The sequence below is a fragment of the Crassostrea angulata genome, chromosome 7 (assembly GCF_025612915.1).
Source record: "Crassostrea angulata isolate pt1a10 chromosome 7, ASM2561291v2, whole genome shotgun sequence".
Taxonomy (NCBI): Eukaryota; Metazoa; Mollusca; class Bivalvia; order Ostreida; family Ostreidae; genus Magallana; species Magallana angulata.
The window spans coordinates 25,199,696-25,260,150 of record NC_069117.1 but is presented as its reverse complement, the minus strand read 5'-3'; the positions used below and the strand labels follow the sequence as shown (position 1 = coordinate 25,260,150).

At 33.0% G+C, this 60,455-nt stretch overlaps 4 protein-coding genes across 4 annotated transcripts; all 4 read right to left on the bottom strand.

Annotated features, from left to right (window-relative positions):
- Positions 1–20,533: 20,533 nt before the first annotated feature.
- On the bottom strand, positions 20,534–29,314 carry LOC128192981 (failed axon connections homolog). Its single transcript, XM_052866124.1, has 6 exons — positions 28,358–29,314; positions 24,708–24,831; positions 24,191–24,393; positions 23,230–23,432; positions 22,399–22,515; positions 20,534–20,929 (listed from the first exon to the last, which is right to left on the bottom strand). The coding sequence occupies exons 1-6, from the start codon at positions 28,369–28,371 to the stop codon at positions 20,826–20,828; spliced, it is 765 nt and encodes a 254-aa protein (XP_052722084.1). The 5' UTR covers positions 28,372–29,314; the 3' UTR covers positions 20,534–20,825.
- Positions 29,315–29,972: 658 nt separating this feature from the next.
- On the bottom strand, positions 29,973–37,517 carry LOC128192978 (failed axon connections homolog). Its single transcript, XM_052866121.1, has 6 exons — positions 36,876–37,517; positions 33,353–33,476; positions 32,818–33,020; positions 31,947–32,149; positions 31,098–31,214; positions 29,973–30,226 (listed from the first exon to the last, which is right to left on the bottom strand). Exons 1-6 carry the CDS (start codon positions 36,992–36,994, stop codon positions 30,123–30,125), a joined length of 870 nt encoding a protein of 289 aa, XP_052722081.1. The 5' UTR covers positions 36,995–37,517; the 3' UTR covers positions 29,973–30,122.
- A 137-nt stretch (positions 37,518–37,654) lies between these two features.
- LOC128192979 (failed axon connections homolog) lies at positions 37,655–46,505 on the bottom strand. The gene is made up of 6 exons (XM_052866122.1): positions 46,335–46,505; positions 42,902–43,025; positions 40,943–41,145; positions 39,935–40,137; positions 39,423–39,539; positions 37,655–39,205 (listed from the first exon to the last, which is right to left on the bottom strand). Exons 1-6 carry the CDS (start codon positions 46,445–46,447, stop codon positions 39,102–39,104), a joined length of 864 nt encoding a protein of 287 aa, XP_052722082.1. The 5' UTR covers positions 46,448–46,505; the 3' UTR covers positions 37,655–39,101.
- Positions 46,506–53,894: 7,389 nt separating this feature from the next.
- LOC128191261 (failed axon connections homolog) lies at positions 53,895–60,160 on the bottom strand. Its single transcript, XM_052863347.1, has 6 exons — positions 60,053–60,160; positions 58,526–58,729; positions 57,520–57,722; positions 56,158–56,360; positions 54,717–54,833; positions 53,895–54,407 (listed from the first exon to the last, which is right to left on the bottom strand). The coding sequence occupies exons 1-6, from the start codon at positions 60,158–60,160 to the stop codon at positions 54,349–54,351; spliced, it is 894 nt and encodes a 297-aa protein (XP_052719307.1). The 3' UTR covers positions 53,895–54,348.
- Between the last annotated feature and the right edge of the window lie 295 nt (positions 60,161–60,455).

The window sequence follows — 60,455 nt, the reverse complement described above, 5'->3', positions numbered from 1 at the left end:
ATAAAGTCGTTGACAAACGGATTTACCGGAAATCTTCTGTGTACGACTATCATCCTTGTGAAGGATTAGTGTGTGAAATAAGCATACATGTCACTGGAATTTGAAATATGAACTCACCTTACATCTACATGGATTTCACAGTAGTATGAAGGGGGACATTATACCCCACTTTGAGGTTCAAAAATTTTTAGGTTCAGTGTAGACCAGGAAGGTAATTAGGGAGGAGCGTAGCAGGAAGTTGATAAGTAGTATTAATGCGAGGATTAGCATGATGAACAACGTTTCTTCCTTATTTATTTGATTTCATTTGATTTATGAAGATATCCAACACAATAAGCACACTGTGGTTAATTATATGAATTGGTGATAAAAAAAAATAAAAAACCGTTCCAACGGAATACAACAGATGACGTTATTTAATTAAACCTTGAAATATCAATTGTATTGAGTATATTACACAATCGTGACTCTCGGTGAAATACTCTTGTTACAGCTTGATCACACTTGTTCTCATGTAAACAATAATACTAATTATATATTAAAACTATTAAGAGTAATATGGTGTATTAAAAAAGAGAAACAAATCTGATTTTTTAATAAAAATGATTTTATTCAAATATATAGACATATTAAAATGGAATCCACGTTGTTTGAAGTCTGTAACGAGATTTTGCTTTAATGTTTTTATTTTCAATTGTTTTTTCTTTTTGAGCACTGGCTTTTCTGTGATAAGCGATTCCTCGGATTCCTTCGTAGATAGATTGGCTGATGTTGTTTCAGGCTTTATCGAGTCCTCGGATTCGGTCTGAGTTGACATGTCAAGGTTCTGTGATTCCTCCGGGTGTGGTAGGGCTATCATGTTTTCAGATACATTTTCTGCCACGACTCTCTCCGCGTCTGCTTCGGAATTCGCGCGATGTGTCTCCTGGAGTGTCATGAGACGGCAATATTAATGCGAGGATTAGAATGATGAACAACGTTTCTTCGTTATTTATTTGATTTCATTTGATTTATGAAGATATCCAACACAATTGAGAGATGAGAGTTGAAATAATTTAAATCACAATTTATGGGGAACAAATTTAATGAAATGTGTCCATATGTATTTCCCGAGGATATGTATTAAGTGTAATAAAGTTGAGGGAAATTAGATATTGTTTTTACAATAGATATGAATTAAAAAATACGAGGAATCAAATTTAAGATATTTCTTGGCTAATGATAACAGCAGATTGTATCACCATCACCTGTGATGTCATGGAAAATCTCATGACATCACAGGTATTTCCTTGTGACTAGGACGTCAAACATTATAATCACGTGATGACTGCTATATAAAATACGATGAACCCTATTTCTGATTTATTTACGAGACTGTCCTCACGAAAGCATGACTTCCAAATTAGATTGCGGACCCCATTGCTTGGAGACAGATTCTGCAGTGTTTTCCAAGCCTACTACGTCGGAACCTGTGCCTTCTAGATTGGCTCCCGCTGCAAATTTTGTCTTGTCAACAGGCATACGAGCAACCTCAGGCGAATTCATGAAAGCAGGGAGGTCAATCCAGAACATCTCTTCACCTTTCCTACTAAACTGGAACGAATGGAAACACCCAAAGTATGCCAATTTTACCGAACGTTATGCCAGCTTTTGAGATTGGCCAAAGTTCCTCAAAGGTCCCAACAAGAAGGACTTGGCTAGAGCTGGTTTCATCTACACCGAAATTGGAGACAGTCACCTGTTTTTCGTGTGGATTGTCTCGCAAGGACTGGGAACCCTTCGATGATTCCTACAAGGAATATTTCTTTCGGTCAAAGAATTGTGTTTATGTTAACATGGTGTCAGACGGGAAAGATTATTGAGTTAAATATGTTTTAACATTATTCTTACATCCTTGTTAGAATAAAATCAAATGTTATTATTATAGTAAATAAATTTCCGTTTGACCTGGTATTTATTTCATAAGATGAAATCATTTAAATGTTATAAACCAATCAGACAAATATTCGGAAATGACAGTGTTTCCGATTTAAACTCTGTTTAGGTAAAGGTATATTCATTTAGTTAAATAAACTAATCACGACAACATGTCTACTACCCAGTGCAGTCTAGAATTAGGAAACGAGCGATACATTCAAGCATGTACATTGGACAATGGTGAACGTAGAGTCGACATGCGGGAATGGAAATCATCGGAAAATCGACAGTTTCCAACTAAGAAAGGCATCAGTTTAAACTTGCAGCTTTTTAAAACACTGACGCTCTCCATTGATTTGATCGACACAGCCTTAGCCAAGAAAGAAGAACTGAACTATCATATCGGTGCTAATATATTCTTAACGATCAAAGGGGACAGTCCTTGTGTTAACATTAGAAAATATTGGAAACCGGAGAATGAAGAAAACCTCGTACCCACCAAGAAGGGGATTTGTCTCCGCCCTCTCGAATACTTAAATCTTAAATTACATCTGAGTAGCATTGAAAAAGCCGTTCCCGAACTGGAAACCATTGAACCCTGTTTTCTACAGGACGACCATCAAAACTAACTAGGGATGCTTCGATGTGCAACGTGTAATCCCTTAGAATACCAGAACTGGTGAAACGATTACAAACGAAATGTGTGGAGACATTTTCATTGTTTAAAAAAAAACCTGTATGAATTGTTTATATCAATCACACCTTTTATAACTTTCTCATTTTAACTTTGTTTATAAATTCGTATAAATTGTATGTATTCAAATAAATATATACATGTATCGATCACTAAAATCTTGTTATAAACCATTGTTTGAACGAAGGGTTGCGTATCAAGCAAGTTTTTATACAAGCTAGTATGATGTCTTCTACAAAGTGTCGACAATTATTATATTATGTGTTATTTAGAGTAAAACCATTGTCGATATGTTGTTCATCACTTGTGTATGCGTGTATTGGTTGGAAGACATGTGCAATTTTGAAGTCGACACTCACAAATGACAATGTTTTAAACAAAATGAACATTGTTGTGAGCGAAATATATGGAAACTTAATAATATTTATAGATGTAATAATCATATAAAATAAAACAAATAGAAATCTTCATATTTGTTATTTAATCATATGATTCAGCTAGGATATACATATATATATATACCTCGATAAATAAGGCTTGATTTATTTTACTCGAATAATGGGACTGTCAAACGTCGTGTACCTTGGAGATATAAATTGTGTTATCAATCTCAGACAACTTGCAACACAGTAATTTACTTATTGGTAATTTTTTCAGCAAAATTTTGAGATGGAAATATAGCTAAGTTGTTTGGTTAGTTTTGAATAGGGGACCGAATTGGAAGGGTGTAAATATATGTATGTTTTATATTGAAATCCAACTTGTCAGTAGACTAGATACCTGATAATAAAAATTCAGTGTTTTTAAAGAGATGTTAATTAAATTATCACGTTATTTTCACAATTGCAAAGAAATCGAAGAGTTTTTAATAATTTAGCCGTTTTTATACAAGCCAAAGAATTAACCTTGTAATCGACTGAAAATTGTGACTACTATTTTTTATTACATTACCACCCAGTTGTTTACATTTTTTTTCAGTTACAGTAAGATTACATTCACATACATGTGACAGTTTTATAATGACTTTTAGTCATTTAGTCTATAATTGCTTTATTTAAATACTGATTTAGCACATCCATCTATTTTAATTGTAATATTATTTGAATTACAAAATACCTTTTAGGACATGACTATGACTTTCAGCGATTTTTTTTCGTTAATTTTAAAAACTATTTTAATCCTAAACAGAGTATTGATTTAGTAATACGGAACAGATAAAGTGACAGCGTGAAAAAAAAATCTATTTGTGATCTATTATTTCAAAACCCACAATCATATTATTTTGGAATCTTATTGTATCATTTTTAAATCGAAAGCCTTTGCATATGATATATCATATTTACGTGTAAATGATTAATAGAATAGTATTGAAAGTGAAAACGGTGTTACAAGATGATTGTATGCATTCAATTTTATCACAATGAATTGAGTTAACTGCAAATGAAGCTTTTGCAGACTTGTAACAAACAATTTTAAGCCTTCATTAATTTTGCGTTGATTTTCAGAGTTGAGGTAGAACGCTAAAATGATACGTAATTTGCTTTGCAAAATGTAATATTTTACAATGTTTAAATCTACTTCTTAAAGTATAATATAAATCATATGATGTTTATAAAGCGATTTTAAAAACGACCCGTCCAACTTTTAATGCTTTGTAACATGTAGGTTCAACTCTTCCTTGACTGTTTTTCTTTGCCTATCGGGTAACTAAAACACATAAATGTATGAAACTTATTTCTAAAGGGATGGTAGCATACTTGGGGGAAGATATCAGTGAGTGGAATTCATTGCATTTTATTACGGTTAGCAGATAATAGAACTTTTAGTTCTTTAAAACTTTACTTCATCATGTTCATAAAATAAAGTATTTATACCTGTCTGCCTTTTCCGAATAAACAATAACACACTTTCAAGAGTAGAATAGGTCATTTATTACAATAAATAGTAAATGACAGTAAACAAACACAATCTAGGGTTGTTAAAGTTATATACATGTAATAATACAAACAATGTATTATCACAACCTGAGAACAATAGGTGTGTAATCTGCATGTAACATATTATGCTGGCATATAAAATGAAGCTCAAATCATTTGGCAAACTTAGGAAAAATCTGGAAAAAGGGGGCGTTAAAAGTTCGAAACACTCACTTCCACAACAAAACGATCTTGATTTGTTTTATGTTTATTTATACCTAGAGAGTATAGTAATTAATGATCCTAGTCTCCAATTTTGGTGTTATTTTTTAAATAATACAATAATGGACCTTGTTAAATTGAGTTAGCTGATGAAATTTAGCTTACAATCTTACATAAATCGTGAATCGGTTGCAGAAGTACATGTAATCATAAAATATATAGACACAATGACAAATATAAAACAGCTTAACCACAGATTTTTTGGGGGGAAATGAGTAGGTTCATCGCAAGACCTCTGTACGAACATTTAAGCCACATTCACTATATGGTAATAAAAATATCCACTCGTCTCTGATGTTCTAAATAGATCTCATCTATAGGTACAAATATATGTAGGTGTATCTGGGTTTTTTTTCGAGAAGCTTTCTGTTATCCTTGGCAAGTCAGGGTCAGTGCTAGTGGATACATGTAATTATACTGCTTGCACCACGATATAGACCATACAAAGTTTGGTATGCCTCTGAAAACAATTGTTATGATTTTAATTATACATTTGTTTTGACTATTTAAATATCACTATGCTAAGTCACACTCTATTTTGACCAAAACTTTTAGAGAGAAGTAAGCGTTGTTTTGTTGTTTTCTTTTTGTTATTTTTTTTTTTTTTTTTTTTTTTAATTTTATTTTGTTTTGGGTATTGGGTACCACTAAGACCTGGGAAGCTAGTCCCAGTCTCATTTTGAGCATATATATATATCAACTAACATTTTCAGAGTATTTATAATGCAACTACGGTCATCCATATAAATAATCCAAACGTCTAAAACCCCGAAAATGTTTGTAAACAAGAGACATTGGACATACTTGGTTACTTTTCTCATATAGTTTAAAGGTAAAGTAATAAATGTAATTATTCTTATTAAAATCAATGGCAATGCCTGCATTTGATTAAGATTTTTTGACAATAAGCATACCTTTGTTTTGATTCTTTTGACACAATACAATCAAGATTTAAAACAAAACTGTGCTGATAATGTTGATATTAGGAGAATGATTAAAACTTTATATGATACTATTTTTTGTTGTTGAAAAAAAAATTATTCAGTATCCAATAATTACCTCCCTCTGCAATACATATGAAACATTTGTAGTCAAAATGGGGTCAACTAGTGTTGCATTGACAAATAGAAAGAGTGTTTTTATTTTTTATTTGTTTCCTATGTCGGTTAAAACGATGCCTATTATTCGTTTTTTTACAATCTGAAAGGGGAAATCTGTATAAACAAATTTGAAGATATCACCACAACAATAAATTTAATTTACAACTAGACTTTGACCCGCACGTGCACGGGTTGACATTGCATATCGGACATTTACGAAATAGGTACATTGACACACCTTATTATTGACATTTACATACATGTAACACGGCTATTAGCCTACAATAATGCTATATTAATTTCACTACACTTTCCTTAGTTCAATAATGCTATATTAAAATCACTACACTTTCGTTAGTTTGAATAATCTAACTGTGTCTCGGGAAAGGCCTTCGCCACAGTTAGAATGCCTTCCTCATACCCGTAATGCAGCAGAAAATTGCAGAATCGCTCCGGAACGATTTTGGAGAAAGTTAATGAAGTTGCCTTGAAAATAACAGTCGAATTCATCCCAATAAACCTTTTTGAAACAGCAAATACCTTTCAATTATAAATTTTAATCCATAGAATGGAAGAATTCAACACCTTTTCACCAACGTACGTATACTCGTATTTTCTTTGTAAAACTGGGTCTGTAGGACATTGTTCATTTTTACGATAAAACATATTCTATTTTAACTCTCCTAACAAATATAATGTAATTTTTTTTTTGCATGTAATCAATTTTTTTTTCATCACGAAGACAAAAGTAAGTACTTAGTTGAAATGTATGTTTGTTTTTTTTATACTTTCTCTCATGAGAAATCATTAATATATATGAACAGAATATATAGCAAAAGTCCAATGAAAATTTACCCGTATTTGTATTATCATTTCAGAGTTTATTCATGCAGATGTGATATTCAGGAAACATACACTAAAGATTCCCTTAGCGTGAATGTATTGTGCAAGCGCAAGATTGTAAAATCCAAAAAAATCCAGTTGATTTCCGGGATTTTTTGAGGAATTTCCGTTGGTTATTAATTAGTGAAGCTTAAATGGGAAAAAAATAAAAACAAATTGGTAAACTTCAAGTACGAATGAATTTTGAAATATATAAAACAGAAGACCGTATTCTTCCGATTTCTCGGTATCAAAGACTCAAAAATTCGAGTCTTTTATTTTAATATTAGTAGTATAGATATTCGAAAGCAAATAGAGTTAAAGAATGTGAAAGTTAATAATATGCACATCCAGTATAACAATAAATATCATGATGATGGTTCTATTAATGTAAACACAATCTAGAAACAAAGAGTAAGGAATTAAAATGGTTAATAAGTGAGCCAATGTTCAAATTATATATGTGCTGAGTTTTATTTTGGTGAACCAATATGAACAACTGTTCATCCTTTAGAAGAGTTTCATTAAGGACAACAAATAAGTTAAAATAAAAAATAAATGAGTTAAATATACATATTATGAACATTTTGAAATTTAAAAAAACCTCACATTATTGTTTGTAACCGGGAAGGAAAACATGATTCAGGCTGGATTTCCTTTTCATTTACGTATAATTATTTCAAATCACTTTTTTTTTCAATAATCTGTTTTGAAAGTCTTCTGTATTTTCAATAAAATCAATTATAAAATTTATGACAAGCCCTTTATTATTTAGTCTATATGCTGTCGTCACATCTGCAGAATCAAGTTTACATAATCCCAGTGAGTTCTTACTCTCGACAAAATTGTCTTTTGTCTCGTTCAAGGCGTAAAATATCTTGATGTCCTGCTCTCTCAAATACTTTTGAAGGTACCGATTGTAAAATTCTGATCCCTTGTCGGTACGGATGACCTTGGGTCGTCTCGGCCCACTCACTATGTCTTGGAATGCCTCGATGACAGATTTAGTTTTTCTGTCTTTCAAGGGTCGAACCCACATGAAACGAGAGAACACGTCTACGATCACTAACAGGAATTTGATTCCGTTGTTGTACTAGGACAAGTTCTGAACATCGGCAAGATCTGCCTCCCATTGGTAGTCGATACCTTGAACTACCACACGTCTACGTTTGAACCCTCGACGCTTCACTTTCTTTTACAGTGAGTAACCGTCTTGGTTTTGTAAAAACTTTTTTGATTTTTCCAAGACCAATGTCATACTTTTCCTCGCGTTTCACCACCTGATATAACTTGGAGGGTCCGGCAAAGGAACCTGGATGTCGAGGATCATTCCAGATTTTCTCCAGGTACTCCATGATCTGATCACTCGGGCAGTTTAAATTGAGATAACTACTTGTTTTATCCTCATGAACTATTATACCTCTGTGTTTTACTATTCTCAAGACAAAAAAAAAAATAAAATCAACAAAAATCAATTTTTTTTCTGAACAGATTTATTGTGTTCAAACATGCATGACTGATATAAACAAAAAACAAAAACCAAAAAAACCAACAAAAAACCCCAAAAAAACAAACAAACAAACAAAAAAAAAAAAACACTAAAAAAAAAAAAAAAACCCACTAAACCAACCTACAATTCTAAACATTGTCCCTGTCTCACTACTGCGGTCGATCTTGTCCATACGACTCGGAGCACATTCCCAGTGTCCTAGATCGGTGGGTTCGGATTCTCCACAGGAACAACATATAAATGTAGGAGTTTTGCTCGAAAGTTGGTAAGAATAATGTTACAAAATATTTAACTCAAAAATCTTTTCCGTCTGACACCATGTTAGCATAAACACAATTCTTTGATCAACGGAGATGTTCTTTGTAAAGATGTTCTATGTAGGAATCATCGCAGGATTCCCAGTCTTTGAGAGACAATCCACACGAAAAACAGGTGACTCTGTCTTCAATTTCGGTGTAGATGAAACCAGCTCTAGCCAAGTCCTTCTTGTTGGGACCTTTGAGAAAGCTTGACCAATCTCTAAAGCTGACATAACGTTCGGTAAAATTGGCATACTTTGGGTGTTTCCATTCGTTCCAGTTTAGTAGGAAAGGAGAAGATATGTTCTGAACCGACCTCCCTGCATTCATTTGCAGCGGGAGCCAATCTAGAAGGCACTTTTCCCGCTGCAAATCAAACCTTCTAGATTGGCTCCCGCTGCAAATGAATGCAGGGAGGTCGGTTCAGAACATATCTTCTCCTTTCCTACTAAACTGGAACGAATGGAAACACCCAAAGTATGCCAATTTTACCGAACGTTATGTCAGCTTTAGAGATTGGTCAAGCTTTCTCAAAGGTTCCAACAAGAAGGACTTGGCTAGAGCTGGTTTCATCTACACCGAAATTGGAGACAGAGTCACCTGTTTTTCGTGTGGATTGTCTCTCAAAGACTGGGAATCCTGCGATGATTCCTACATAGAACATCTTTACAAAGAACATCTCCGTTGATCAAAGAATTGTGTTTATGCTAACATGGTGTCAGACGGAAAAGATTTTTGAGTTAAATATTTTGTAACATTATTCTTACCAACTTTCGAGCAAAACTCCTACATTTATATGTTGTTCCTGTGGAGAATCCGAACCCACCGATCTAGGACACTGGGAATGTGCTCCGAGTCGTATGGACAAGATCGACCGCAGTAGTGAGACAGGGACAATGTTTAGAATTGTAGGTTGGTTTAGTGGGTTTTTTTTTTTTTTTTAGTGTTTTTTTTTGTTTGTTTGTTTGTTTTTTTGGGGTTTTTTGTTGGTTTTTTTGGTTTTTGTTTTTTTTTATATCAGTCATGCATGTTTGAATACAATAAATCTGTTCAGAAAAAAAATTGATTTTTGTTGATTTTATTTTTTTTTTGTCTTGAGAATAGTAAAACACAGAGGTATAATAGTTCATGAGGATAAAACAAGTAGTTATCTCAATTTAAACTGCCCGAGTGATCAGATCATGGAGTACCTGGAGAAAATCTGGAATGATCCTCGACATCCAGGTTCCTTTGCCGGACCCTCCAAGTTATATCAGGTGGTGAAACGCGAGGAAAAGTATGACATTGGTCTTGGAAAAATCAAAAAAGTTTTTACAAAACCAAGACGGTTACTCACTGTAAAAGAAAGTGAAGCGTCGAGGGTTCAAACGTAGACGTGTGGTAGTTCAAGGTATCGACTACCAATGGGAGGCAGATCTCGCCGATGTTCAGAACTTGTCCTAGTACAACAACGGAATCAAATTCCTGTTAGTGATCGTAGACGTGTTCTCTCGTTTCATGTGGGTTCGACCCTTGAAAGACAGAAAAACTAAATCTGTCATCGAGGCATTCCAAGACATAGTGAGTGGGCCGAGACGACCCAAGGTCATCCGTACCGACAAGGGATCAGAATTTTACAATCGGTACCTTCAAAAGTATTTGAGAGAGCAGGACATCAAGATATTTTACGCCTTGAACGAGACAAAAAACAATTTTGTCGAGAGTAAGAACTCACTGGGATTTTGTAAACTTGATTCTGCAGATGTGACGACAGCATATAGACTAAATAATAAAGGGCTTGTCATAAATTTTATAATTGATTTTATTGAAAATACAGAAGACTTTCAAAACAGATTATTGAAAAAAAAAGTGATTTGAAATAATTATACGTAAATGAAAAGGAAATCCAGCCTGAATCATGTTTTCCTTCCCGGTTACAAACAATAATGTGAGGTTTTTTTAAATTTCAAAATGTTCATAATATGTATATTTAACTCATTTATTTTTTATTTTAACTTATTTGTTGTCCTTAATGAAACTCTTCTAAAGGATGAACAGTTGTTCATATTGGTTCACCAAAATAAAACTCAGCACATATATAATTTGAACATTGGCTCACTTATTAACCATTTTAATTCCTTACTCTTTGTTTCTAGATTGTGTTTACATTAATAGAACCATCATCATGATATTTATTGTTATACTGGATGTGCATATTATTAACTTTCACATTCTTTAACTCTATTTGCTTTCGAATATCTATACTACTAATATTAAAATAAAAGACTCGAATTTTTGAGTCTTTGATACCGAGAAATCGGAAGAATACGGTCTTCTGTTTTATATATTTCAAAATTCATTCGTACTTGAAGTTTACCAATTTGTTTTTATTTTTTTCCCATTTAAGCTTCACTAATTAATAACCAACGGAAATTCCTCAAAAAATCCCGGAAATCAACTGGATTTTTTTGGATTTTACAATCTTGCGCTTGCACAATACATTCACGCTAAGGGAATCTTTAGTGTATGTTTCCTGAATATCACATCTGCATGAATAAACTCTGAAATGATAATACAAATACGGGTAAATTTTCATTGGACTTTTGCTATATATTCTGTTCATATATATTAATGATTTCTCATGAGAGAAAGTATAAAAAAAACAAACATACATTTCAACTAAGTACTTACTTTTGTCTTCGTGATGAAAAAAAAATTGATTACATGCAAAAAAAAAATTACATTATATTTGTTAGGAGAGTTAAAATAGAATATGTTTTATCGTAAAAATGAACAATGTCCTACAGACCCAGTTTTACAAAGAAAATACGAGTATACGTACGTTGGTGAAAAGGTGTTGAATTCTTCCATTCTATGGATTAAAATTTATAATTGAAAGGTATTTGCTGTTTCAAAAAGGTTTATTGGGATGAATTCGACTGTTATTTTCAAGGCAACTTCATTAACTTTCTCCAAAATCGTTCCGGAGCGATTCTGCAATTTTCTGCTGCATTACGGGTATGAGGAAGGCATTCTAACTGTGGCGAAGGCCTTTCCCGAGACACAGTTAGATTATTCAAACTAACGAAAGTGTAGTGATTTTAATATAGCATTATTGAACTAAGGAAAGTGTAGTGAAATTAATATAGCATTATTGTAGGCTAATAGCCGTGTTACATGTATGTAAATGTCAATAATAAGGTGTGTCAATGTACCTATTTCGTAAATGTCCGATATGCAATGTCAACCCGTGCACGTGCGGGTCAAAGTCTAGTTGTAAATTAAATTTATTGTTGTGGTGATATCTTCAAATTTGTTTATACAGATTTCCCCTTTCAGATTGTAAAAAAACGAATAATAGGCATCGTTTTAACCGACATAGGAAACAAATAAAAAATAAAAACACTCTTTCTATTTGTCAATGCAACACTAGTTGACCCCATTTTGACTACAAATGTTTCATATGTATTGCAGAGGGAGGTAATTATTGGATACTGAATAATTTTTTTTTCAACAACAAAAAATAGTATCATATAAAGTTTTAATCATTCTCCTAATATCAACATTATCAGCACAGTTTTGTTTTAAATCTTGATTGTATTGTGTCAAAAGAATCAAAACAAAGGTATGCTTATTGTCAAAAAATCTTAATCAAATGCAGGCATTGCCATTGATTTTAATAAGAATAATTACATTTATTACTTTACCTTTAAACTATATGAGAAAAGTAACCAAGTATGTCCAATGTCTCTTGTTTACAAACATTTTCGGGGTTTTAGACGTTTGGATTATTTATATGGATGACCGTAGTTGCATTATAAATACTCTGAAAATGTTAGTTGATATATATATATGCTCAAAATGAGACTGGGACTAGCTTCCCAGGTCTTAGTGGTACCCAATACCCAAAACAAAATAAAATTAAAAAAAAAAAAAAAAAAAAAAATAACAAAAAGAAAACAACAAAACAACGCTTACTTCTCTCTAAAAGTTTTGGTCAAAATAGAGTGTGACTTAGCATAGTGATATTTAAATAGTCAAAACAAATGTATAATTAAAATCATAACAATTGTTTTCAGAGGCATACCAAACTTTGTATGGTCTATATCGTGGTGCAAGCAGTATAATTACATGTATCCACTAGCACTGACCCTGACTTGCCAAGGATAACAGAAAGCTTCTCGAAAAAAAACCCAGATACACCTACATATATTTGTACCTATAGATGAGATCTATTTAGAACATCAGAGACGAGTGGATATTTTTATTACCATATAGTGAATGTGGCTTAAATGTTCGTACAGAGGTCTTGCGATGAACCTACTCATTTCCCCCCAAAAAATCTGTGGTTAAGCTGTTTTATATTTGTCATTGTGTCTATATATTTTATGATTACATGTACTTCTGCAACCGATTCACGATTTATGTAAGATTGTAAGCTGAATTTCATCAGCTAACTCAATTTAACAAGGTCCATTATTGTATTATTTAAAAAATAACACCAAAATTGGAGACTAGGATCATTAATTACTATACTCTCTAGGTATAAATAAACATAAAACAAATCAAGATCGTTTTGTTGTGGAAGTGAGTGTTTCGAACTTTTAACGCCCCCTTTTTCCAGATTTTTCCTAAGTTTGCCAAATGATTTGAGCTTCATTTTATATGCCAGCATAATATGTTACATGCAGATTACACACCTATTGTTCTCAGGTTGTGATAATACATTGTTTGTATTATTACATGTATATAACTTTAACAACCCTAGATTGTGTTTGTTTACTGTCATTTACTATTTATTGTAATAAATGACCTATTCTACTCTTGAAAGTGTGTTATTGTTTATTCGGAAAAGGCAGACAGGTATAAATACTTTATTTTATGAACATGATGAAGTAAAGTTTTAAAGAACTAAAAGTTCTATTATCTGCTAACCGTAATAAAATGCAATGAATTCCACTCACTGATATCTTCCCCCAAGTATGCTACCATCCCTTTAGAAATAAGTTTCATACATTTATGTGTTTTAGTTACCCGATAGGCAAAGAAAAACAGTCAAGGAAGAGTTGAACCTACATGTTACAAAGCATTAAAAGTTGGACGGGTCGTTTTTAAAATCGCTTTATAAACATCATATGATTTATATTATACTTTAAGAAGTAGATTTAAACATTGTAAAATATTACATTTTGCAAAGCAAATTACGTATCATTTTAGCGTTCTACCTCAACTCTGAAAATCAACGCAAAATTAATGAAGGCTTAAAATTGTTTGTTACAAGTCTGCAAAAGCTTCATTTGCAGTTAACTCAATTCATTGTGATAAAATTGAATGCATACAATCATCTTGTAACACCGTTTTCACTTTCAATACTATTCTATTAATCATTTACACGTAAATATGATATATCATATGCAAAGGCTTTCGATTTAAAAATGATACAATAAGATTCCAAAATAATATGATTGTGGGTTTTGAAATAATAGATCACAAATAGATTTTTTTTTCACGCTGTCACTTTATCTGTTCCGTATTACTAAATCAATACTCTGTTTAGGATTAAAATAGTTTTTAAAATTAACGAAAAAAAATCGCTGAAAGTCATAGTCATGTCCTAAAAGGTATTTTGTAATTCAAATAATATTACAATTAAAATAGATGGATGTGCTAAATCAGTATTTAAATAAAGCAATTATAGACTAAATGACTAAAAGTCATTATAAAACTGTCACATGTATGTGAATGTAATCTTACTGTAACTGAAAAAAAATGTAAACAACTGGGTGGTAATGTAATAAAAAATAGTAGTCACAATTTTCAGTCGATTACAAGGTTAATTCTTTGGCTTGTATAAAAACGGCTAAATTATTAAAAACTCTTCGATTTCTTTGCAATTGTGAAAATAACGTGATAATTTAATTAACATCTCTTTAAAAACACTGAATTTTTATTATCAGGTATCTAGTCTACTGACAAGTTGGATTTCAATATAAAACATACATATATTTACACCCTTCCAATTCGGTCCCCTATTCAAAACTAACCAAACAACTTAGCTATATTTCCATCTCAAAATTTTGCTGAAAAAATTACCAATAAGTAAATTACTGTGTTGCAAGTTGTCTGAGATTGATAACACAATTTATATCTCCAAGGTACACGACGTTTGACAGTCCCATTATTCGAGTAAAATAAATCAAGCCTTATTTATCGAGGTATATATATATATGTATATCCTAGCTGAATCATATGATTAAATAACAAATATGAAGATTTCTATTTGTTTTATTTTATATGATTATTACATCTATAAATATTATTAAGTTTCCATATATTTCGCTCACAACAATGTTCATTTTGTTTAAAACATTGTCATTTGTGAGTGTCGACTTCAAAATTGCACATGTCTTCCAACCAATACACGCATACACAAGTGATGAACAACATATCGACAATGGTTTTACTCTAAATAACACATAATATAATAATTGTCGACACTTTGTAGAAGACATCATACTAGCTTGTATAAAAACTTGCTTGATACGCAACCCTTCGTTCAAACAATGGTTTATAACAAGATTTTAGTGATCGATACATGTATATATTTATTTGAATACATACAATTTATACGAATTTATAAACAAAGTTAAAATGAGAAAGTTATAAAAGGTGTGATTGATATAAACAATTCATACAGGTTTTTTTTTTAAACAATGAAAATGTCTCCACACATTTCGTTTGTAATCGTTTCACCAGTTCTGGTATTCTAAGGGATTACACGTTGCACATCGAAGCATCCCTAGTTAGTTTTGATGGTCGTCCTGTAGAAAACAGGGTTCAATGGTTTCCAGTTCGGGAACGGCTTTTTCAATGCTACTCAGATGTAATTTAAGATTTAAGTATTCGAGAGGGCGGAGACAAATCCCCTTCTTGGTGGGTACGAGGTTTTCTTCATTCTCCGGTTTCCAATATTTTCTAATGTTAACACAAGGACTGTCCCCTTTGATCGTTAAGAATATATTAGCACCGATATGATAGTTCAGTTCTTCTTTCTTGGCTAAGGCTGTGTCGATCAAATCAATGGAGAGCGTCAGTGTTTTAAAAAGCTGCAAGTTTAAACTGATGCCTTTCTTAGTTGGAAACTGTCGATTTTCCGATGATTTCCATTCCCGCATGTCGACTCTACGTTCACCATTGTCCAATGTACATGCTTGAATGTATCGCTCGTTTCCTAATTCTAGACTGCACTGGGTAGTAGACATGTTGTCGTGATTAGTTTATTTAACTAAATGAATATACCTTTACCTAAACAGAGTTTAAATCGGAAACACTGTCATTTCCGAATATTTGTCTGATTGGTTTATAACATTTAAATGATTTCATCTTATGAAATAAATACCAGGTCAAACGGAAATTTATTTACTATAATAATAACATTTGATTTTATTCTAACAAGGATGTAAGAATAATGTTAAAACATATTTAACTCAATAATCTTTCCCGTCTGACACCATGTTAACATAAACACAATTCTTTGACCGAAAGAAATATTCCTTGTAGGAATCATCGAAGGGTTCCCAGTCCTTGCGAGACAATCCACACGAAAAACAGGTGACTGTCTCCAATTTCGGTGTAGATGAAACCAGCTCTAGCCAAGTCCTTCTTGTTGGGACCTTTGAGGAACTTTGGCCAATCTCAAAAGCTGGCATAACGTTCGGTAAAATTGGCATACTTTGGGTGTTTCCATTCGTTCCAGTTTAGTAGGAAAGGTGAAGAGATGTTCTGGATTGACCTCCCTGCTTTCATGAATTCGCCTGAGGTTGCTCGTATGCCTGTTGACAAGACAAAATTTGCAGCGGGAGCCAATCTAGAAGGCACAGGTTCCGACGTAGTAGGCTTGGAAAACACTGCAGAATCTGTCTCCAAGCAATGGGGTCCGCAATCTAATTTGGAAGTCATGCTTTCGTGAGGACAGTCTCGTAAATAAATCAGAAATAGGGTTCATCGTATTTTATATAGCAGTCATCACGTGATTATAATGTTTGACGTCCTAGTCACAAGGAAATACCTGTGATGTCATGAGATTTTCCATGACATCACAGGTGATGGTGATACAATCTGCTGATATCATTAGCCAAGAAATATCTTAAATTTGATTCCTCGTATTTTTTAATTCATATCTATTGTAAAAACAATATCTAATTTCCCTCAACTTTATTACACTTAATACATATCCTCGGGAAATACATATGGACACATTTCATTAAATTTGTTCCCCATAAATTGTGATTTAAATTATTTCAACTCTCATCTCTCAATTGTGTTGGATATCTTCATAAATCAAATGAAATCAAATAAATAACGAAGAAACGTTGTTCATCATTCTAATCCTCGCATTAATATTGCCGTCTCATGACACTCCAGGAGACACATCGCGCGAATTCCGAAGCAGACGCGGAGAGAGTCGTGGCAGAAAATGTATCTGAAAACATGATAGCCCTACCACACCCGGAGGAATCACAGAACCTTGACATGTCAACTCAGACCGAATCCGAGGACTCGATAAAGCCTGAAACAACATCAGCCAATCTATCTACGAAGGAATCCGAGGAATCGCTTATCACAGAAAAGCCAGTGCTCAAAAAGAAAAAACAATTGAAAATAAAAACATTAAAGCAAAATCTCGTTACAGACTTCAAACAACGTGGATTCCATTTTAATATGTCTATATATTTGAATAAAATCATTTTTATTAAAAAATCAGATTTGTTTCTCTTTTTTAATACACCATATTACTCTTAATAGTTTTAATATATAATTAGTATTATTGTTTACATGAGAACAAGTGTGATCAAGCTGTAACAAGAGTATTTCGCCGAGAGTCACGATTGTGTAATATACTCAATACAATTGATATTTCAAGGTTTAATGAAATAACGTCATCTGTTGTATTCCGTTGGAACGGTTTTTTATTTTTTTTTATCACCAATTCATATAATTAACCACAGTGTGCTTATTGTGTTGGATATCTTCATAAATCAAATGAAATCAAATAAATAAGGAAGAAACGTTGTTCATCATGCTAATCCTCGCATTAATACTACTTATCAACTTCCTGCTACGCTCCTCCCTAATTACCTTCCTGGTCTACACTGAACCTAAAATTTTTTGAACCTCAAAGTGGGGTATAATGTCCCCCTTCATACTACTTTTCACCACCTAACTTATTAATTTCTTATGCAATAATTTGAAATTTTGCCATTTTTTAAAAAGTGTTTAATCAATTTCTTCATAAACTCTACATGTGATAAACGTCTAATAAACGTGTAACAGTAAAAGTTTAAAATTAAAAAAATTCTAAACCTATCCAAGAGAGAAATTTTTATAAACCAGTTTAACGATCTTTGAGCTTTTATTCTTAAATTTTACAGGTTATAGATTTAAAATATAGTATTACCAGCAGCTATGAAAACATTAGTTAAGTTTTTTGTTTTTGTTTTTGGTCAAATTAGATTAATGTATGTAATCGCTTGTAATTAAACCCCTGTCACACCGGATCTGCGTCCTTACGGCGATCCCGCGGCGTCCTTAAAACTCAGTAGTCTCCTGCAGCGCCGTAACAACGCAACGGTATCTTCGTAGGTCGTGGTGGGATCGCCTAGAACATTTTAGAACGCCATGCGACGGCGCGCACTTTGAACATGCACAAAGTACGCGCCGTGGCTTTGCGTTTTGATTTACACGCCGTAGAAGCGTAGTGAGATCGCAGTGACAACGCCGTAAAGTCTTCAACAGCGCATCCACAGCGTTTGAACAAGTTGTTTTTCATTTGGTTGCGTTTACGCAGCGACCCAAAGAGTTGTTGCTGCGTTTATCGCGCTCTCTTGACGTTTCTTCTGCGTTTATAAGCGTTTGTATCGCGCTCTCACGGCGTCTCTAGTGCGTTGTCATCAAGACCACGGAAACTCGAAAAATGGCTGTTGTACAATAGCAAGCGATGTAGTAATTATTAAACTTGATTTGGATGACTATGTAAAAAGTAGCATTTGCTAATATTCTAAGACCTATCAAAGGACATAGATGAAATTCATGTCATTTGGTTCCGATGTTCAAATCTTTTCTATGTTTTCTAACAACTAATAACGGATCATTCATTGTAGACCTGACTACTAGGTGTTTTATCCTAGTCCTTCACAAATTATTTAAAAGTACATGTAGTTACAATGTACCTATTCATTAAAACAAAACAATTTTTTATCATTTATTTACTAGTTGCAAATTCCTGTTTGTTTCCCATACAACTGTACAACTTATTATTAATCTACCAAGAAATTAACATCAATCTACCAAGAAGTAAAAAACGTCTTGTGGACGCAGTCAGCGCGCAGAGCACGCCGTGGAAGCGCGGTAAAAACTCCTAGCACGTCATAAGCGCTCGGCAGACATTCAGCGAGAGCGCAGTCAATCGCCAAGTAGATCTCTGTGGAAACGCAGTTACACGCCGTGGGAGCTCTGTAAGAACGCCTCGGTCGCCGTCAGGACGCCGTGACATCTCCAGTGTAAAATTTTCAAATACAATTGTACATTTTTTCTGAATTTTCCTTGCGATCCTACGGCGATTCCATTAATTTTACAACGCCGTGAACACGCTGTGGGAACACCATTTGGTGTGACAGGTACAAAAAAATGTTAACCTCACTGACACAGTTTTTGATCTTCTCAACATCTCATGGCAAATTAAAAAAAAATGCTGGACATTAGAGGTGTAAAATTATTTTACCAACTATATGTGGGAATGTTAACGTTTTCTTTCCTGGCATTTCATTGCCATCTGTTTGTTATAAAAAAAAATGTCTATCCCCCCCAAAAAAAAGGTAAAAAAGAAAAGATTGATATCTGAAAGAGTTAAGTTGTGTCAACTGCACTAGAACCCTGCACGTTAGTGGAGAGCGTGTGATATCGGGCTAACTGTGCTAAAATCCCATGTCAGTCGTGTGGGTGTGATATCAGACTAACAGTGCTGGAACCACACACTTAGTGGAGTGTGTGTGATATCGGGTTAACTGTGCTGGAACCACGCACGTTAGTGGAGTGTGTGATATCAAGCTAACTGTGCTAGAACCACGCACGTTAATGGAGTGTTTGTGATATCGGGTTAACTGTACTGGAACCACGCACGTTAGTGGAGCTTATGTGATATCGGGTTAACTGTGCTGGAACCATGCTTGTTAGTGGAGTGTGTGTGATATCGGGTTAACTGTACTGGAACCACGCACGTTAGTGGAGTGTGTGTGATATTGGGCTAACTGTGCTTGAACCACACACGTTAGTGGAGTGTGTTTGATATCGGGTTAACTGTGCTAGAACCACGCACGTTAGTGGGGAGTGTGATATCGGGCTAGCTGTGGTGGAACCACGCACGTTAGTGGAGAGTGTAATAGAAAGGATAGCTGTGCTGGAACCACGCACATTAGTGGAGTGTGTGTGATATCGGGCTAACTGTGCTTGAAACCCGCGCGTTAGCATTGATATTATGCGCAGAATAACATCGGATTGTTTGTGCTCTAACCCCCGCACGTTACATGGTTGAAATCTTGAAATACTGAGAATCGGGTAATAATGGAATAGCATGTACCATTATATCACCAACTTAAATACAACTTGTTCTGGAGAATTTTTAGTAGAAAGCCGAGTAAAGATATTCAAAAAGACCACCGACAAATGCTTAAAGTTACAAGGTGAAAGATGTCTTCCTTAATTATCGTCTGCCTTACTTTTTTCTAATTCTGATGTTCTTTTTTTTCTCCTTCCTTATTTTTTATGTGCAGATTTAGTGCAAATGTTTTTTAAGATAAAAAATTCTGTTGGAAATGTATTTGCATGCATGACAAATTTTTCTATGAAAAATCATTATAAAAGTGTACATACATGTAATTGCAGGGAGAAAATGAGTGTCTGTTAATAGCAGAGATTGTAAACTAAATTACACAACATTTGTATAAACAATTCATGTTCAGAATTTCAGAATTGTCTCCAAGTTAGCACATGCATCCGCTACAAGATAGATACCAACATTTTTCAAAACGCTCAGTCAAAATAATTGAATTTTATAAACAAAACAATAATCACAAAATACAAATACAATTATGCAAATTATGTAAAAAAAGTGACGAAAATGTTGTTGTGGGTCTATTGTGACACTTATTGTGAAATGCATAATGAATCGATACTATTATTATTATGCATTCATTTGGAAGCTTTCCTCGTCCCACCGTGGGTAATACAATCGTCCCAGTCTGGCCAGAACTCCGCTTTCATCCGTTCACAGTATGTGCTTAAATTGGGATATTCTGTAAAATGATATAACGTAATAATTTTTAAATAGATCATAAACATTAATCAAAATAAATAATCAACATATACAAGTAATATGTGAATAACTATCTCCGAGTTAGCAATGTTAAGTTCAGATATATTTTATGCATACGTGTCATGCATGTAAATATGGACTGAATTTATTCTTACATTTTAGAATTCAAAGAGCATTCAAAGAACTAATTACATGCGGAAAACTTCATGGCTGAATTTAGTACTGAATTAACTAGTAACTTCTCTGACAATAGTTAATTCTCTTTTATCTAAGATTTCTGACAAAATATGTTTTATACAATATAGCAGCATAATTAGCGCTGCTCGAAAGTTTGTTAAAGACTCAAATTTTTCAAAGAAGAACAATGAAAATACTGTTGGTTTTTTTGTACCTTTTAACTGGTTAGAATTACTTTTGTACAAGAAATGCACTAAACCTATTTACATTTTAATCAATACAAATTTTCAATTTATTATTCCTTCTTAAATATTCGATGGAATTTAAATATTGTCATGAATTGCTATTCTGAATTAATTTTACAGGATGTGATTAAAGACTTAAGAATGTTTTAAAGTTACAACAGATACTACTGTACAGTGGCTACAATACAGAAATCTACATAAAATTCTTCCAGTAAACTCATATTTAAAAAAGATAAAAATAGTTGGCAATGATATACTGTAAATTATTATATTTGACGTATACGATATTTAGCGGAAGTTAGTTTTTGAACAAGTTGGCGTGGATTTAAACGAGCGTTTTCCTGAATGTGACTATTCCTTTACATACATGTATGGCATTTAGCGATGTACTTGATTTAGCGGAAGCAGCATTCCGCCAAAAGCACTAAATAGAAAACACAACCAAATGTAGTACGTTTACAATATGTATATGTTCCTTTAGTAACAATGAAGTTGAAACTATTGAACATGTTTTCACATCCTGTTCCTTTGCTTTAGATTTATGGAGTAGTTTAAGTATGCATATATATCATGCTGAAAGAATATTTTAATAACATGATATTATTTGGAGAGACCCCTCCTTCTGATTCTAATTTATTTATAAACTTCTTGTGATGAACATAATGATAGATGGGTGGAATGGAAAAATTTTTTTCTCAATATTTATCTTCAAGAGCTTTATTCATTTCAATAATACAAATTGTATCAACTTGAATACTTTTGTTTTATATTTATAAGATCATGACCTGAATGTATATATGTGTGATTGTGTTATATGTATTGTAAAATAAAAAAATGTAATTAAAAAAAAAGAAAGCAAAGAATTACAGAAAACAAATTCTGTTGACATGCAATGCTTCTGTAAAACATATCTGTCACTATTTCTTTCTTCATTTATTTATTTGATTAAAGCTCCTTGCCTTATTCAACATGACATTTATCATATACAATCATGCCCTTTCAAACAACTTCCCTGCAAAATACCTACTTTTGTACAACTTCTCTGCTGCACCTCCAAAGCCCTGCCAGTGAATCTGAGATAACATTCCAAACACGGCGCAATCAGTCTGACTGGCTTGTTCACCCAACATGAACGTCTTTTTGCCTGCAAACGTTATTTGACAGTGACCCATAGGGCCTCAATATATATAGAGCCATTTTAACACGACTTTGGACCTTTGGTATAATCTATTTATCTACCTCTTTACCCCTTTGAAGTTGAAAACGACGCTGGTCTCTTGAAATCAAACTATGCGCAGATTACGTAGACATGTCCTTAGAGTCGGACATATCTTTCTGATTACTATACTATAACTGAATGACCTACAATCCTTGCGCAAATGATATTGCTATATGATACAGCTACCCAAAGTTCAAAGTCTCGTTAAAATAACTCTATGTAAGGATTGGTTGCAGGACTATTCATGTAATCATTTTCTTACTTACATTAAAAATTTTAACATTTTGGATTGTTGAATCTGTCCAGTATATTTCATGTTCTGTTATTACATGTACATCTTGATCTACCGTTCGATATTTATTTTTAAATTTTGAATTGATCAGCTTGCTCGCTTTTATAAAATTTGTAGTAGTTTAAAATTAGTTTATCTCGTACAATTAATCTACTGCAGCACATAAAATATATAACTTTATGCTTTGATACTGTTAATGCCCACATGTTTTGTATTATGACTCCATTAAGCTGATTTTATCGTGCCTATTGTTGCTTTGCTGAGTAATGGGACTCTTGTTTTAATGTGATATCTAAAAAAGAACATTTCTTTACCACCCCCTAAGAAAAGGGTGTAAATGATGATACCTAGGAACTTTGACAGGGCCTGTAGATCTTCATCCATCACTTGAAGCATCTCTTCCTCGGTGTGCCTGCCTACTCCTTGTGCGTAGCTCTGATTCTTTATCTTGTTTCTGCCAATACAGAAAACAAGCCACGGAACCTTCATGTGTTTTTTGACATCAATTCCATGCTTGGGATCATACACCCAGCGTTGTAGAACAACTGTCCTATAAACAAGGACACATTTGAATGAATAAAATGTCAAAATCAAGTGGTTTTTTCCCCCTCCAACATGTCATGGCAGTAGTTGGCTGTTATTACCATTGTGCAATATCCAGTGAAAATTTCTTTTCAAGCCTAGCTAAATCTACAAGCCCACAATAGAAATATGAACCCCCCTTTTATTTCAGGGTTTCATCTTTATTATCCTTTTTAACATCTATTAAACCAATGACGGACTACGGTCAACAAAAGCGGAGAGGAGGAGCGGGAAACCCGGACCTCTTTCTGGGGAAAAATCTTTCCCCTTATGATTTAAACCTATTATACTTGTTTGAAATTAAGTGTTTTAATTATTACCCGGCCATAATCAAAGATGAATAATTAAATTTTTCGCTACTTTCATATACAAATCATTTGTTTGTACTTCTCCGTCCGACCGACTTAAAAAAGATTGTTTATTACTTATTTAGGCACCAACATAAAACTAAAAAATATCTATTCTCATAATCCATGTTTATAGAAATAGATGGTTTAAACACTGAAATATACCAATTTCCCCAAAAAATTTTATCACTTAAATGAAAGAAATAGTCTATTTCTATCATACCAAAAGAGATCTTTTTTTTCTCAAAGCTTTACCTTTATTTTCTATGATTAAAAAATATGTATATTTTTTTTTTTTTACAGTTTTTTCCTTTAAATTCGTTCTACTAATATTGATGTGGAAAGCGTGTACATTCTTCGCTATTTATTATTCTCTTACCAATACAGATGTTCATCCACCATCCTTTGGATGGCTCTACCTGCCCCAATTTCTTCATCAGAGAAGTTCTTGTCTAGATCAATGTTGAATGTTTTATTTATAAACTGGATACAGAATTCTGAGTCTGCTACTTCATGTCCATTGTATTCTATCCAGGTCAGTTTTCCTTTAGAACTTCTGTTTCTGCCACTGTCATTTTCAGTCTTGAAACGCAATTATTTTGATTTTTTAAAACTGTTAAAGTCATATATTAGAAAACATCGCCGAAGTTAAAATTCGAATCTAAAATTGAAATTTTCATGGCTTGACATTTATTGTTATGTCATTTGCTGATATTCTTGTAAAACAAAACAATTACTAGTTTCCAGTTAACTTTTTGGCGTGAAGGAATTATTGCAAAACCGCAGCTAGAGCAGTAAAAAATAATTACCATATTATTACGGTATGTACATGTGCAACCATGTAAACCCATCATATGTATGTCAATTTCTAAGTAGTTCAAAATTTAAAACATTACCATAAATGGGACTTTTGTCATCCGTAAATAGGTCTCCAGCTTCACGGCAAACGGGGTAAGGCTTGGTGCATACGGTCCTCGGCCGACATTATGATGAATGACAGTGTTCGGGGGATAAGTCTTCCTGAAAAATTTGTTATTTTGACAATAAATTTCAACAAAGCTTTACATGAAATTGTTAGAAACACTCTTTTCATCCACGTTGTGCCTTTCATTTTTTTACTGTAGTGAACAAAGACATATATGTTGTAATTAAGGTAACTCACTACATTGTTTCTCAAATCAGCAGAAAAATGTTTTAGTATGTAAGACAAGATGATGTATGAGAGGCAAATAGACAAAAATGTATATTCAGTTTTGAATAAAAAAAAAGTACGATTTCTAAAATTTGATACAGTCAATATGTACAAAAGCTCCAGGGGGATTCGAACTCATGATCTGTGTTTCATAAGCTTACTACATGTACGTAACAAGCATAACAACTGCGGTGGGACATGTATTCAGCCGATAAGTTTGATACAAACATTATAACAAAACATTTAAATCGCCATTTTTAAAGTAGTGTCATAAAATGACATGACATGAATTCATTAAAGTATTTGGACGCCATATTAGTTTTGATCGCTCCTCTACTGCCACTGGTGTATATATACCGGTTGAGAAATTACGATCTGTTGCTTTCCGATCGAGGCATTCAGGTTGCACGGACTTCTAAATGCATAAACTACACATTGAAGTAAAATGCTTGTAAAAAAGAATAAAGGAAACAACAATTAATCAAATGCAAAATATCTTTATTCTTTGAAAGAATTTCCAAGGTATCCTTATTGTTTTGCACAGATAGTGCTCCCTTCGCATGCACATCGAACACGTGTGTCATTCATATAGAATGCATAACGTCTGCATCTTTTTGAAAACCCCGGTGGCACTACATCCAACACAGTTGCTAAAAACGCACCGTTTCTAAAATCCAAGCGATCATTGACATTGTGTGGTTTGCGCATGTGCGATGTTATAACATACACAGGAAAAAGGTCTGCAATTATTGAAGATTTTTGAAGTATGTGTGCTTGGATTTCAGTCTGTCTTGTTTCCTCATTCATTGGATATTCCTTGCCAGTGCAGTGGTTGCCATATCATTTTTGTTCAAAACGCGTTTTTACTCGTCTTTTCGTTTTGTTTTGCGCTCACGGGACCCCGTAAGAGGTACCTAACAACAACTGGCTTCGCAAAAATTCCTTCACTCGTGAAAGGAATGAATATGTCCCATTTTGTGAACTGCACATCGATTTTTCTGATAAAAAGTGTGCATGGTATTTGAAAGTAGAAATGTAACCAAAGACTGGTATTTTTTTTTATCTCATCAATAAACTTAAGTTTACAAGTAAACTAAATGAAATGCCTTGCAAGCGCGGTAATTAACACTTTTTACATATTTCATTCATAATATATTTCACTGCTTGATATGTTTGAATAGATATTTTAAAAAACAACTTCATATGTTCTGTGTCAGATTTTTCCATCGTAGCCTTCTTATCCTAAACTTTAAAATTAAAATCAAAATGCAACAGCAACATTGGTTTAAAGTGACCTTGAATCTTTTTGTTGCACTTGCCTGGAAACATTAGAATGTATAAACTTATTAGCTCACCTGAGCCAAAGGCTCGAGTGAGCTTTTCTGATCAAGATTAGATCATTTTCTGTCGTCGTCAGTGTCGGCTTTGGCGTAAACTTTTCATATTATCACATTCTTCTCCAGACCCACTGGGCTGATTTATACCAAATTTGACACAAGCCTCACATTTAAAATCAAAAATTAAAATTAAATATTTGTTGGACGATTTCTTCTCAAAAACCATTGGGCCAGGAAGGCTCAAATTTGTGTGTTACACCCTTCGGTTATGTAGATGCGAGTTTGTTGAAATCATGGTCCCTGGGGGTAGAGTAGGGCCACCATGAGGGATCAGGTTTTACATAAGAATAGAGAGAGAAAATCTTTAAAAATCTTCTTCTCAAAAACTAGTATGCCTGAGGGTTATAGTATTTACCATTAAAAATATGAGGATAAATATTGGCAGATTTTTTTTAGCAAAATCTACTGTACTTATTAGTCAAGATATTTTTATTTTGAAACAGTAATGCTGATTTGAGTTATGCCTTTTGATGCTCAGATAGCGATGTGGTCCATATACCTTTTTTTTGTTTATTTTATTTCAAACCAGGGAGTTGGTGTATGGTGCGTCGCATCTCTTTTGTAAATTTGTTCTTTAGGTCAAATTTCATCAAAGTTTTTATAACAAAGAGAGTCAAATTGGTTTATTTTATTCAATAACTCTTTTTGTTTTTGTTTTAAAGAAAGATGTCCGATCCAAGTTATCTGCTCGCGATGCGTAATGAACTAATCTTACATTTTCCGCCTTTACATGAACTAGTAATTTCGCGACCTTGGTTACTTTGTTATGGAAAGTACCGTCCATCAAAAATAAAATTGCACGTTCAAAACACGAAAGACGAATTTAATTTATTCAAGAGTTGACAGATTTGACCTTTTATGTATGCTTTAAATAAGTTCCCAGTAAATATATCTACTAGCGACCTAACCATTCAATATTATTTCATTGCAAGCATATACTTTGCTGCCAACTACCCCTGACTTGGATCCGACAAAGCCTGTCCACCTCCTTACTCTTATTTTTGCTATTTCGGGATTGTTTATCAAAAATAAGAGTAGGTTTTTAATTAATGTCATAATAATAACTAACCAGTTAAAATTTAATTATAACTTACGGACATTATCTACCAGGTGTTGAAACACCAAAGGTGTTAGCAGTTTCTCGGGTGCAGACAAGACACCCAAAACTTTGTAAAGGATTAAGATTGCATCAAATCCACTTTTGAGGCTCTATTTACTTTATATTTTTCCTTCTGATTGCCATGACTAATATTACTTACATTGAATTCTTAAGGTAGGTTAAGGGTCACAGGGAGATAACTCATATGTTTTTATTTTCAGTAACACCAACTACCCTTTACTTAATATAAGACGTCAAGATTTATGAGGCTTAATGGTTGCTTTCAGATTTTTTTTAATTTTGCGATGTTTTGTAGTTAACAGAGAAAATAACAAGATACAAGCACATGCTCAATTTCAACGAAAACAAAGTCCGCAACTTACGGTACTTATACTTATGGTATTAAATAGTGTTTTGGAACATCCATATTACACGTATACTAAGAAAAGTTTTTTCCTGAAATTGGTAGACAAACAAAGGTTTCAAATAAGATGTTTTCTTTCAAATAAAGAAGTCAATAGTTTTGACTTTTGGTGCATTTTATTCTGTTTTGAAATAGTTCATTAGAAATAATAATAAAAACCAAACACGATATAAATTGTATAAATTGTGACATTATTTGGGAATATTGTTGAACATAAATAACCTCCTTAATAGTGTACATATTACATAAATATGTACATATTTTCACGAAATTATTTAGATTTCATCATAATGACATTTGAAATCATGAACTTTGACCTTTTGTAGTTATAGAACAAGTCCGGCAAAATCATTTGTATAACATAAAAAAAATAACGACTTTAGAATAGTGAACAAAATTGTATATCTTTTGAAAATTCCTGCTGCAAACCTTACCTAAAGAAGTTCATCTCGAGCCGCAGATTTATATCTACCTTATATCAACTAAAACTATACAAATACAAATTAATCAATCGGGCACCATGGGGTTATGGAAGCGTGTTCGAGTTAAAATTTACTGAATGTCATATGTATAAAAGACGAGTCAGGGTACAGTAATAAACACACGTTTATTAAAATTCCAAAGAACTGTGAACTGATGTAAAAAGAAAAATTTGCAAAAACTATACTTAAAAGTAAGTACATGATTATATGATGGTTTAATAACCATAATAGTCCAAGAATCAACATATATTACTAGTATTTTATCCTTGGCGTGTTATTGGACACGGAGCCCATGCGACTAATGTGTACGATTTGGACTTTTTAATTTGTTAACATTATATATGAGCTTTAATATATTGCTCTTAGAGATTAACACAAACTTTAAAGTGGCTGTGCGGATATTTCTCAAACATAGTCCTCACGAAAACCATGAACGACGATTTGAATCCGTGCGATAAGCGACAGAATGTGAAAAAAGAAATAATCAAGATATTGCTAGCGCTGAAATATTGCCGTTTCTACAACTAATATATTCTCCAAAATCTAATCTTGGAGGATGAAAAGAGTTTATATTGGGCTCATGGAGATATATAAAACATTCAGTAGATTGTGGTACCCTCAGGTTTCAACAGTTACACCCAATTTTTTTTTCAACTGCAGATAATTGGATTAAAATTACTCCAATTCACAAACCCCAGAGGGAAAAGATGTGGCATTACCATTGTAAAGAAAAGGGGTTTTTTTAAACATCGAAATGTGATAGAAACTCTTATATTCATTGGTTTGACAACGCCACCACAACACCACTTCAAAAAGTATTTTTGAAGAAAAAAATTGTTGTGTGCAGAGATTAATTTCATATTTTGATTATATAATCCACTATTTGTTTTAATAAATCGTTTCATAGTTATATACAGCTCTGCCTTACAAGAACCTCCGCAAATCCAAACAATGCAAAAAATGTTTAGAATATCAATGCATAAGAAATATATTGAAGGAAACAAAATCAACTTAAAATATTTTTTAAAAGCACTCTACCACAAGAAAGAAATATAAATGAGAAGTGGCATTCTTTAGTTGACAATTTTCTCACTAAAGAATATTCCTTGTATATCATTACAATAAATATATCACTTTCATGATCATTGATCCTTGGTTAACACACAGTCATTTGAATTTTTCATTGTGTAATAGTGGACGTTCCTCTTTCTTTTCTTTCAATGACGAAATGATTATGAAACCTCTTCACCATATTTCTTATCAATCCCGCAGTAAAAAAAATTCACCGTATTTTTTGTCAATCCTGTGTAGACAATATATGTGCAAGATGACGCAAGACTGGTGGTCATATTTGCTACAGTCATAATTAGTACATACAATACTTTCTTATCACGTTCGGTGCTTTAACATAGAGATAGGCTGAGAACAGTAAAAATTCAAGCAATTCAAAAGTCGATCATCTCGAAAATGATTAAGCCAGATCTGTTTTTGATTATTTGCCTTGCAGCTCAAATTTAGCACATGCATCCGCAGTAAGATAAATACCAACATTTTTCAAAACCCTAAGTCAAAATGAACTGGATTTTATTAAAATATCAAAATGCAAATATAAATTACCATATTCTATATAAAAATATACAAAATGTTGTTGATTTAAGCTGCATTATGGAGACACTTATTGTGAAATGCCTAATGAATTGATATTATTATTATGCATTCATTTGGCAGCTTTCCTCGTCCCACCGTGGGTAATACAATCGTCCCAGTCTGGCCAGAACTCCGCCTTCATCCGTTCACAGTATGCAATCAAATTGGGATATTCTGTAATAATGATATAACTTTATAATTTTTTGAAAAATCATAAATATTTAAAGTAAATAATCAACATATACAAGTCAGAACGATTAATTACTTTTGTGTCAGCAATGGTAAGTTCAAAATATTTTGGACATTATGCCAAAACAGTTCGTCAAACATGTAAATGTGGACTGAATTTATTCTTATAATTCAGCTTACAAAGAGCTAGCTTTATGACAGAATTTTGCACTGAAAAAATGATCATTATAATTAGAAACTATTTGGACAATAGTAACAGTTGTATTAGTTTTCCCCCCAGATATTTAATTACAATAGTACATGTTACAAAACAATGTTCACATGAATTTGTAGTATTAAATATACAAGAAATATAAAAGCAATAGTAGTACATGTAGTAATAGCACCTATTATATCAGTCAAAGTATCATATATACATGTAAATGGAAAGTTACAAAATGAAAATTCTACATTGTTTTGAAAATACTAGGAATTCTTCATTTTTCAAAACGCTCATGGTGAAATGTGTCACCTTTGGGAACATAGCTTCCCCCCCCCCCAAAAAAAACAAAACAACAAAAAACAAAAAAACAGGGAGGTAAAATATAGACTCTGTGATGACGATGGACCTACCTCCCCACAAAGAGTTAACGCTTTTCAGTACAAGCTTCACTTCATTATTTTTGTAAAAAAAAATACTACAGTTTTTATAGTCATCTAAGTATGAAGCACAATTTTTATGTTGACATGCAGTGCTTTCGTAGAACATCTTGGTCACTATTAATGCTTACTTTTTTTGATTGATTGATGCTCTTTGCCAAATGCAACATGACATTTATCACACACATTTTAAACAACTTCCCTGCAAAATACTAACTTTTGTACAACTTCTCTCCTGCACCTCCAAAGCTGTGCCAGTGAATCTGAGATAACATTCCAAACACTGCACAATCGGTCTGACTGGCTTGTTCACCCAGCATGAACTTCTTCTTGCCTGCAAACGTTATCTGATAGTTACTTATGAGACTTCAATGAATATATATGTACATTCACCTTAACAAGACTTTGGACCATTGGTATAATTTAATTATCTACCTCTTTGTCCCTTTCAAAAAAGATAAAAATGTTGCTGTTCTCTTAAAAGCAAACTATGCAAAGATTACCTAATCGCAGCTTTAGAGTCGGACAAGGCTTGCTGATTGCTATAACTATAACTGAATGACTGACAACGCTTGCGCAACCCAAAGTTCAAGGGCTCTTTAAGGCAGTAAATACATGTACAATGGATATATTTGCAGCAGGCCAATTCATGTAATCAGTTTCTTATTTAATATTTTCTATCAAATTGTTGAATATGTTGAATATATGTCATTTCTTGTTATTACATGTACGTCATGATCTACTGCACAATAGAATTTTATTTAAAATTGATCAGCTTGCACCATTTAAAAAAAAATAGTTATTATATATTGTACTTGAACATCAATTTTTCACGAACAAATAGATGAAATATTGACATAATCATCAAATGATGATTACGTTTTTTCTATATATTGATGTGATTTTATTTTATTCCCGCTCTTAAAATATGCCAGTTTATGCTTTGATACAGTTAAAGCTTATAATGAAGTACTACTATCTATAACCTAAACACTGATTTGATAATAACGAGAAAGGAACATTTATACCACCCCCCCCCCTCCAAAAAAGGTGTAAAGGATGATACCCAGGAACTTCGACAAGGCCTGTAGATCTTCATCCATCACTTGCATCACCTCTTCCTCGGTGTGTCTGCCTACCCCCTGTGCGTAACTCTGTTTCTTTACCATGTTTCCGACTATACGGAAAAAAATCCATGGAACCTTCATGTGTTTTTTGACATCAATCCCATGCTCGGGGTCAAAAACCCAGCGTCGTAAAGCAACTGTCCTATAAAGAGAAAGACATCATTGGATGCTAAACATGTCACGTGATACAATATTTTTTTTATTTCAAATGTCATGGCATTAGTTATTATGATTGTGCAATGTTCCGTGACAATGTCTAGAAGCCAACTATATAAATAATAGTGTTTATCGTCTTAACTATTCCTTTGAACATCTATTAAACCAATACTGGAATCTGGTCCACGAAAGTGGAAAGAAGGAGTGGGAAACCCGGACACCTTTCCGGGGAAAATCTTTCCCTTTATGATCTATGCCCGAATCTGATTCAAATTTATTGTTTTAATTATTTCCCGGCCATATATCCAAATTAAATTATTATATTTTCCTCTACCTTTATAACAATCATTCGTGTATTTCACGTCCGACTGGTGAAAAAGAAACCAAAAGAAAAAAAATGTAGGCATTAAACTATTATACCCAAAAGTATCGAATTGTTTACATAATAATTATCTAAATCCATTTTCATATAATAAGACGCTTTAACCAGTGAAATATACAAGTTATTTCCCATATATCTTCAAAATTTTTATTTTTTCTCACACCTTTCCCCTATATTCTATAATCAAAAATACTTCAATATTTCTCACAAAACTTTCTACTAATACTGCATAAGCAAGCGTGCACCGTCTTCGCTAACCATCTTTCTCTTACCAATACAAATGTTCATCAACCATCCTTTGGATGGCTCTTCCTGCCCCAATTTCTTCATCAGAGAAGTTCTTGTCCATGTCAATGTTGAATATTTTGTTTATAAACTGGATACAGAATTCTGAGTCTGCTACTTCTTGTCCATTGTATTCTATCCAAGTCATTTTCCCTTTTGAACTTTTGTTCCTGGCACTATCATTCTCAGTCTTAAAACAATATTTTGATTTTTTATTTTAATTGTTATTATGTCATAAATTTGGAAACATCATTGAGTTAAAATCGAAAATTGAAATGTTCATGGCTTGACCTAAATTGGTACGTTCCTTGATGCTATTCTTCAAGAAAGAATGACTAATATTTCATCAAAAAGCTGCGTATCCTATTTGTGTGGAGGAGTTATTGCAAAAAAGTAGCTAGCTAGAGCAGTAAAGAAAATATTATCGTATTATACAGTAGGTACAATCATGTGTTCCCATCATGTGTATGTGATGAATAACAAGTATACTGGAAAATTATGGATGGTTAACAAACAGATTACCATAAATGGAACTTTTGTCATCCGTAAATAGGTCTCCAGCTTCACGGCAAACGGGGTAAGGCTTGGTGCATACGGTCCTCGGCCGACATTGTGATGAATGACAGTGTTCGGGGGATAAGTCTTCCTAAAAAGTAGGTCATTTTGACAAATCTTAGGGGGGCAGGATGTTGCAATGTAAAAGCATTTTTCAATGATATTTTTTTTCTTTTTTTTTCCATTGAAATTAAGATGTCATCTACAACATAAATAATTTTGTGGCCACAATCGTCCTTTGCAGAGGAGATATTTTGACATGAATTACCCCCTTTCCCATCATTTCTAGCCAAGAGGTTTAGGTCCATTCCGTTTATGAGGAGCAGAGTTGACGAAAACCCTTTGCCAGCGAAGATGTCATATTCTGACATCATGATTTTTATGACAGTTTTAATTTTCTGAAATAATTCATTAATTTAATGGAATTGATGTGCAAATTTTATTTCATAACTTTAAGAACTGAAATACATTTGAAAATTAAATACAAGATTGGTCTTTTTACATAGCACTATCATAATTTTAAGAAATACTCTGTCTGATAAATTTAAGACTTTAGTTTTGGAGCTTTTTTATTCTAAAATTAAACAGAATCTTATAACACAAAAAACTCAATGAAACTTTCTATGAAATTTCATATATCTATGCATCATAACATTTCATTTCAGGCATTATGACATTTTGTGACATTTTCTGTTTTGAAACATCAAAAAGTACTACATTCTTTGGCTTTATTATCAACAGTTATAGAATAATAATAAAAATATATCTATAATATCTATATTTATATTAACCACATATAAATTATTATATCTACATTTTAAAAGTTAAAACATTAAAATTGCCAAGGTTATGCATTTTTAATTAGAAAATTTAACATGAAACTACTGATCAGAATATTTCAGCATACTAAAAAGAAAATAAAGCTGCTAGGTATATATATATATATATATATATATATATATATATATATATATATATATATATATATATATATATATAGTATGCTTTAACGTGATGGTTATGCTAGGTATGTGTATAATAATAGATATTGCGGTAATTTCCCTGTCAATTAAGCCATATTTCAATGAAAAAATGATGTACAAAATTGTTTACAAAACAAACGACAAAAAAATGGCATCATGTGATTTCGCCTCATATTAAAATTTACGTCGAGGCAGTGATGACTGTATTACGAGTTTGACATTGCTTTTAATAAATGTCATAATGTTTGGTAAATCAAAAATATGTGTACATTTTGTCAACTAAAATTTTTGAAGTTTGTTTTGTTTACATCGATGCATAACATGCGGGTTGAATAAACCCAAACATTTGGGGAACGAAACCAAATGGTTCCCTTTTCTAAACATTTCCATCATGCATTTGGATTGGGTTTTTTGTATGCCCATAAAGAAATTATTTAATTTACTTTGAATATTTCTAACTTTGAAAGGAGACCAAATCTGTTGGTGTAAAAAGGCGAAGTTTTTAAGATAAATGGTTTGTTTGGAAAATCATTGGATACTGTTAAGCCGAATAAATGGACCATATAGCTTTAACAATTATGATTTTGAAGCACAAATTAAAATGAACTAAAATAAAGAAGTGTTCTTTATCTAAAAACTATACAAACTATTCAATCAGCTTGACTTAAACAAGGTTTCATCAGTAAGTTTTACTATAAATTTATAATAACTGTCAAGTGATTAACAAACGTCACGTGATCAACGTTCTGTCTCCCCTTTTGTCGCCAAAGCTCTACAATAACATGTAATTGTTATAATCCACTCCGTTTATAAAGTTGTCATATCATTTTAACTGTAGTAAACAATGACAAAGATGCCCGAATCACTACACCTTATAACTTTTTCAAACAAGCATACAATTTTTTTGGTGAAAGATAACATGATATTTAAGAAGTATGTAAGGCAAATAGACGAAAAGATATCCAATTTTGAATTAAAAATTTATAATTCAAAAAATTGATTCAGTAAATATATACAAACCCAAGGCGGATTTGAATTCGTTATCTGTGGTTCACAAGCTTACTACTTGAACAATTGAGCTATGGTGATCTTTAACAGATACGGTTAACAACACTTTAAATCGCCATGTTGTAACTTAGTGTCATAAAAGGTATAGGCCTTGATGTAGTGAGGTACTCCAAGAATGGGAAATCATTCTTTAAGTATTGTGAGGCGATCGAATACGGTCGGGGTTGATCAGATCTAATAAAAGCGTTTTATCATAGATTTGATCACTCCCGACCGTATTTGATCAACTCATTATGCTCAAAGAATGATGCCTTATTACTGATATTTAAATAATTTTCAAAAATTGTTATAGTCTGTCCCAAGTTATTGCTTCCATCGCTTTTTGATGATTTTTAATAAAATTACACATACCTGTGAAGAAATACAATTGAAATCGTTAAAAGGGAATATATCCAAGATATCTTCATTGAACAATTATTCCTTTCCACTCAGAAAAATTCACAGGAACGAAAACAGATTCCTTACGGAGATTTATAATGGGGAATGTTTACATCTTTTCTCCATTCGGAATACACTCGTAATACATTGCGCAATTTTTAACGTTATCATCCGGGCTTATTAATGGCTGTTGCAATGCAAAATCTCCGTAGTCTTTCAATTTCGGGATGTGTATTGAAACCTGAAGCGGTAGAGGGGGCGTTTCAAAACAGATAATCTGGACATTTTTTATATTAGTGGATGAACGTAGTTTGAGCACAAAGGTATTTACTATCATTGAAATATCAAGCAAAAAGTGGTGGAAGCAAAAACTCGGGACAGAGTATAGATTGAATATTAAATAAATTACATTTCTACGTTGTTTATATTTTGTGTAATTATGATAACCCCGCTTGTGTCCCACGTCACGTCATTTGCGTCATTTTTGACATGTATTGGACTATACGTTACAAATCTGATTCGCAGTGTTGACAAAGACAAAAAAAAAATAACACGAGGAACAAGGAACCATTCTTTGAATATAATGAAGTGATAATTAAGGTAGAGGCATGATCCAATCTATTTAAAAAATATTGACACAAGTAGGGGCCTTATTGAAAGACGACAAATAAAATATCCTAAAATGGCGCTCCATACATGATCAGATACCTCTATCGACTGGAAACAAATTGACGAAAACTGACTGAGCGAGTGAGACACTTTTTTTGCACTCTCGAGTCACCATAAGAGGTAAGTATGCAAAGCGACAACAAAAATTCCTTCACCCGTGAAAGATTTTCCAAATAAAGAGTGTGCATGACATTTTGAACCATGGAATAATGTTATTTTTTGTCGTCAATAAACTTTATAAGTAAATACGTGGTTACATTGGTACATTATAATAAATTTAAAACGTAAATTTTTAATATTTAGCAATATTTTTTTGTTTTACTTTTACGAGACACCTTTTGTAAAGATGGAGATATTACATCATATACATTATATTCGTTCTATATACTTACTTTACTTTCTTCTTTCTCCTTCTGATTACCGTGACTAATATTATCCCCATTGTGGCAGTTATGAAAACCTCTTTACAATGGGTTTTTAAGAACTTCTGGATCCAGTTCATGGACTCCATCTTGAGCCGCGGTTATATGTTTACCACAAATCAACAAAATAAAACTGGCAGCGTGAGGTTATGGAAGCGTATTCGAGTTATAATTCACTGACTGTCATATCTATAAAGCTGAGTCAGGGCACTGTATTTAACACGTTTTAAATAAATATTCTCATTTTCCACTTTCTTGTTTGCATGGAATATATATTGTATAAGCATAAACACTGATGGTTTGTAATGCCTAAAGTGAATGAAGTTTGGAAAAATAAACAAACGATAGGACAAACATTCCTACTTTCTTAATCATTTGACAGTGTCATAACTTAAAAAACCTATATCACTATTATTCATGTAGCGATCATAAAATTTGACATGTAATTACTTTGTAGAAACTCACGTTACTATATTGTTCATAGATTTGACCTGTTTTTGTTATCTTCTGAAGTCTTTTTAAGAGTTACTTTAACAATGTAAATATGTAAAACTTTTTCTCGGTGCTTTACAAACAACATGCATACTTGAGTAATTACATGTGATAGTTCACAGAAAGTTTTGTGTGGTGGTTTGCTGTCAACAACTTTTATCAATACACAGATGGGCCCCAAGGTTAAATTCTGGGAACTTTTTGGCCATTGAAATGTCAATGATGTTGTTTAAATAAATAATGCTTTGAACGATAGATCCAATGTATATTTTTTTTATTTATCATTCAAGTACCGTTTTTTGCAGTTATAAAGTTTGAGAAAAAATCCTATATTCTGTTTTAATATAATTTGGTTTTTTTTATCAATACTTTTATGATTCTACACCCTACATAAAGACACAAACCAATCGACCAATCAGCGAGAGGTTGGTACTGGGAAATATTTTTGTGCAGCTAACTTTTTGGGGGAAATCACGCTAAAATAAATTGATAATGTAATGATGATACTTGTTTAAACCAAGTTTAACTTAAGTGAAACAAGAAACACAACTTCAACTTTGTTCTATTTCAAGGTTTAGTCTGGACTTGAACTTCCACTCGGGTTTTATTTATATTTGTTTGAAAAAATATATCAAAATTTTAACCCGTTCCTACATAAAGCAATATATACAGTCGCGTGCCATAAATGAGTTCGCAAAATGGCCGCCGTAACATACTTTTTTCTGTAAGGTAGATTTAAAAAAGAAAATAAAGCCTATTTTCTACGATAACCAGAATCAAAAAATCGTCCGGTGATTCTCCAAATTTTTTACTGTTTTTGCCGATGTTATTTTTTGAGTTATCTCCCTTTGTTAAACAATTATCGTCTGCAAACCGACATGGCGCCCAAGCGGAGAAAAAATAGGGGAAGGCAGAAACAAATCGTCATACAGATGTCAGATGTTGGATATTTTAATGTCTTAAACTGGAAGGATGATCGGAATATACAGCAAAAACTGTGAGGTAAAGTTTTAAATACTAAAGATCGGAATAAGGCTAAAATTGTAACTCGAAGTAAAAGTTGTTGAAAAAAGGGCACCGCTAGATGACCGAATGCCGTTTTAGAGCCCCAAAAACTAACAGAAAATATGCTTTTAAGAACTGAAAAGCTTGATTTACTGCAAGATCAGAGTCTATGGTGTTGAATAAAACCGTAATCAGACTGCTTCTCATCGGTCGTTGTTCGGCACTTTACAAATCGCCGATAGTTTGTCCAAAAAAAGATAACACGAATTCTATGTCCAATTAAATCGTAAAGGAACACAATATCAACGCAATTTTGGGCATACATAACGTTCAGACATTAATATCATTAAACCATAGGAAATATATTGATTACACAAGTACAAAGGTCAAAAAATGAAACCCGAATTTTTTGTGACCTAGGAAGAGTTGTTGTTTACATTTCGAGTAGTCTCCCGTTTTATTCAATACAAAGCCTGTACATCGCTAAACCTGGAAAATTCTATGATTAATTCACTCCCAAGGATATAATACACAGTAACATATATGTCTGTTAAGTCATTTTTACTTAGTGTTATAAATAATTGGTCCAAAAAATTCAGCTGATGACGAGACCTACGTAAACGTCGGCTATTTTGCGAACTCATTTATGGCCAACCACTGTAGCTCTAAGTGTTCTAATGCATTTTTCACAGGTCATAATTATTTAGAAGCTGTTCTCGTCCAACCTTCGGTTATACATTCGTTCCAGTCAGGCCAAAACTTTGCCTTCATCCGTTCACAGTATGCGCTCAAATTGGGATATTCTGTAAAATAAAAAATATTATTTTATCATTATATTTAACAATTTTGTTCATTTTCTTCTTATGAAAATTTCCATTGGTTATCCACTCTGCTAGCTTTTTATACTTTAATTAATTTGTAAATCTTCTTCGCAAACATCACACTTATTTCAAACATCACACTTACTTTTGCACATCTTCTCTGCTGTTATTAAACACTTCGCTTACATTAAACACTTACTTTTGTACAACGTCTCTCCTGTACCTCCAAAGCTATGCCAGTGAATCTGAGATAACATTCCAAACACGGCACAATCAGTCTGACTGGCTTGTTCACCCAACATGAACTTTTTCATACCTAAAAACAAAATCAACAAGTTGAACATTTTGCATGGATCGATAAATAGATATCATTTTTGAAATATTTAATTTTTAGTAAATTGTCTTATAATAAATGTTTATGAGAGGGGGCCCAAATTTCATTTGCATACACTTGCAAAGAGTAACACAAGTAATTCCAAGATGTCGTTATGTCTCTATAAAGATTGTAAAATCCACGAAAGAAGATCGTCTTGTCATATAAGACTTAGATTTTCACAATATTTCAAAAACGTGGAATCATTTTTAATCATTATTTTCAGGTCTTGTAATAAATTGACCATAATTACTCCCTCAAATACCGATTAAGTAACTCAATCATACAGTCACATAATTTTCCCTCGGCATCATTGCCTATAGTTTAAATGATAATACCCAAAAACTTTGACAAGGCCATAAGATCTTCATCCATCACTTGCAGCACCTCTTCCTCGCTGTGTCTTCCTACTCCCTGTGCGTAGCTCTGCTTCTTCACCAAGTTTCCAACCATATAGAACATTGGCCATGGAATATTCAGAAATTTTCTGACATCAATTCCGTGCTTGGGGTCATAAACCCATCGTTGTAAAGCAACTGTCCTGTCAAATAAACTATAGTCATCAAATACCAGTATCTTTTTTTATTTTGATAATTAATAGTTCATTTCTACCACGTTATAGTACCAAGGTAACTGTATCGGTGTAGTGACAGTCTCTTTTCGAAGTAACCAAATTTAACAAGCTTATTATCCTTTCTATCATGTTTAATATTCTTTTTTTCTCTTATTAGTTGATCTCGAGGTGATCTTCTATACTTTTCTATTTCACAAATTAAAGGTAAACTATTCTTGTCTGCCTTATGGTTTGCACCCCCTCCCCCCCCCCCCCCCCCCCAACCATCATCTTAATTGTACGATGAACAAATAATAGCCTTTAAGCAATGAATCACTATATTTTGTATCAAGACAACCGAACGGTGTATCCCTATATGTAATTCTTAATTTTTTCGTTAGAATTTAGCAAATTATCAAAATCGAGTTTTTTACTTACTCGAAAATTGTCCAAACAGTGAAGTTTTTTTTCCCTATTCGAAGATAAGTAAATTGTTGATATGCAAAATTAGATTTTATTTAAAGTAAAAACCGTCACAAACAATTTTATTGATAAGACAATTGTCTTAGAACTTCTCTAATTGAAACTGTGAACTGTCCCTAAAATTCACGAAAACTAATGCTCGGAAACTAATGCATTACTATTCATACTCCCATTTATCTTTCTTCTATATCTATGTTTGACATACAATACCGATATGCCAACAACATTTATTTTCTCTATTCATCCATTTTTAACTTTTATCTCTTCCTTATTCATCATCTACTTCCTTATTCATCATCTTCTTCCTTACCAGTGTAAGTGTTCATCCACCATCCTTTGGATTGCTCTACCTGCCCCGATTTCCTCATCAGAAAAGTTTTTATCCAGATCAATGTTGAATGTTTTGTTTATAAACTGGATACAGAATTCCGAGTCTGCTACTTCTTGCCCATTGTATTCTATCCAGGTCAATTTCCCTTTAGAACTTCTGTTGGTCACACTATCATTTTCATTCTTGAAATGAAAATTTCAGTTTGATGAATGTCAGTTAAACGTTCAAAGAGTTGTCAAAATTTTGTAAATCCGTGGCAACATTAATCGGGATAAAGATTTATTGATAATAATTGTTTAAAGATTAAGGAATCATTCTTTGAGTATTATTAGTTTCATTTAGCGCTGATATTAGAACGTGATCAAATCCAATAATATGATAGATTTGATCACGTAACGGCGGTAACATTTATCCCATAATATTCAAAGAATGATTCATTTTAATAGCTATATCACGTTAAGCACAGGTAAATATTAAATTACTGACATTTAAACTATTTTTTTAATTTCATTTAATTTTGAAAACCCCGCTTGTGCTCAGAACGTCATTTGCGTCATTAATGAGCTGTGTTGGACTATACGTTACAAAGAAAGTCATAGTTTATCAGTCAAAGACACTGAAAAAGTATAATATTAAATATTATACACATTGTAGTGAATGGAACGTTTATAATACTTCGTTTTTTCTCTTTTTCTGTTTCGCGTTTGCGCTCAACGTTCGCTCACCGTTCACCTTTTATAATCGCACTCACCAGATTCCGTTCAAAGTGTGCTCACCTTGCACTCAGAGTGCGCCCACCGTTCGCTCAGCGTGCGCTCATCGTTTAATCACCGTTCATGTAGGAAAGTACTGTATATTTATTGCTATACCGGTATTATGAACACAACATAAGCAACACACCTGAGTTGTTTTGTTTCCATTCGTCCGAAGTGTTAAAGGGGCATGGTCACGATTTTGCTCAAATTCTATATTTCTATTTTACCATTTAGATTGCCGAAGGATGCATTTATAATGATCACATGAAATGTAATAGTTAGTCGTAGAGTTATAATCAAGATCGGAGCTCACAATGTCCTGTAAACAAGGCTCATGCACTGTTATTGTTAACCAGTAAGATATTGGTTAAGATACCAGTAAAAAATCTATTTTAAGCTATATATTTATATTCTTTTTCCTTTTAAGCATATATAAACAGTTCCTTACCTTTATCACAATCATTTTAGGGCTAAAGCAGGAATTTTTACCTCAACATCCAGTTTGTAAACAAAAGCTTTGTTTACACAGCACAGGATTGTAACCTATGTAACCCGCTTATAACTCAATAAATGACACTCACATTTTGGTTGCCTATTGAAAATGCCTTACAGAAGCATTGTTAACATTAAAAGCAGAAAAATAATTTTTGAGCGAAGTCGTGCCCCTTTAAATCTGGTATTCCCATTTCGCTCTGGTAACCTCAGGGGTAAAATAAGACGAGACGGGAATATGTATAAGCAAATGAGTAGTTTTGCGTTTAAATGTTATGAAGAAAAAGCTGATATTAAGTTTAAATTAGATATTTACCACCAAGAACGCCAAGTGAAATACACAAGCAACATCATATTTAAATATATATATTATCGGGGGGGGGGGTGTTGTTGTAATTTGAAACCTACATGTATACCAACGCAGTTGTATGAATGTAGACACTATGACCTAGTCTTTTACTAAAATGTTTGAAAAGTAAATTATAATAATCTTGTTAATACAATACAAAAACAGTTATTAACCATGTAAAAGGATATGAACTTCTGCGATTACTTTACCCCCAAATTCCATTAAATATCCATTTAATTTTGTAAACCACAAAATATTGCATGTTATATAACTATAAAGAAACACTCGGATCAAAGTAGACAGTCAGCTACTGTATGATTATGTTATATTTATTACATGTACCAAATATGGGACTTTTGCCATCCGTAAGTAGGTCTCCAGCTTCACTGCAAACGGCGTTATACTTGGAGCATAAGGTCCTCGGCCGATCTGGTGGTGAATGATGGTGTTAGACGGGTACGCCTTTCTGAAATGTAGGTCATTGACAATAAGAAATGGATGTTGTTGTTTGTTGAGTTGTGTTTAAAGGTAATGAAAACTGAGTTATCCTTTTTAGCTCACCTGAGCTGAAAGCTCAAGTGAGCTATTCTGATCACATTTTGTCCGTCGTCCGTCTGTCCGTCTGTCCGTCTGTCTGTCCGTCTGTCTGTCCGTCTGTAAACTTTTTACATTTTGAACTTCTTCTCTAAACCGCTTATCCAATTTCAACCAAATTTGGCACAAAGCATCCTTATGTGAGGGCGAATATAAATTGCAAAAATAAAAGTCCGATCTGTATTCAAAGCGGAGAAAACCTTGAAACTGTAGAAAAAGGGGGGTGCATTTTTAAAAATCTTCTTCTCAAGAACTACTGATTCCAATTCAACGTAGTTTAGCATAAATTATCCTTATGGGAAGGATAATATAAATTGCAAATATTAAGTGCTAATTCTGTTTCAAATCTGAGTTATTACGAAAATAATAATAAAGGAAATGCGTGTTTCAATCAGTTTAATAGCTTCGGGTTCGGCATCCGGTAATCCGGCATCCGGTGAAATGGGTAGGCAAGACTTGGTCTGGGCAAAACAAAGATTGGCAGTTATTAATCTGCCAATCTCATTAAAATTTCAGGATTTTTGATGGACTAGTATATTTGTATTCGCTGTAAATATTGCTGCAAAATAATGCGTCTTTGGAATTGACGATTGCCGATCTGCCCCGGCTTTTATTTTGCCACGGCCCGGGTTTGCATACCCATTTTACCTAGACTCGTATTCCATACTTCTAAAACGAGGTTCTTTGTTTAAAGCAGCCATGACATTATACGAAAAAGGGTCGATCTGACTATGATGAATTTGCTTGTTGTGCAACAGTTCGCGTATGAAGGGAAATTTTTGAAACATGCAAAATATATTGTTGCCGATTTTGTGAAGTAAATTGAGGCTAAATATTTCAATGCGTTGACAGTTTTCACACATGACGTTGGTGTTAGCTTGTTCCGATTTTCGTTTCGTTTTCATTATTTCTGCTTGTAACCTGGGAACTATCGTCTGTATTATTTCGTGATTTTTACGTATCAAATCAAACAGAGACTTTGGTAAATCAAACAGTTAACTGTTTACCTGCGCAAATTAAGCAAAATCTGATGTATCAAAAAATAATGAAATACAATTCATTCTATCGGTAATTCGATCGGCATTATCTTTTGCGTAATGGTAGATTAGTGCAATAGGTTTTGTTGCGATGCTCGGCATTTTCTCGAGTTTATTCAGTTTAATTAAAGTTTGACATTGCTGACGGAAATATGTAGGTATATACATGTATATATATGATTCATTTCGAAAAAATAAATTGTGTTCTTTATTTGTTATAGTGAATGTTTCTTGTGTTTAATTGTTTTCAATTTCTATTTACTAACCATATTTGAGTGTTAAGATTCAAATTATAAGCAAGATACAGAGATTTGCTCACAATTCTATGTTTGTACACAGATCTTAAAAATTAAAGAATAAAAAAGTAAAAAATTTGTCAATATTTATTAAGAAAATTTTCAAAGTCTGTTCGTTCAGAAACCAACTTTAACATCTTATTGTATTGTAAACTTAACATTTTTTCGTCATTATTACTCCTACTGTACATGTGATCCTTCACTGTGTTTGTGTACATTTGTATAAACTGATTTTGAACCTCAAATACCAGTGAACTGGTCTTGAGTGAATAAAAGAATATAAAATCTAAGGCCATTCTTTTTTTCCATTTTAAATGCTGAATAGGAAATACCAAGTTAAAAATCATAAGCTGAATGTAATAAACTCATGTGAACAAAATATGAATCAAACCTAGGCGAACTGTGAGCTCTGTATCTTGCTTATAATTCTACAATTGACGCTGAAATTTTGGTTGAACATTAGAAAATATGAATTAGAGTATGTTAAATACTTGTACAAACAAAATAAAAGAATGATACTTAGTAATCTGTATATATCTACTCTCTTGGGCCCTCTCTTTATACAATAAATAATGTGAAATCTACATCAATTTTGATACACAGACATTCACACACAATTTTCAGACACGAGTAAATAAAAAACGACATCTTTAAAACAGTTTCCATATTTCTGACACATTTCTGTTGCGGGGATAAAGTAATTATCGCTATTCCTAAGAATATCACAGCGGAAAATTATCCTGGTTTGTACGCGAAGTAAATAACAGTCATTTAATTATAATGGAGAAGACAAATAAAATTTTTGAATGTTTTTAATTTGAGGAATTGAGCACATTGAGGTACAATTTTCTTCTTCACATCTATACATGTAGGATTTTTAAAATAAAAAACAATAACTATTATTTTTTTTAATACAATAACTAGTAAGTACTGAGTAGTTGATGAAAAAAATGTACCTATATGCTCTCATATATTTTGATCGCTTTACAAAGTGGGGGGGGGGGGGGGCAGAACGAAAATATAGGGATTTGGAAGTTAAAAACTTAACAGTATACCTCTACCAAATGTTTAGTTTTATATCTTGCGTAGAAATTTCTTATTCTGGTAAAAAATAGTATTTCATGAAGGTACAATGTCAAAGATTACATGTATACAAAAAAAGTGTAAAATTCGAATACTTTACAATATTTATTTTTTGTTTTTCTACCGAGGGACCATATGGCACAATATCTTTTGAACGCCCATTGTTGCTCAGGTGAGCGATGTGGCCCGATGGGCCTCTTGTCATCATTACTCAGGTGTTCATTTATGCTTCTGAAACAACAATAGATCTAACACGGCGGAACATAGATCGTTAGACATGTTATAGTCGATTATGTAATAGTCGTTTATAAATAGGATGTCATGGTCATATTTTTTTTTACCTTTTGCTCGCCGATCATGCAAGTACGCGTTGTTCTAAATTTGAAAGTTAATGCTGTGGCATAACTCAAGATTTACTATTAACTTGATCTTTTAAAGTGTAATAGGAATTCCAGACACTGCATTGTAAACCGAAAGAATGAACTCGGGATCTTAGTTTAGTTAAGAAATGGAGCATTGTCAAATGTAATGGAATTGCTAAGGGAGAAAGAAGCACACGGCGAATTTAAAAGCAATTTTTGCTTAAAAATTATATTTACACAAAACATTATTAAGTCTTAAAATGTATATTGTAAAAAGGCCTAAAAATAAATAACTTATTTGACGTAATTTAATAGGTATTAATTGAAAACATATTTAAAGAAAGTAATATCATACAACACATCTAAAACTTTTCGTAGTTTGAAATTATTCGACTCTACTTACTTTATTCGATTCTTCTGCCTTTTCCTTATTACAATTATTAAAACTATCCCCATTGTTGCAGCTACAAAGATTTCTCCTCTATGAATATTCAAAAAAGTCTTAATGGACACCATTTTAAGTTCCAGATAATAATCGCCTCTGACTTAACTTTATGGGACTATGGAAGCGTTTTCGCATCATAAATTGCTAGTTTTTATATGAAAAACTAGATGATAAAAATATTGGGGAGGGTAGCCCCTATCCCCCCCGCCCCAATTTAACTTTCCCGTTTGATAATACAATGTATAGAGGATACTACCAATCTGTTGTGGTATTAAAATGTATGAAATTTAATTAAAAAAAATGCTAGTGTATGCATATTATTTGCATTTTTCTTTAAACCAAAGTATCTCGTTCTACAGTTTCCGTCATCGTGTAGTTTAGTCAAACTGCGTTCCTGGGCCCCCGTTCTGGAAAATGAATTCTTTCGATCAAAACTAAAATCGCATCAAAATTTTCCATTTTATTTATTAACTTTTTTGTTTTAACCAAAGATATCGAAGTCCCATCCAAGGTATGAATATCTACCCGCGATGCATTTTGAACCCGTCCTACACTTTTCGCCAAGACATTAATTAGTCAAACCGCGTTCTTGGTTACCCCGTTATGGAAAGTTCTATTGCATTCTTTTGCTAAAGGTCGCGCTTTGCTAGCTTCTATCCATTAAAACTAAAATCGCTCACTCAAGAAACGAATTGACTTATTTCATTTCTTCAACCTTTGTCAAATTTTAACTTCTATGTGTAATTCAGGTAAGTTCCTAATAAATATATTCATTGTTTACGTAATCATTCGATATTATTTCATTGCAAGCATATATTTTGATGTCAACTACCCCTGACTTTGATCCGCCAAAGCGTGTCCACTACCTTACTCTCATCAAAAACCTACTTTCATTTTCGATAAACAAGCCCGAAATAGCAAAAATGAGAGTAAGGTGGTGGACTCCAACAATGCAGTTTCAAATTGGTTTTTATTTCAATTTTAAAGGATTAAGGATTAAGATAAGGAAAACATCAGACAAAATATATATACAACTAGAGCAGAGCTCGTGGCAAAGCCACGAGTAGGTCTTCCGTTGTTGCTGCGGGTTGAAAATATATGTGATATGGTGTCAAACGATTATAAAGACTAAACTTTCAGTTCTGCTTTTGTTATAAAAACGTGTTGTGATTGAAAGCCTCTATATAAAACGTGTTTTGAAAAAGAAAGGAAGAAAATGTTTAAGAAAAACTATTTGTCGAACACAGTTTGTGTAATCGTTTCAAAAATTCTTCAAAAAATGAGATGTCTAATGGCGAGTTAAATTTTCAAAGGGTAGCAAGCATTGTTATAAACAGTATGTACTCATGATTCATGTCAGGAATTGTATTTTTTTTAAAAACCGAACCCGCCTACAAAACACGTAACCTTTTCTATGGGATAACTTCTTTATTTAAATCTTTCTAAATTTCTGAAGACTATGTGCAAGTTTAGAATTATTACGTGCTGACAAAATTTAGTATTAAGTCAAAATTGATGGCTTTTCTGAACTTTTCTACAGGGAAATGTGTGTCGTCTGATACTATTTAATGATACGAGTAGACTTGGACATTCAAAATATTATATAATCAGCTAAAAAAAAAAGATAAGCGGGAGAATTTATGCAAAAGCGAGCATCAAAATTTTACACCAGATGGTGCTGTTTCATAGAGACACCGCTATGTAACGTGAATTAAATAACCTTATTTACAGAAATGAATATTACTTTTCTCGACAATGTAATCATATGAAAGATCCTTATTTTTATGTCAGTGGGTTGACTAATTAGATTGAAAAAAAACTTCAATTGCGCTTGCGTAAATTGGAATTCTGGGAAGGAATTAGACAGTCCGTGTTAGAGAAATTCGAAGAAGTTATGAAACTGGTTGGTTTTTAGATCAAACTGCGCATTGATGTATTAAAGGACTTTCATGGGTATCGTCTGCCCACGGTCCGTAATCCGTATGTGCAGTCATACATTGTATGTACATCAGATATTCATTGTTCAGCTAAAATTAGTATTCCACTGGCTGTAGCTAACCTTGTAAGTAAATTAAGTTGCATTACAACCTCATGATACACAACTTCAATTTAAAGTTTTTTTTATCAATTTTCATACAATTAGCAATAAATAAAATCTCCAATAACGCACATCTACCTTACTTAAGTGTAACTTTGAGAAGCGCATATATTTTTGGGAGGCAGATATGTCGCTATATTATAGTCTGCAAGTCAAGTGAATTATCATGGTCTTTCAAAGAAATAGGAAATCTGTCGACACTTGCAGTACTTTGATGAATTCTATGGCGATCGACTGCATTGCATAATGTAGTCGTATTTCCCAAGAACAAAATTTCCTTTGACTTCAAACTTTTAATTATAATACATTATGAATTATTCTGTTCATAACTATAGAAGTTTAGCGTGTTTAACAGGTTAATTTATTAGCCACATTCTCAGGTTACGATTTCACATCTTCAATGTGAAGATGATTGACTTCGAACAATAGTCTTATTATTTATAAAAGCACCCTTCCAACTGTTACTCAATTACATATGTTCTGAGAAGCGACACAAGATTTTCGGTCGCACGTGGCGATTGAATTAACACAGACTGACCGAATAAACAAACGAGTGGGAAAACGATACACGTTCAGGAGAAAATGTTACACATAAGGAGAAGTCACCAAAAATAATTTTCGACAGATCTGGATATCTTTTCGCCAACTTAAAAAAAAATCCAGCGCGAGCACTTGTCAGCGGGGCGGGAGGAGGGGGGGGGGGGCGCAGCAAACGAACAACCATGTAGAAAAAACTACAGAGTGATTAATATGTGGCCGATAGAATCTAATCTTAATTTGTTTAAAACTCATGTGAATATTCTTTAAAATAATCATCAAATGCCTCAATTCAGGACAATTCAGGACATTCTTTTATCGTGCTAGCACCTACCGCAAACATGTAACATGGGACTTTGATTATAATTTGATTTGATTTGATTTTTAAACTACCTTGTACGCTATCGTATAATTAAATCAATGCTTAATCAACTGTACAAGTAAAATAAATTTATCTTTTCCCCTTAAACCTATAATAGTTGAAAACATAATAAAATATAGTTCTGTCCGTGCAAAATATGAAACATGAACGCGTGATAAGGTACATGTAGAATAACACGAGCCGACCGCGGATCATTGTCCACTCGCTCTGGATCTCCTCGGCCAAGTGCGAGGGATGATCATCATTTAATATTTGTGTGTGTGTGGGGGAGGGGGGGGGGTTAAAAATTTTTGTATATACAAACCAACCATTAATTTATGTCTGACGATGTTTCCGATTTGGAATAATATCGTTCATTGATATTCACTTACACTCAAATTTTTAATAAAATGAATACAAGATGGACAAACTTTTATAACATAAATAAAACAGTTCTTGTGTTTACGGCTATATAAACTCAAACACGTTCATATTCATCAAGTGTGCGTCGCGGTGTGCGAATCTTATGTATTAGATAACCGCTTATCGCTAGCTAGTGCAGCCGTGGCTGATCACCTCGGCCGTGGACGAAGGATAGATTACGTAAAGGTACAACGCACAGACACGCACAGCTCAGAGCCCAGGAAGATTTGAGAAGTTTGCAGTATAATGACCATATTCTATCAAATAGAATTTCTTTATTTTAAACTTGAAACCCACAATTGATATATGTCACATATTGCTTTAGATTGAGAATGACATTGCTTTTATTAATTAACTGAACGATTTCTTAATTGACACCTAATCGTTTAGTCCATAAACTTCTATGTGTAATCAAAACTAAAACAATTCTTGAGTTTGCGGCTAAATAAACTCATATATGAGAGACGCACTCTCGTGTATTAGATAACCGCTGACCGCTAGGTAGCCCAGCCGCGACCATGGTGACCGATTTTCTCGGCCGCGGGCGAGGGAGAGTTTCGTTAACTTGGCCAAATTGCGGCGAGTACTGGTCAACACGTATTACTTTTTACCCTCATATTATGCAATACCCGAACACAAAAACAGTTTTATCAGATCAATCATGATTCATATTTATACAATAAACCAAAACACGATAATATACATATTTTTGATACTCTGGAAAAAAGAAATAAACAAACTATTAAAAAAATAATTATTTAATGATTCAAGATTGTTATCGTAACATTGTCCCTTTTTGTTTCATTTAAAACATTCTGATAACAGTATAATTTTAATTCAAATCAAACGTTGATCTGTTTCATGAAGGAATGTATAAAACGGTCTTTATAAAATTAAAAGTGCACCAAATGTGGAAAAAAAGCGAACCAACCCCAAAATTGATTTATGAACAGATCAATGTTTATTGAGGAGAAATATCCGATAGCAAATATTTTGGATATACATGTAGGATTATTGGGCAATAATTTATTTATCAGTAAAACTGCATTTTTGTTTTTACTAAATCCACAGAATTTGAAAGCACAGTACTATTCGCAACAATTTAGGGGTTCCTGTAAATGTTTTATTGCATCATTTGCCTTAAATATCAGTGTACAAGATACATTTTATTACCTTTACTTTCTTTTGTAATTAAAAGGTTGTAAGCTTATGCTTCTTTATCAAAAAAGACTATTGATGTATTCTTCGGAAGGGTACTAGAACTCTAAGCATCCTGATTATAAAGATTAATCTCTGACTCCTCTTGAAAAGTCTAAAAAAAAAATTTGAATCCCATTAGATACATATTTATATATTTTGACTCAGAGAATATACTATTACATTATATAATATTTATGACATCAATGTTTCGAATAGAAAATAGTCTGTAGGTGAGATCAGAGCTGCATTTTAAAAAGAACTTACGACAAAGTCGTAAATATTTACAGTCTCGTAAAATGGTTTTAAAGAACAAAATTGACCTAAAACCATTTGTTTACAAATATTTCAATTCCTTATAATTATATTTTCCAGCCATAAGAATAAATCATTGATTAGTTGGTGATTAATTAACATTCATTAATTTGGTCATAAATCGTCAGTTCTTTTGTTAAACGCTGCCCAGGCCTTTTGAGATTTCAATGTTGATAAGAGAATATATTGCATGTATTGCTACTGTTATACTCTATCGTCAATGTGAATTTCTAATTTCGATAAGATGGGAATTGAAAAAATCTTTTTGGTTCCCGACTTAATTGATCAAATTGACAATTTAACATAACTGACGTTGGATTCAAGTGATATATGCTCAGATTGGGTAGTCTCAGCTAAAAAGTTAGATAACGCCATTTTAACAAGATCGTGAATTTTCGGTAGGATGTAACTGTCTATTTCTTGCATCAAAACAAGTTTAAAATGATTCTGCATTTAAGTAAAACATACATATCTAGCGTAGTCTTTGCTTAAAAGGTATGCAAAAATTTGTTGATTTAAAGAGCCATAGCTGAGTGGCCAGCAATGACACGGAGAGACCTTTGTCTTCTTGCTGTTTGAAACAACTACCTTAAGACAGGCTCTGCTTAAAATGGTTTTCAGATAACGCATTGCAGATTTAATATACTAAACAAGTTTTAATTTAAATATGTGCTTAACTTGAGGGGTAAAAATTGAAAAATAAATTTATTTTCTACTTCATAAGGACTAAACAAAACAAAATTATTACCTAAAGCTAAAACGAGTTGTGAAAAAGGGACACTTTAAAAACTTAAATTCGATAATTTCAAGCATTCTAAATAGAAAAAAATTCTGGCTGAAAGTTTTCCAAACAATGTTATTTATTTTCATCAAAGAAAGCTGTAATATAGGAGAGACATTGTTTAACATAACAGTGTAATTTTCCAATATTTTTGATGCATGTTTTTTTATGTATCTTGCAATTTATTTCCAAGGTGTTTCCGTATCCAGTATTCAAACCAAGATAACAAAATTTGAAATCGATTTACCTAATATTTAACTCAAATACAACGTAGTATAGCATTTCAAAATTATTATTTTGAGAGAAAAAATCCTTCAGTGGCGTAGCGAGGTACAAAATATCTGTAAGCAGTGAGTTAAGGGGCACTGTCCCTCAGAATTTGATCACAATTTTCAATGAAAGTAAAAGTGAGTAACCTCACATACCCGACGTTCCCGCGTTACATGACAATGCTGCACTTGATAAATGACAGAGTATGCATTAACACACAAAATAATTTGATTTTACAACGAAATATGTCCCAAAAATCCTCCCATCAAAAAACTTTTTGCAAGTATGCAAATCTATACTTTTGTCTTTAACAATAACAAAATTCTAAATTTAAAAGTGCCAAAATTCGTATAAAAAATAATGGAATCAAAATTTCCTGGTTAAATACACATCTGCACATATGTCCTAAATACTTACAAAGTGTCTCAAAATTCCTGCAGCTGTTTAAGAGGAGTTGCGCTTACAAACCGTTTATTACTTAATTCAATATATGGCCAAAATTTCAAGTTTAAAAGTACGGACATTTAAAGAACCAGAATTTACTGGTGTGGGCACATCCTCACGTGATGTCCCAAATACTACAAAGTTATACACAACTCCTTGTAGTGGTTTAAGAGGAGTTGAGCTTACAAAAAGATAGGACTGACGGACTGACGGACTGACGGATTGGTGTAAAACATACCCCTCGCAACTTGTTAGATTTAACGAGGCCGGGTCTAATTTGTTCTGCCCTAGATTTTTGAATGAAATTTTTTACAAGAATTTCTACTGATATAATTATTATTTTAAGATAAAAAAAAATAAGACATTTACCACACCGTTTGTTTAAGGGGTCATCTCAAAGTTTGTTAATTTTAACATAGGACCCTATGGGATTTAGCTTGAAATGTACCAATTTTGCACATTTTTTTAACTTCTGCCCTAGGGATTTCTTTTTCTGTTCTACATATTAAAGTTATTGCTAAAAGGCATCAAATGGTCAAATAAAAAAAACCTTTTACCTCCTGGTTTGTTCCAGGGACCTTATCAAAGTTATTTTTTGTATGCCCAATTTCCCAGATTTGTCAGATGATGGCTATTTTTTATTTGACAAAGGCAAAAATGTTGATCTCTATAGTATTATTAAAACATTCAGATATATTTAAGTAATAAATAAGTATACAACATCACATATTAAGGGTCATTAATATGAAATACATGGTTACTGTCTTGAAATATATGAATTAAGCTATATTTAGGCCGGTTAAGAAAACGTTACAGAGGGCTAGGCTTGCTGAACCCTCTTCACGTTTTCGACCCGAGCCCCCAAAAAACCTATACTTCGAGACATTATGTTTATTCCACAATATAATATCGATTTTATATGCATCACACGAGCTGTTTTCAAAAAATATCGCTGAATATCTGCAGTAATAACTATCACGCCATGGCGTCAACCAAGCAAAAAGATGACGTCACAATACAAATGAAACGCTGCGCGAAAGCGTGCGTACTCGTTCTATACTCGGCCTCGTTAATAAAATAAATAGAATAAAAGTGATTTCCATATGTTTTTATTGCTTGTTTTGAAATTATGTAGCACTATATCAATTTACTTTTCCCTTTACCCAAAATGTCCTCCGAAAAGCAGTCACTGTGTTGCTTCTTTTCATTTTGGTACGGATTTAAGCGCTGATCATTCGAGTGTAATGAATTGATCGTATTTGTGAACTCGTACCATCTAAATATAAATCTTAAATTTACGATTCAGTCAATTCTAGAAAAGTGTTTAACTACATGTATAAAAACATGCTCATGATGCTTTAATAAAAGCATCGGCACAAACGCAAAAGATTGTCGGATTTGTAATGAAAAGGTAACAGAAAATCAAAATTGTAAGCACGTGAATACAGAGCTTCAAAACTGTCCTTAGTCTTTTATCTTAATGCAGTGTTGCAACATTTGATCATTTAGAAGCTTTCCTTGTCCAACCGTGGGTTATACAATCGTCTCAGTCTGGCCAGAACTCTGCCTTCATCTCTTCACAGTATGCAATCAAATTGGGATATTCTGTTGAAAAATATTATTAAATCAGCTGTATTAATTACATTCAGAAATTAAAAACAGTGTCTTGTGGGTGTAAATACATTGTAGCATAGCTTATTTACGTTTAAAGTTCTTTTCTAGATCCTGTTGAAATTATCTTTATACAGATACAAAATAATTATTTTCTGAGGCAACATATTTGTTTATGTACCCTTACAGACACTCTTCGAAAACGTTTAACACTTACTATGGTACAGCTTCTCTGACTATTATTAACACTTTGCAACTTGAAACCCTTACTGTTGACAACTTTTCTGCCTTCATAACACTTACTTTTGTACAACTTCTCTGATGCACCCCCACAGGCTTGCCAGTGAATCTGAGATAACATTCCAAACACGGCACAATCAGTCTGACTGGCTTGTTCACCCAACATAAACTTCTTTTTACCTAAAAGCAAAAATTATGTATTCAAATAGAAAACTTGGCCAATTATGTTAAACATAAATAACATTTTAGTATTTTTTTAAACAAGAAATGAGCGTGATTGTTTCCACTTTCATTACCTAGCTTATGATATTATAATGCATGTCTTTAACATATTCTGAAGTTCAGAACATGCGACCACAGTCTCCCTATAGAGGCTGTTCGATGGAAAAAATTATAACGTCTTAAAAGAGTTAGTAATTAATTTATCAATAATCAAATTGAGGCGAGTTTCACTACCTGACTGTTATACAGTAACATTTTATCTTCGATTCGAATAAAAACTTTAGCAAGATAATAGTATGTTCAACCAAATACTCTAAAGTTCTCTAATCTTTTTTTTCGAATACCAACTCTGTTATTATTTTTAAAATGTGTAGTTCTTGCTAAAATCATGTCTGTTCTACACAAACATGATGATCTAACTTAGAGTTTGCTTATCCAGATTGTATGTGCATATACTTTAATACTTAAGCCTATTAAATACGAGCTTGGACTTTCGTTAGTTGTTTTAAACAGAAATATGACGTAGGCCTTTCTATTTTATTGCTGGACACTCAGACATGGTTCTTTAAAATCAACAACATTTGACCAGCTCATGAGCTTAGACTACACAATCTGAGCCTAATTTACTTGAAAACAGCGTCATTTTAACTTGTTTTGATGCAAGAAATAGCTACATTCCTACCGAAAGCCCAAGGTCTTGTTTACATGGTTCTAAATGGTACAAGAGGTACATATACATGTAGAACCATTTTGACAAGACCTTGGACTTTCGTTAGGATTTGACTCTGTAGTGTGCAGTGCACTGAGTAATTACTCCGGAATATGACGGTAAACTGTGTACTTTATATAAACTGTGTAAAGACATGAACAACATTAATTGCGTGAGTTTGTTTTGACATTCATGTACATGATATTATTGTCACGCCGCCTGCTGACTAACGTTCAAGAATGGAAAAGATTATTACAGAAAACATTTTGTTGATATTGTGACCTAAATCTATTGAAAAGATGTTGTAGCAAACCAGGAATTTCTCTTTGTTAAAAAAAAACGCAAAATTTTGACCCTTCGAAATTTGATTCACCATGGATTTTAATAATTAAGTCTACTAATTAAATATTGAAACATTTAGTTCCAATTATAACGTTAACGAATAATCCGTTAACTCCTTTGTTTAGAATACTGAAAGGTTTCTCATTAACATTAACTCGATATACTTAACAACAATTAGCGAAAAAGATATACAATCCTACAACTCTACATCGTAGATTAAAATTATGATACCCAGGAACTTTGATAGGGCCTGTAGATCTTCATCCATCACTTGAAGCACCTCTTCCTCGGTGTGTCTGCCTACTCCTTGTGCGTAGCTTAGTTTCTTCGCTAAGTTTTTGAGTCTAAGAGACTCGAACCGGGAAACACCCAGCTGTCTTCCGACATCAATTCCATGCTTGGGGTCAAACACCCAGCGTACTAGAGCTATAGTCCTATTCAAACAAATATTTCATACATATGATCACAATATTCTGGTTTACCATCATGGTACGTGTGCTAGTACTGTTCATGTCATGGTTACAAGAGTATTACAGTGATATGCACTAGATTAGTTTTCCTGTAATCATCAAAAGTAATATCCAATCTGATGTATGTAAATTTTCCTTTGTATCGTTTTAATTAAATTTTTCATTTCAGTCACATAACGCATTAGACCTATCTTCCCATGTCAAGTGTCTCAGACCATATCCGCTCTACATAAACCATTGACCGAACTTGATTAGTTTTACAGGTCTTCAAACCCAGCTCTCTGGTTGGTGTAATTCAAATTTGAATGATCCATTGTTTAACGGTTGATGTTAATGGTGCAATGGTTAACGTTGCTCTGTTGTCTTTATAAAATGTGGACAAACTTTAACATCACTTCTGGTTTTAGTCCCAATAAACTCATTGTTTCTATAAATTTGAATTCTATAAATAACTTGGACATTCGCGGAAGCATGTTTCTAAGTATTTCTTTTTCATACACTTTTTCTGACTGGTCAAAACAAGAGGCCATGCATCAAAGTTCAAAAATGTGTAATCACGCTAGATGGAGCAATAGAAAACCCACATATGTATTAACAGTTCGGTCAAGGGTTTATGTAGAGGGGATCAGAAATCCTTTGACTTTAGTAGATGGTTTAGAATTGAAACTTCTTTGTTTGCATAATGTAATAAAGACAAAATGCATAACAAGTTGTAAGAACATTGTAATTTCTTTAAAAATGACGCAAAATAGAGATACATTACTAATATTACATGTACATTTCACTACATCAAAAGTGGCAGGAATATCCATAAACAGTTTATTGAAAAGTATATAATTATAAAATAAAAGGGGTTCCTTAGCAACCAAAAAAAATGTTATAACTAGTACACAAACTGAAAACTACAAAATCGAATACAATGGAAACGAACGTTTAATTAAAAACAAAGAATGTATCAAAATGACGAAATTACATTTACCTAAACAAAATTCCCAAAACGTCTTATTTAAAGATCCTCTGCATACCGGTATATTCAAGTTTTACATTTCCAAAGCTTTCTTTTATCTTATAAATGAAATACGTTTTATACAGACACATATAAAAAGTTGCCTTCCTTACATACCAATACAGATGTTCATCTACCATCCTTTGAATGGCTCTACCTGCCCCGATTTCCTCATCAGAGAAGTTCTTGTCCAGATCAATGTTGAATGTTTTGTTTATAAACTGGATACAGAATTCTGAGTCTGCTACTTCTTGTCCATTATATTCTATCCAGGTCAATTTCCCTTTGGAACTTCTGTTGGCCAGACTATCATGTTCATTCTGGATACGGGAATGAAAATCTCGTTTTAATAAATACTCTAAAATGCAACTAAGAAACCTTTTAAAAGCCACAAAGTATCCGGTCCATACTTATTTTAGGACTTTTATTTTCAGACCTTGAATTTCTATCATGTATTTTATTACTTTGATATCAGTTGGAAGCATTTTAGAGGAGAAAAGGATTTACCAAGAGAAAATTTCAAAACGTTTTTCCTTTGCAGTAATCATTAAACGAAGATTACATGAAGATCTATGGGGACAAGCACATTTTTGAAAATGAAAAAGTAGATACTAAATATATCAATAAATGCTTTGGTGAAAATCTATTAAAAAGAAATTTTGAACTGGATGATAGATTTTTTTGAGAATTGATTTTTATAGATTAAAAGCAAATCTTCAAGAACAGGAAAAGTTCATATATTAGGACATATTCCGCTAACAATCATATTGATACTTAAACATTAAAAAAGTATAATTTAAAAATGGATTTGTTTCGTTTCTACAAACAACTATTACTACACCATGTGCGCATGCACTCAGGAATTCTGTTCACAAAATATCTGGACATAATTAAATATTGATTGGAGAATGTGTAAAAACAAGTATTGAAGTTAAATATAAAGACATTTGGTTTCCTGAATTCATCATCGTACAAGTTGTCAAGTGATCGATTAACATTATAATAAAAATATAATACACACTTATCAACCTTAAGTTTTCATGATTTAATAATAGATATGGTTAAAACATCAGCTGCAGTCTAATCCTATATAATTAGAGAATTTGTAAGATACTTAGTCTACCAAAAATGGGACTTTTGTCATCCGTAAATAGGTCTCCAGCTTCACGGCAAACGGTGTTTTACTTGGAGCATAAGGTCCTCGGCCGATCTGGTGGTGTATAATGGTGTTCGATGGATAATTCTTCCTATAAAAAAAATAATGAATTTTTTTTACATGTATCTTCTTAAACCCTGAAAAATTTATTTTTACAAATCTTTGTTTGTTCTTTAAAAGTATTTAATTATAACTACACTAGACAAAATTGCTAACGCACCATTTAAAATAAAATAATATTTTCATCCTCAAAATTTTTAGTTGAATTTAATGTTTAAATAATTGGCCTTAATTATAAGTAAGACATTTAAATGCCCAAACGGATAAATGAATACAATTTCAACAGAAGCGTTACTGTTCTCTTAGAAATGCTCAAATCGTGCTCACACTTTTTTGGCAAAATAAATCTTTACTTTCTTTTTCGTGTTCGTATTATTGATGCATGTTTTACTAAAAACTTACAAAAAAATCCAACGGGGTATGCCGCGTTTGACCACACTAGAGTGTGGCAGGGCATAATTTAACGAGTGTTGCGGGCGGGCCGACAGGCTTCAAAACACCTCCAGAATTGATAAATAAAAACACTAAAAGTAACGTTTTTACAATTTACATAACACGAAATTTGATAACAAATTCATTGGTCGATAGTCGTCAGGACACTGGTAGGTTGAGAAGACACCAAACTTCACTAGTCACTCCATTCCTGTACGCTATTCACTATACGCGACCTCAGAAGCCGTATCTGTGTTTATAAAATTAGAAAATTAAACTACAGAAACTGACAAAATCAGGCAGATCGTGCGGGTGATTTTACCCGGTCCAAAGAGAGCCAAAAACCTAAACAGGTGGATATATACAGGTATCGAGGGGTACCAGAAAGGGTAATAAAATCAGAGGTCCAATATAGGATAACTAAAGATAGAAGACAAATTAAAACAGCATCGTAAATGTAACAACGATCACCTGTGATATTGGCTAGAACATGATGCAGCATGCTTATCTAATAAAACATGTCTTTTTAGGTAGCCACATGTGTAATAGGCACCACACGTCAATTAGAGAGTTGTACCGGAAATTTGTACCAACTGGAAGTGTGAGGGACCGAGCAAGAATTTCAAAGCGCTGCGTTACTAATAAGCGACAAAGACAGACACGTCGCATTTATCCGAGGAAATGGAGGTAACACCCGATATTGATATGTGAATCACATAATGGAGGCTACCAATGTTTCATAAATAGAACTCAAAGCAAATGGTGAATTGATGTACGTTTCATTTTCTTATAACTATTAAAATAATATACTAATTTATCTTTGCTAAGTTCAGATCTAAAACAATCAAAGAAATAGTAAGTGGTGCGTTAGCAATTTTGTCTTGTATAGAGGCACTGTCAGTAGGTTCACAAATGATACCCTCATTAAGAAAATGTAATAACGAAAGAAATTGTCTATAGGAAAGTAGTGGATAAACCGTTTTTCTTCAAGTGACCCTGAACCTGTTCAAATGAGAAAGGCTCAATGTTGGGACATATTTTCAGGTTACAGGCAATTTTTGTGTCAAGTTGTTGCTTCAACTCATTTTCAATTACAAGTAACGGCACCATAACCGCGGGTTGACTAATTAAGAAAGTGTAGGGCGAGTTCATCATGCATCGGACAGATACCTTGGATCGGACAACTTAGGTTTAATATAAACAAATAAGTTGAAGAAATAAACTGAGCTTATTCTATTCTTGAATGCACGAATTTAGATTGGATTGAATAAAGTTTCCAGAGCGGCATAATGGAGAACGCTGTTTGACTAATTACTAGTTACATTATGGCGTGAAATTGACAGTAAGTTCACAAAGCGTTGGGCAGATACCTTGAATCGGACAACTTTGATTTAAAAATGCCAAA

Bases quoted from the DNA above. Each gene is read 5' to 3' on its own strand.
- LOC128192981 (XM_052866124.1), bottom strand. The intron at 23,433-24,190 runs GTAAGAGAATAA...CCTTGTTTATAG, and splicing joins GTGGATGAACATCTGTATTG to GACAGTTGTTCTACAACGCT. The intron at 20,930-22,398 runs GTAGGTATTTTG...ATCATTTTACAG, and splicing joins AGCAGAGAAGTTGTACAAAA to AATATCCCAATTTAAGCACA.
- LOC128191261 (XM_052863347.1), bottom strand. From the start codon at position 60,160: ATGGTGCCGTTACTTGTAATTGAAAATGAGTTGAAGCAACAACTTGAC. The intron at 56,361-57,519 runs GTATGTAAGGAA...TTGTTTGAATAG, and splicing joins GTAGATGAACATCTGTATTG to GACTATAGCTCTAGTACGCT. The intron at 54,834-56,157 runs GTATCATAATTT...TTTTGCTTTTAG, and splicing joins GGCCCTATCAAAGTTCCTGG to GTAAAAAGAAGTTTATGTTG.
- LOC128192978 (XM_052866121.1), bottom strand. From the start codon at position 36,994: ATGGAGTCCATGAACTGGATCCAGAAGTTCTTAAAAACCCATTGTAAA. The intron at 33,477-36,875 runs GTAAGTATATAG...CCTACTTTTTAG, and splicing joins AGGAGAAAGAAGAAAGTAAA to GAAGACTTATCCCCCGAACA. The intron at 32,150-32,817 runs GTAAGAGAAAGA...TTCTCTTTATAG, and splicing joins GTTGATGAACATTTGTATTG to GACAGTTGCTTTACGACGCT.
- LOC128192979 (XM_052866122.1), bottom strand. From the start codon at position 46,447: ATGGTGTCCATTAAGACTTTTTTGAATATTCATAGAGGAGAAATCTTT. The intron at 43,026-46,334 runs GTAAGTAGAGTC...CCTACATTTCAG, and splicing joins AGGCAGAAGAATCGAATAAA to AAAGGCGTACCCGTCTAACA. The intron at 40,138-40,942 runs GTAAGGAAGAAG...TTTATTTGACAG, and splicing joins GTGGATGAACACTTACACTG to GACAGTTGCTTTACAACGAT.